This window comes from Podarcis pityusensis, assembly GCF_964106645.2.
Source record: "Podarcis pityusensis genome assembly, chromosome: 14".
In the NCBI taxonomy this organism is placed as follows: domain Eukaryota; kingdom Metazoa; phylum Chordata; class Lepidosauria; order Squamata; family Lacertidae; genus Podarcis; species Podarcis pityusensis.
In genome coordinates, this window is record NC_138039.1 from 3,745,579 (window position 1) to 3,816,944 (window position 71,366).

At 47.0% G+C, this 71,366-nt stretch overlaps 1 protein-coding gene, 1 long non-coding RNA gene and 1 pseudogene across 3 annotated transcripts; 1 reads left to right on the plus strand and 2 right to left on the minus strand.

Moving 5' to 3' along the window:
- Positions 1-3,245: 3,245 nt before the first annotated feature.
- On the minus strand, positions 3,246-3,731 carry LOC308463162 (large ribosomal subunit protein eL27 pseudogene; annotated as a pseudogene). The gene has a single exon. The product of its transcript is annotated as a large ribosomal subunit protein eL27 pseudogene (transcript).
- Positions 3,732-12,128: 8,397 nt separating this feature from the next.
- Positions 12,129-45,737, minus strand: LFNG (LFNG O-fucosylpeptide 3-beta-N-acetylglucosaminyltransferase). Its single transcript, XM_080981191.1, has 8 exons — positions 45,121-45,737; positions 23,094-23,142; positions 21,673-21,772; positions 19,981-20,134; positions 18,659-18,744; positions 17,684-17,849; positions 15,409-15,494; positions 12,129-14,488 (listed from the first exon to the last, which is right to left on the minus strand). Exons 1-8 carry the CDS (start codon positions 45,547-45,549, stop codon positions 14,422-14,424), a joined length of 1,137 nt encoding a protein of 378 aa, XP_080837317.1. The 5' UTR covers positions 45,550-45,737; the 3' UTR covers positions 12,129-14,421.
- Positions 45,738-61,328: 15,591 nt separating this feature from the next.
- On the plus strand, positions 61,329-65,416 carry LOC308463149. Its single transcript, XR_013979489.1, has 3 exons — positions 61,329-61,634; positions 62,613-62,725; positions 63,907-65,416. It is a non-coding gene; the product is annotated as an uncharacterized lncRNA (long non-coding RNA).
- Positions 65,417-71,366: the final 5,950 nt, after the last annotated feature.

Below are 71,366 nucleotides of genomic sequence, written 5' to 3' on the forward strand. Positions count from 1 at the left end.
GAGCCACATGGGAGCTTGCTGTTTGGAAGGAGTCTACGGGGCATGTGAGAGCCTTTGGAAAGCTCTAGAGCAGGCTTCCTCGAACTTGGCCCTCCAGATGTTTTTTGGCCTACAACTCCCATGATCCCTAGCTAGCAGGACCAGTGGTCAGGGATGATGGGAATTGTAGTCTCAAAACATCTGGAGGGCTGAGTTTGAGGGAGCCTGCTCTAGAGTAGCTTCTTGGATCTTAGCCATTTATGTGTGTGTGTGTGTGTGTGTGAGAGAGAGAGAGAGAGAGAGAGAAATTGCTATGCACAGCTAGTTGCAGGACAGCAGAGTTTGATTCCTGGAATGTTATCTGCTAAAACAAGAAAGAATCTCAGCTGCTAATCTTTATTTTTGAGCTTGCCCAAGAGAAAGAAGAGGAATGGGAAACTTGATGGGACCATCAAAGTGAGAGCTGGGATCCCCTAGAGCCTAGACTTTTTTCATTCTTGATTGACATGCAGTTGTCGGATGAGAGTTTGGCGGTGGGGTTGGGGAGATGGCTTGGCTTCGCTAGACTTCAGTTTTCCTCTGTAAACGAGGCGACTCTCCTCTCGCCCAACTGGGTGAAGTTTTGCTTTTGACATCCTGCACAGGAAGATTCAGCGGTGTGGGCTTTTATTTATTTATTTATAACTGAAAACTGCCCCTTCTGGGTGCACTTGGACCAAAAAAGAGGAAGAAAAGGCCAGTTTTTAAGCAGGCAGCTATGAGGAAAGCAAAGCGTTACTCCTTTCAATATTTAAAGAGGAGTTGCTCTACTCCCTCAGGATCATTCTAGGTGCTGAGTGTCTTCGACGACAACAACAACAACACCACTGTCCTCTCTATGCAATGTTGGTTTTTTCTATTTTACGTTAGGATTCTTATACTCTGAATTTCTCCACCACAAGGGCTCCATCTCCAGAGAGCGTTGGAAGTAGTTGGCAAGAATGTTGCTACCACACACACACACACACACACACACACTGCATCAGGTGTTTTGGTGCTGTTAAATTTGCTTCTGGGATTTGCCATCTAGGATGATCCAGCTATGGTAGCTGTGCTTTTCATTAGCAGACCAATGGCAGCCACAATTGGGAGATGACTGTCTTTGTCCCCGAGCTGCAAAAAGATGGTTATGCTTTCTGGGCAGTGATCTGCAAGGAAAGGCACAAGAATAGGCCAGGCTGCTTTTCCTGGTCAGTTGGCAACCCTAGCTGTAACATCGGTCCTGGATCCTTTGTTAACAAGAGTCAACGTGGGAATTGCCTGAGGACTTCTCTCTTCCGGCTTCTCTCCCTCACCTTTTGACTTACTGTCACAGAAACATACCAGTGAAGACAAAACTGACATTTTCTCTCTCTCCTAACTTGGTTTTGTTTAAAACCACAATGGCTGTACTGTATATCATGCCACTTTATACATATATAAAGATACACGTGTATGTGTGTGTATTTTTTTTAAGCCTTTGAACATGACTAGTTGCTTTCAAGTGTTCTGCACTTACCCCAAATGTTTTGAAATTTTGTGGGGGTATAAACTGAGGAGTGAGCCTGTTTTTGTATCCTTCCCTTTCCTCTCATTAGTTTTATTAAATTGTACTGTAACCATTTTTTAATTTTTTTTACTGGTTTGGGTTTTCTTTCCCCCCTTGTTCAGCAAATGCTAAACAAAAAGTTCTAAATGTAATTTCTGTGGTTTCTATTCAGCTTCAGTTTAATGTTTTAAAATAAACTCTGAAAACGCATAGCCCTGGAGTTACGTGTCTTAATTTTAAATCACTGCCATTGTTCCTTGCGGCTTTTGTTTTATATTTAAGTTTGGGCATAGTTTGTTAGCATTGGGGACTGTGTTTTATGTATTTGTACACACAGAGGGAGAAACATGCAATTGGTTGCTTAGATTCTGCAATAAAAGGTAAAGGACCCCTGGGCGGTTAAGTCCAGTCAAAGGCAACTATGGGGTTGCGGCGCTCATCTCACTTTCAGACGGAGGGAGCCGGCGTTTGCCCACAGACAGCTTTCTGGGTCATGTTGCCAGCAGGACTAAACCACTTCTGGTGCAACGGGACACACTGACAGAAGCCAGAGCTGCAGTGGTATCTACCTACTTGCACTGCTAAGTTTTCGAACTGCTAGGTAGGCAGGAGCTGGGACAGAGCAACAGGAGCTCACCCTGTTGGGATTCGAACTGCCAACCTTCCGACTGGCAAGCCCAAGAGGCTCAGTGATTTAGACCACAGCGCCACCCACTACCTTACTATTCTGCAATAAAAGAGAGGATGAAAGAGGAGGGGGCATAGCTTACCAGCACTTGTTGCAGACGTGCCCCCTTCTCCAGTCCTTGGCATCGTCCATGGCATCCTTCCCTGACCTGGTGAAATCCATAGTTTTTGGACTACAACTCCCACCCACTGCAGATGGCATATCTCTTGGCAAAGGCTGCCCTGCTGTAACTGAGTCTAAGTGGGGTTCCTGAAGCAGCCGCCTGTTGCTTCCCTGTATTTTGCTGCCTCTGCTTCCTCTTGTTTCCCCTGCATTGAACTTCAGATGGTAGAACTCCTTAGAGCAGGGAGGTGGCTCACCTTTCTTGGCCTGTGTGAGGTACATTTCCTGCTGACCAACCCTCTGCACTGCAGTGCTGGATGTTTTCTCCCGCTCTGGAGGGTAGGACTCAAACCAATGGCTTCAAGTTACAAAAAGTGAGATTCCAACTAAACATCAGAGCTGTTTGACAGGAACGAAATCCTTCAGGAGGAGGTGGACTCAGTGGGCGTTTCAAAGCAGAGGTTGAATGGCCCTCTGTTTTGGATGCTTTAGCTGAGATTCCTGCATTGCAAAGGGTTGGACTAGATGACTCTTGCTGTCGCTTCCAACTCAACTATTATATGTGGGCATGGGGAAGTGTGCCCTGATGCACAGCATGTCAAAGCTCATGATTTCGTGGGGAGGCTTCTCCCAAGTCATAGTGCCATGAAAACCTCCCCTGACGCCATGGCTGCAAATGTTGTACCATATAACTCTTGTCAAAAACCATTGTGGGCTCAGTTGCCACAAAGGTGTGTAATGATGACCCATCATTTGTAGGGAAAGCCATATTGATCGGGTTTTGTTTACCGTATTGACAGTGAAAGTTAAATCGACCGCCTTACCTGTTCAGGATGGTTAATACTTCTCTCGTCTGTATTCAAAAGATGCCTGGATCGGTCCCCCGCCCCCATTGTTCTTCCCCCCCAAAAAAATATTTATTGGTGCAAATGCATGCCACTCAGAATCTGAGCTTCTGGAAAAACCACTTGTTCTTGCCTGTCTTGTGTATTTCCTCAAATTTCACTCTGGCCTCCCACCGGGCTTTACGTTTCAGCGCAGGGTCCCTACAGGCATCCTTGTTGACAACGGTCTTGTCAAGGGGAGTATCAGCGGAGTACCTGGTAGGTATCAAATGGCTGTAATTGTAGATCTTCACAAAGGACTTGATCTTGGAATGCTTGGCAATCTTCTTGCCCATGCTTGCTGTCACTTTGCGTGGGTTACGATTGATGCCGGCCACCAGAGCGTGGCTGTAGGGGTGGTCAGAGGTGCCATCATCAATATTCTTAACAATAACAGCTTTGTGTCCGGAGTAACACCCAGCAAGGACAAGGACGACTTTCCCTGGTTTCATAAACTTGCCCTTCTTGGAGCTGCAGCAGCGATGGCACCCACACCCTATTGTGAGACCCTGACCCAGTCAAGGTGCCCAGGGTGCAGTGATGATGTTTCCGGATATGGAATATCCAGAATATCTGCATTGCTTTCCCCGTCTGCCCCTCATGGTGCAGGCAGCCTCCACCAATTGTGCTAGTTGGGGCTGGTGGAGTTGCCATCCAAAGCAGTCAGAAGACATCAGGTTAGCCAAAACTGAAATAGCCACACTGGGACTAGAAAATAATGCAGGCTTTTTTTAAAAGACACAAGGAACAAGTGGGATAGCGGGTAGATTAACTTGGTTCCGTGAAAGGAGTCCATCTCTGCTTCTTCCAGTTGCTATTTCCATTCGGCATCAATCCTGACTTGTTTCCACAGCTTTCAGCTGCAGATCTGTTTACTCACATTTCAAGTGTTCGTGTCACACTGCTTCCCCCAGGTGGCAGCAGCACCCTATGTGTTCCCTGTAAAATTGTAAGCACCTCCAGGAAAAAACAAAAGAGAGCCTTGAAGCAGTGACTAAGGAACTCATGATAGCAAAATCTGTTGTCAGCTACAATGCATTTTGTCGAATGCATGAATTGTTATACTGAGTTGGTGTAATAGAGAGAGAGAGAGACAGAGAGATTGCATGGGCGGGGAAGGGGTGAATTGTAAGCTGTGACATCGAAAGGAAATGAAATGTAGAAAAGTTCAGGTGTTATATTCACACACACTCAGCCAGTTATGTTGATGATCCAGACATCCTGCCATTTGTAAGTCAGTTAACACATGCAGCGTGATAAAAATCCACTGCCTCCATCCAATTCAACCAGTCTTTCGAGGTGATGCAAGAGTAATTCTAGCTATTTTGCAGCAGCAGCAAAAAAAACAAACCCTGGAAAATAACATTGCAAGGAAGGATCTGCGCCAGAACTTAGTTATTTCTCTTGGTAGTTGCAGGCAGGTTGATTTTCTTGATGTGAGGGAGCATTTCCCACACTACTCTGAAAGGTATAGTCTACTCATTTTGCTGTGTATGTAAATGATATCTTAATTTGTACTTGGGAAGGGAAACTAAAGGAACTGCAATGCCAAATGCCCTTACTCGAGATTAAGGTAAGGGGACAGTCCCCCGATTTACAGATCAGTCCCCATACAAAATTCTATCATTCCTACTGAAAAATGACCCCGGATTCATTGAAAAAATCTGGTAACCTTAGATTAAGGCCCATATCATTCACTGAAACTTACAGTCTGAGTAAGAATGTACACAATCAAGTTCAAGTGTTTGAGCCGGTGTAATACTTCTGCACTTTTATCAAGCATATCCCCCCCCCCCCGTGATGTCCTTTCAAGTACCTGGCCCACACACTCTGCTCCCAAATCCACACACAAATTCAATTGAGTTTTCCCTGAGAACTGGACAGGGGAGCTCCTGTGAAGGAGTTCTGGCACATTCTGTGTTTAGGAAAGACCTGGCCAAAGGGCTCTGTCATTGCAGGGGAAGTAGCGAAAGAGTCCTATATATATATATAGAATTTTTTATTGATTTTCTTTTCTGTCATGGGACGCGGGTGGCGCTGTGGGTAAAACCTCAGTGCCTAGGACTTGCTGATCGCAAGGTCGGCGGTTCGAATCCCCGCGGCGGGGTGAGCTCCCGTCGTTCGGTCCCAGCTCCTGCCCACCTAGCAGTTCGAAAGCACCCCTAAGTGCAAGTAGATAAATAGGTACCGCTTTATAGCGGGAAGGTAAATGGCGTTTCCGTGTGTGGCGCTGGTGCTGGCTCGCCAGATGCCGCTTAGTCACGCTGGCCATGTGACCCGGAAGTGTCTCCGGACAACGCTGGCTCCCGGCCTCTTGAGCGAGATGAGCGTGCAACCCTAGAGTCGGACACGACTGGCCCATACGGGCAGGGGTACCTTTACCTTTACCTTTATCAATAAAGGTGTGAATGTTTATTTAAATCCTACCATCGAGTCAATTTTTTTTTGGTCTGCAAATATAATATAAAATGTTCTCACTCTTTTTCAAAGTCACTGTTGTCTTTTTCTCACAGTCTAGCCGTCAGTTTTGCCAATTCTGCATAATTCATCAGTCAATTCTTCAAGCTTTGCTCAGCTGGAAACATTTACTCCTTGCCCACAACACACAAATTTGGTGCTGGTTAGGGTTTTTTCTTCTATGCTCCAGTGTCAGGTCGGGGCCACAGACTTGGTCACAGATCATTCTTCATCTTCAAGGGAGATGGACACAAAGCAGCTGGGTGAGTGGGATGGCTTCTTCGTGGATGGTGTTCCAACTGCTGGACGGTGAATAGTTTACTAGACATGATCCAGCCGCCAAGGAGTAGAACGTGAGAACCACAGCTCTGTGACCTTTGCTGCTTCTCCATTCAGCTGCCTCTTAGACTGCCTTTCGTCTTCCTCCCAGCAAGATGGGAGGATTTCATCCGTGTCACTCTGCTTCTCTCATTGCCATTTCCAGGCTCTGCTTTTAGAGACGGAGGAAGCCGCCTTATACTGAGTCAGTCCATTGCTGCAACCGGCTCAGCACAGTCCGCACTGCCTGACAGTGGCTCGTCAGCGTTCCTGGTTCTTCCTGGAAATGTCGGAGATCAAACCCAGGACACAAGCTTAACATGAGTCAACAGTGTGATGCAGCAGCAAAAAAAGCTAATGCGCTTCTAGGCTGCCTCGACAGAAGTTTAGTTTCCCAATCAAGGGAAGTAATAGTGCCACTGTATTCCAGGTCAGTTCACACCTGGAATACTGTGGGCAGTTCTGGGTGCTACAATTTAAGAAGGATATTGATAAGCTGGGATGGGTACAAGATAATCAATGGTCTGGAAACCAAGTCTGTCGAGGAACGGTTGAGGGAACTGGGTATGTTTAGCCTGGAAAAGAGGAGACTGGGTGGCCATCTGTTATGGGTACTTTAGTTGAGATTCCTGCACTGGACTAGATGATTCTTGGGGTTCCTTCCAACTCTTCCAATTCTACGATTCTACAGTGGTACCTCGGGTTAAGTACTTAATTCGTTCCGGAGGTCCGTTCTTAACCTGAAACTGTTCTTCACCTGAAGCACCATTTTAGCTAATGGGGCCTGCTGCTGCTGCCGTGCCGCCGGAGCACGATTTCTGTTCTCATCCTGAAGCAAAGTTCTTAACTTGAAGCACAATTTCTGGGTTAGCAGAGTCTGTAGCCTGAAGCGTATGTAACCTGAAGCGTATGTAACCCGAGGTACCACTGTAAAAGTGGTACTTTTTGTCCCTGTAAAAGAATGCAATAGAAAAAACATAGCTTCTGCCCCCTGCTTGCAGAACTTGTGTGAACTATGTTTGTTGTGACATGTCTTTTTTGACAACTAAAAGCAATACTTGAAATTGGTGCTTTGTGGAAGTCAGGGCAGCATACATGTGACGCCTAGGAGTGCTGCATGGTTGATGCCCAGCCATTTTATTCCAACTTAATTTTAAGTCTCTTCTGAATGCCATACTTCCGTTGCCATGTTGCAATTCTATAGCGTTGATTCATCATTCCATAAGCAGCCATGGCTACCATTTTCGTTTTCTTAATAGAACCTCTTCTGCGGCCATCTTCTACTTTGGTATCTATGTCGCATGCTTTTTTTTTGTTAAAGCTTCAATTTAAAAATAAAATAAAATTAAAGGCTTTCATCTTGCAGCTCTTTTTTGGGACAGGACATCCTGTTTACTTGCAGTGGCTCCATACAGACAAAGATTTTGTTTCTACTTCATAAGACCCCTTTATAATAATAATAATAATAATAATAATTTATTATTTATACCCCGCCCATCTGCCTGGGTTTCCCCAGCCACTCTGGGCGGCTTCCAAAAGAATATTAAAATACTATGATACATCAAACATTAAAAGCTTCCCTAAACAGGGCTGCCTTCAGATGTCTTCTAAAAGTCTGGTAGTTGTTGTTCTCTTTGACATCTGGTGGGAGGGCGTTCCACAGGGAGGGCGCCACTACCGAGAAGGCCCTCTGCCTGGTTCCCTGTAACTTGGCTTCTCGCAGTGAGGGAACCGCCAGAAGGCCCTCGGTGCTGGACCTCAGTGTCCGGGTAGAACGATGGAGGTGGAGACGCTCCTTCAGGTATACTGGACCGAGGCCGTTTAGGGCTTTAAAGGTCAGCACCAACACTTTGAATTGTGCTCGGAAACGTACTGGGAGCCAATGTAGGTCTTTCAAGACCGGTGTTATATGGTCTCGGCGGCCGTTCCCAGTCACCAGTCTGGCTGCTGCATTCTGGATTAGTTGTAGTTTCCGGGTCACCTTCAAAGGTAGCCCCACGTAGAGCGCATTGCAGTAGTCCAAGCGGGAGATAACCAGAGCATGCACCACTCTGGCGAGGCAGTCCGCGGGCAGATAGGGTCTCAACCTACGTACCAGATGGAGCTGGTACACAGCTGCCCTGGACACGGATTTAACCTGTGCCTCCATGGACACAGAGACAAAATGACTCCCAGGCTGCGCACCTGGTCCTTCAGGGGCACGGTTACCCCATTCAGGACCAGGGAATGGGCCTTTCCTTTGTAACAGAAATAAACACGCAACATGAAGTATTGTCCAAAACCTCTATAGAATTGTTTTGCAGAGATACCCATAGGTGGCAGGGTCTACATGTTCCACCAGTGCATGGATGGTTAAACAGGACTGGCTTCTTCTGACAGTTGGGTGTCAGGATCTTAGTAAGTAGACCAACAAAACTTTGGCTACAGCTCGGCCAAAGCTAAGCTGATTTCAATGAAATCAAAGCAAACAATATATGCTCAGTAGGGAGAAATGTGATTTTGATGGTATTTTAAGGATAAACTACCTGAGTTGCAAATCTCAAACCAAGCCGCAAACCAAAGCACAGCTATCCTTTGAAATTTGCGCTGGTCCAAATTTTGCAATGCGTGTCTCCACCCAAACGATACGTATAAAAATGCATTAGGAGAAATTGCTTGCAGAAAATAAGTGTTTTAATCAATGTGTTTATTGGGGCAAATTTGCATCAAAATGCTGACAAATTTTCTGAAGGATTTCTTTTTTAAAAATTGTAGATTGTTGTGGCAATGTGGAAAACTAGTTTCAAGATGGGGAAAAATTGGAACATGAAAGAAACCAAAATTGGTAGTCGCCCACCCTGCTTCTGACTGCACGATGGTCATGTATCGGTACAACTTCCCTGTTTTTCTTGTAGGGGACACTAAAGCAGGGCATGGGGCACCTGTGGCCTCTGGTTTCTACTCGACTGCAACTCTCCTCATCCCTGATCCCTGGCCAGGCTGGTTTGGGCTGGTGGCAGTCTCCCCAGCAACACCTGGAGGGCCATCGGCTCCCACACACCTCAAAGCTCTTTTTACGCATTTTCAGTACCTTGCACAGCAATTTCATGTGCACTGCTTTCAAGTGTAAGCTGTGTTGCTCCTCAACTTGATGCTGTGACTGGGGAGCAAACCATGAGAGAGTGGAGGCATACCTTGGCCAGTGTCATGTGTGGTTCCTGAAGGGCATAACAGCATCCTCAGGGAGTGAGATGTGAAATCTTGATACATGCATTTATTTATTCCCTTCTGTTTATTTTCTACCTTTCTTCTGGAGCAGAAATGTGCCGCCAGACTGTGTACCCTTTGGGATATAAGAGCTCTGCTGGGTCATGCCAAAGGCCCATTTAATGCAGAGGCTAACCAGATGCCCACCAGCAAGCCTTGAAGCAGGACCTAAAAGCAATACTATGCATGTCAGTCCTCTTAAAATAGCCTGCCCCTTCACCTGGAGGTTCTCTATAGCCATCATGACCAATTGCCATTGATAGAGCTGTTCTGCATAGCTGAAAGTATTAGTTTAGGGGTTAGCTCATGGATATTTGTATCATAAAGGGTTAGAGAAAATTGGAGGTTGACTGGCACTGGAAGGCCAGAGCACAAATCCCAATCCAGCTGCCTGGCAGGATGGCTTAAATCTTGCTCAAGAGGTTTGCTCTTTTGCTCTCTGTAGATTAATGCTTACTGCCTCTTGAATACATTGTGAGGTCTACTTCTAATGTGAGCCAAAGGTAGATTTTTCCAGGATATACTGCTCTTCTGATAACACTGCTGGCTAGCCATCAAATCTGGCTCGCTATGGGACAGAAGATTTATTCCAGAGGCTGCAGCCGCTGGCCAGACAGTAATGAAAAACGGCTTCCTCCGGTGGCAAGCACCCAACCCTCACTGCTGGACCGTGGAGAGCTAGCCCAGCCGTTATCATGGCTGTTCTGGGTTGCTGAACCATTACAAAGCAAACAACAGGAGCTGGCTTTTCCCAGCCAGAGTCCATATATCATCCCCAGCACCACCCCACACGCAGACCATTCCACTGACCTGCGAGAATGAAAGTGTGCTTTGCAGCATAATGCAATAGTTTCTTATGGGTGCGATTTTTTTACTTTTAAAGGCATTGCAGAGAGTCTCAGTTTTAAGGGAACACACATTGGCTACTGCCAATCCATACACCCAGAATGGGTGTCTGAAATGAGCTCACTGTGCTTGTGCCTCTGTGTGCGCATTGTTGTTGTTTTCTACCAGTCTTTAGCTGAGAAATGAGAGCAGAGGTGGAATGTGGGGTTGGGGGGACGGCACCAGAGTTTTGCCCCAACTCACAGAAGTTTGTAGGACACATAGCATGGAGAATATAGATTTTTCTGTGTGTGTCGTAATAGCAGAACTTGCAGGCATCCCATGAAGCTCAACGTTGGACGAGTCGGGATGGATAAAGCAAAACACTTATTCACACAGGGCATGTAGTTGAACTGTGGAACTCCCTCCTGCAGAAACCAGTGATGGCCACCAACTAGGATGGCTTTGAAGAGGATTATATGTATTGGTGGAGGAGAGAGCTAGCGATAGCTACTAGTTGTGATGGCCCTGCTCTGCCCCCGCAATTGGAGTCAGCAATACTTCTGAAACCAAGTTGCTGGAAACCACAGGAAGGGACCACCTCTCCTGATCTGCCCCGCAGAGGACCTTAAGATCCATGAATAATCATAGTTTAGAGGTCCCGGGCACTAAGGAAGCCAGACTATCCTCCACCAGGGCCAGGGCCTTCTCAATGATGGCTCTGACCTGGTGGAATGCTCTGTCTCATCAGACCAGGGTCCTGCAGGATTTAACTTCCAGTGTGGTGTAGTGGTTAAGAGCGGTAGTCATGTAATCTAGGGAACCGGGTTCGTGTCTCCACTCCTCCACATGCAGCTGCTGGGTGACCTTGGGCCAGTCACACTTCTTTGAAGTCTCTCAGCCCCACTCACCTCACAGAGTGTTTGTTGTGGGGGAGGAAGGGAAAGGAGAATGTTAGCCGCTTTGAGACTCCTGAAGGGGAGTGAAAGGCGGGATATCAAATCCAAACTCTTCTTCTTCTTCTTCTTCTTCTATGGGGCCTGTAAGACAGAGCTAGTCCGCCTGGTTTTCAATTTGAACTTAGCCTGATCTTTTATTCCCCTTCCTTCCCTCCCTCTCCCCTTTTTATGAAGATTACCTGCTCTGGGATCCCACAGCTAATTCTGCCCTGGTCTCCTCGCTGGCCCAAATAGGACTAATTTAGCCAGCTAGCCCTGGTGATCATCTAATGTTTATTGGATGGATTTCCCCCCTAAATTGATTTTTGAATTCTGAATGTATTGTTATTCATGTTTTATACTGTATTTTATGCTGTTTTTTGTTGCATCAATTAAGTGTTTTAAATTTGTTGTTAGCCGCCCTGAGCCTGGTTTTCTGAACCGGGAAGGGCGGGGTATAAATATTTTTTTAAAATTATGTATTTATTATTGTGCAAATATGGTATTATTCTGTAAATGTAACAGTGAAAGTAGCTGTGTGCGCACCATTTATTAGGAGGAGATGGCGGTCCATGTGGTGTAGCAATCTCTGGCTGGGCTATCAACCGAGGATGGTTGGGCTACAAATGTGGACATATCGGTGAGGCCCATTCAGAACTAGTAGGCTGTAAGGCAATTGTGTCAGATTCTCAGTGGCATCACTAGGTCAGGATCCCAGGAGGTGGTAAGTCAAAGAAAAAGGGAGCCTCACCTTGCCTGAGACCCCCCCTGAAACATAGCACCACCTCTGCTTATTGCAACTTATTTAATGTAGAGAAATAAAATGCAGGAAAGGCTCTTACCAGGTAAATGAATAGGTACAGGTGGTCCGATATTCTAAGCTTACAATAGAGTCAGATATTTCTCCTGTAAGTGAAATATCTGCTGCAGTCCTCCAGCCACTAAAGCCCCCCAAAAATGTTCCTTCTCCACTTCACCACTGGCTGGCTGGGACCCAGAAAGGCAATACTGCAACACTGTGTTGCAGCTCCTGTTTGGCCACTACTCACGTTACAACTTGAAGCAAAGGATGTGTGATCTTATTTATTCCCTGCATGCGCCACACACAAAACACCACAGTCAAATGACATTAATCAGCCGAAAAACTGCTTTATTAACAGCAAATAAAGGATGGTTACCACAGTTTCCATGGTAACAATCAGGTTTAATTCCCTGAGAACATTTGTCCTTGTTATATTCCCCCCATTTCCCTCATTTAAAAACACACACAACATACATACACACACCCCAAACAAATTCCCAGATACTGGGACATATAAATTAAGGATAAGTGATAGTCACAAAAGACGCCCTGGCCCTCCCCATTTCATTTTTTAAAAAACAGATTTTATAAAATTATTTTTTTTCTGATCCACAGGAAAAAAATATTTAATAAAAAATCCACAATTTACAAATCTACACAAAAAGGGCACAGTAAATAACACTGTTGCAATAAGATATTTACAAACACTACCCAGTGTGGGCCAATTCTTTTTCCTTCCCATTTGGAATGGAAGCTTACAGTTCTCTGAACATGCCCAAGAATCCAGGAAGCAAACACTCTCCTGGTTTTTGCACAAGAGGTTGGATACTTGCGTACGAGAATGTGACCTCTTGTTGAGTGCTTGGGCTAGAGCAGCAGTCTCCGCATCAACAGGAGAGACAACCAGGTAAGATGTTTTTTAATCGCCCCTGGAGAAGATGCTCCAGAGGAAACGTCAGGTGGGCAAAAGATGTTGCACTGAAGGAAGAGAGAAGTCACTTGTATGGAATTCACAATCCTACCTGGGGCTAAGTCCCTATCAACAACCCCAGACTGCCTTCCAAGTAAACGTATGTAAAATTATGCTGCTAAACATTACAGTGCTTCAATAAAGCTAACTCAGTGTTTCTCTAACTTGGGGTCCCCAGCAGTTGTTGGACTACAACTCCCATCATCCCTGGCCACTGGTCCAGATCACTAGGGATGGTGGGAGTTGTAGTCCAACAACAGCTGGGTACTCAAGTTTGAGAAACACTGAATCCTACGCCTGTTTACTTCCAAGGAAGTCCCCACCATATTCAGTGGAGCATAAATCCTCGTACAATTGAGCTGTAGGCAAGGAAGTAGAGTTTGCCAAGAGGCTAAGTCCAGACTTTCTCCCTTCAGTGCAACCATAAAAGCTGGGAGTCCAAGGGACCAGCTCTAGAAGCAACAGTTCAGAAAACTGAGCATTATATGTATAAAATACAGAACACACTCACGCACTCATTCACTATGGAGAGGGGGGAAATTCCAAAAAAGGAGCATTTTTTAAAAATTACAAACTTTAGTTTGTAAACCTTCATCTGAAAAGTTATCCGGAGCCTAATAAGCAGGGAGGAACAATTAAAGGGGCGTTTAGGAATCAAGGATGGAGAGGGGAAAGCAGTGAAAGGTTTGAGGCAGGTGCAGGGAACCCATGGAACCCCAGATGTTGATGAACTACAACTCCCATCATCACTGGCTATGCTTGCTGACAGAGTTGCATTTCACCAACATCTGGAAGGCTGCAGATTCCCTGCACCTGGTTTAAGGCAACGGGTGGCTAGCCTGTGGTCCTACAGATGTTGCTAGACTCAGTTCCCCATCATCTCTGCCCATTGGCCATGTTGGCTGCTGGGCTTCTTGGTTGGGAGTTCAAGCACACCTGGGACATGGCCATAGGTTCTCTGCCACCGATTTAAGGCATACCCCCAGCTCAGTGTTTGGCACTTGGGAAGCACCCAATTGATCGTTAATGGGTGAGATCTATGAAGATGCTCAGTTTTTCCCCATGAAGTCCATGGGTTTTGATTTTGTTTCTTTCCTTTAGTGCTTTAACTCTGGGCTGAATTGCACCCTGTGTTTTCGTTCATCCATTCAAACACTGCTTTTACAAATTCAGCAGCAAGGGTGGGGGTGGGGGTGGGGAACACAGCAGTAATGGTAGTCGTGGAAAAGCAAACAACTTCTTACAAGAACACTGCAAAGCAATATTCAGAAATGCCCAGGCTGCTTGTTCAGGTGGGGGTTTTCGGTCAGTTTACACCTGTACAAACAGCCAGAACCACTCACCTAAGAAATGAGGGTTGTAAGGGCAGTTCCTTCTTGCCCAGAGTAAAACCCGCTTGCCCCATCAACAGGGGCAAATAGCAGGGGGAGCCCAAAAACGTCTCAGCATCTCAGGGCCGGATGAGAGAAGAAGGGGCCGCACAGCAGCCTATAAAACACACGCACACTGTGAATTAACCACAGTAATTAAGCGCCAACAGCCTCACAGCAAAGGAAACAAACACACACGCAAATGCACAGGTCCCACGAGCTCTTCGGATACCGGGAAAACTCGGGACGAGGTTAAGAAGGGGACACCTTGTCTCTTAGTAAACTGCATTGCGAGGGCACCACGGAGTGTCCGGATACAGCATACAGTGGACGGTACGGAACCTGAGAGAGAGAGGAGAAGGAGGTATATCAGCGACATCCCAAAAATTATAATCCCCATCATCAGTGGCACAGTATTGATTAGGGCTGTAACGTTTAGCCAGGGGGTGGTTCAAGCAGGTTTAAAACCTGTTTCCTGATGAAAATCAGGGGCACCTTTCTAATTATAGAGCAATTTATCTATAGCTTTCAGATACAGTATTTCCCCTTTAAAGAGCTTGTGGTTCTTTGTCTCTTTCCCCTGCCCTATTTTATTCCCGACGATCACCCTTTGAGGTAGGTTAGTCTAAGAGATTTGGCCGCATTCACACCCTACATTTAAGGCACTATGATACCACTTCAAGCAGCCATGGCTCCCCCCCCCCAAGAATTCTGGGAGCTGTAGTTTATCAAGGGTGCTGAGAGTTGTTAGGAGGCCCCAATCTCTTCCCAGAGCTGTTTAACAATCAATTCCTCTCCCAGAGGAACTGTAGATCTGGGAGAAGAATAGGAGCCTCCGAACAACTCTCAGCACCTTTGATAAACTACAGCTCCCAGAATTCTTTGGGGGGGGAGCCACAGTTGCTCAAAGTGATATTCTAGTGCAGGCATAGGCAAACTCTGGCCCTCCAGATGTCTGGGACTACAATTCCCATCATCCCTGACCACTGGTCCTGTTAGCTAGCGATGATGGGAATTGTAGTCCCAAACGTCTGGAGGGCCAGAGTTTGCCTATGCCAGCTCTAGTGCTTTAAAAGTGTGGTGTGAATATGGCCCGTCTCTCAGCCAAGTGGAGATGGGAAGCTCTTCCCTCACTGTCCCTTTCCCCTTGCGTGTCGTGTATATTTTCAGAATGCAAACCTGTAGATAGGGACTGTTTCAACTGATTCACATCTCTAAACAAATAACTAGTATGCACGAGGGGAGGGACACCCGCTGCTCACCTGGACGGATCCTCCTCCACGGAGAAAGCTCCCTTGATATGGATGGAGTTCCTCTTGTTTTCAAACATTCCATAGCTCAAGGTCACCTGGGCAGGGGAGAGAGAGCACACAAAGATTGACTTGATGAAATGAGGAAGGGGCTCGTATGTCCACTTGGCTGAATTAAGATCTTTCTCTCAAGACTTAAGGTTCCCGACATGTTGGGAACAAAGAAATAATACATCTGGAAATCTTCGGAGCTTTAAATATATATAAAGTAATAATAATAATAATAATAATTTTATTTATATCCCGCCCTCCCCAGCCGAAGCCGGGCTCAGAGCGGCTAACAACAATAAAAGTAACACAGCATTCTAAAATCAATTCAATTTAAAATCAAATTAATGGCAACCATTGGGCTAGAGTTGTATGAGGATTACAGAAGGAGGGGGTCAGACTGTGCCTTGGCCAAAGGCCAGGCGGAACAGCTCTGTCTTGCAGGCCCTGCGGAAAGATGTCAAGTCCCGCAGGGCCATAGTCTCTTGTGACAAAGTGTTCCACCAGACCGGGGCCACGGCCGAAAAAGCCCTGGCTCTGGTTGAGGCCAGTCTGACCTCCCTGTGGCCCAGGACCTCCAATATGTTTTTATTTGAAGACCGTAAGGTCCTCTGTGGGACATACCAGGAGAGGCAGTCCCGTAGGTACAAGAAAGAAGATTCCACCTAAACATTAGGAAGAACTTCCTGACAGTAAGAGCTGTTCGACAGTGGAATTTGCTGCCAAGGAGTGTGGTGGAGTCTCCTTCTTTGGAGGTCTTTAAGCAGAGGCTTGACAACCATATGTCAGGAGTGCTCTGATGGTGTTTCCTGCTTGGCAGGGGGTTGGACTCGATGGCCCTTGTGGTCTCTTCCAACTCTATGATTCTATGATTCTAGGTACGAGGGTCCTAGGCTGTATATATGTTTAAAGCTCCTAAGATTTCCATGTGTCATTCATTCATTCATTCACTCATTCTCTCTCTCTCTCTCTCTCTCTCTCTCTCTCTCTCTCTCTCTCACACACACACACACACACACACACACACATTTCACAGAAGGAAAAACTGATAGGAAGCCCTTCCCCCAAATCGGCAAAAGCCTGTGCCAACCACAAAATGTAACACAGACAAAATAACAACCCCTCCAGCCCCTGCCAACCAAACAGGAGCCAAAAGAGCTTAATTAAAAAAATTAAAAATAGTAATGAGCAAGGGAGCTAGGAGGGCATCATGGGGTGTCTGAGGGTACCATGGTGCCCACAGTTGCCATGTTGGGGGGTCCCAGTTTTTAGACACTGGACCCCTGTGATTTAAAGCAGCACCACTGAAAACTTCTGTTTGAGGATAATTCTGACACAGTGCAGCCACAAGTAACCAAACAATTAAACACCTATGTTGCAAACAATTGTCAGTAGTATCCAAGGCAACACGATGACCAAGTCCAACACTTTATGACCACTGCTCCATAGATATTGTTGTTACAGAATTCCATTCACCATACAGATGGGTTTATGAAGCATTTCTGTATCCTTCTGCTGTGCTGAAGAAGAATTCCATGAAACAGTGGGCATATCCAGAATCACTGTTCACTACGTCTGTTTGTGGACCACTTCGGCAGCGTTGGACGTCATAAAACAGCTTTACGGCTTGTTCTCATCAGATAAGAATCTGACCCATTGCTTCTTTCAGAGATTTGCATAGTCTACAAAGACTTTCAGAGATTTATAAGATTTCTGTTTATTTGGTTTCTCATATTGTTCAATGTTCCGTATAGACTATATAAAGAGTTTATATTGATATTGCATTGTTGTACTTGGTCGTCGTGTTGCCTTGGATGTTACTGACAGTGCAGCCGCCAGCAGCACGCAAAGATGTGTGCACATGCCCTACCCACACCCAGTGCTCACAGTTCCCATGTAACATGACAACTGGAACGGGCAGGAAGGAGCGTAGATATTGTAAAGCACCGTGGCGTTGGGTGGGGGGGGGGAGAGAAAGCCTCCAGGCACACACAGATTTTTATTTTAATATGTCTCAGGCATCTTCAGGGACAGACGTATGCCTAAGCATTTCTCAGCTGGATTTTTTATTTTACTTTGCCATAGCTCCCCCCCCCCCGAAAACAATAGCATTATTGAAACTGCCCTCAAATTATCCACACCCAGGAAGGGATACGCTGGCAAGACGAAAACACTCCAAAGGGGTACACAATCACGCTTAAGTTTGGGAAACACTGGTCTATTATTTCTCGTTTTTTACCTGAACGTGAATGTCTGTCTTGGGCACTTGGTGGAGGTTCTCTAAATGGGAATGGAAGAGATTACTTCGGATCAGCTTCACCCCCAGCACAGATTCTATGATGTAGCCGATGGTGCAGTCGTCCGGGAGGCGAATCTTTTCTGCAGTGCTCATGAAGTGTCCGCCGCTGTAGAGGATTGTGGAAGAAGCAAGACTTTGGTATGGTGGGGGACTTAACAACGGGCAAGGCTCCCTAACGAAGATAGGAGGAGAATTGCTTTCCCCCACCCCAATTTACCAAAACCTTATTTTTTTAAATATGAAAAATAACATAAAAACCCTCAATATTACATACGGCTTTTTAAAAAAACATCTACAGGCACCTCCCTGCGCATGTATGACTGCCAATGGGCACACTGTTTTCTGGCACCACGAGGGGGCAAAGGACTTGCAGGGGAACCCAGAATTGAACCCTCACATAAGCGGGGAATTCCCCTGTACAGTCGTACCTTCGATCTCAAACGCCTTGGCTCCCAAACGATCGATACCCGGAAGTGAGTGTCCTGGTTTTCGAACGGTTTTCGGAAGCCGAACGTCCGGCGTGGCTTCCGATTGGCTGCAGGAGCTTCCTGCAGCCAATCAGAATGTGCGCTTTGGTTTCCAAACGTTTTGGAAGTCGAACGGACTTCTGGAACGGATTCCGAGGTACGACTGTACAACGTTTATTACACGTACAGCACTTAAGAAAATATTAGGTGCTTTATGGGTGTTAAATAGTAACATAAATAATTCTAACAACTGCAATAAAAAGGAAAGGGGTGGGCTGACCTCTTTCTTAGGTGGTCCCCCCAAAAAATATCCCCTGCCCCACCGATGTGTTTTACATTTGCAAGGTGGGAATGAGGACTCATGTTCATGACCAGCTAAGGCATAAATAGCAGTGATCTGAGAGCTCAGGGTAGCAAACACAGCACCCTCCAAATGTCAACTGCTCACCTTGCCCAAGGGCTCATCTTTAGTGCCAGCCCACGGCTGATGCAGAAACCAGCGCCCCCCGTGGCAAACCAGAAGTGGACCGGATGCTGTGTGGGGCAAGAAGAGAGACAAGAGTCAAAACCAATCCAGAAGACTGAAGAAAATACTTGTCTAGAGAAAGTGGAATGTGTTGGGTGTCATCTTGGATTTGTGGGATGTGGTAGACAAGTAGCAGTCAAGTACAACATTCCTTGTTTTCCTAGAGTGGACATGCAGGGGAATGTTTGGTCCAGTCAGTCGACAACTTCCTTTTTCCTCCTGACTAGGACATACTTCCTTTAGCATGTGACTAGAGGTGGGCATGACCTTACCTGTCCAGGTAACAAAAAGGACAAGGCACGCAGCACCCCCCTCCCTCTTTGACTTCCTCTGTCATTGGACCAGCAGCTTTTTAGCTAGAGATGCTCTGTTGGCTCAGCTTTCAGCCAACAGAGGACAAAGGGACTATCTCCATATGGGACAGACCCACATGTATATGTAACTAAGTCTGCCTTCAGGGATCCAAATGTGAACTGATGATGTGAGTAAACTTCTTTTATGTACTTTACACAAGATTGTGGTGTGTTCATTCTTATAAGAGGGATATAAGGGAACTTAGTAAAGGTAAAAGTACCCCTGACCATTAGGCCTAGTTGCGGATGACTCTGGGGTTGCACACTCATCTCGCTCTATAGGCCGAGGGAGCCGGCGTTTGTCCACAGACAGCTTCCAGGTCATGTGGCCAGCATGACTACGCCGCTTCTGGCAAACCAGAGCAGCGTATGGAAACACCATTTACCTTCCCGTCAGAGTGGTACCTATTTATCTACTTGCACTTGACGTGCTTTCGAACTGCAAGGTGGGCAGGAGCAGGGACTGAGCAACGGGAGCTCACCCCGTCGCGGGGATTCGAACCACCAACCTTCTGATTGGCAAGCCCTAGGCTCTGTGGTTTAGACCACAGCGCCGCCTGCGTCCCATAAGGGAACTTACCAGGAACCTAATAGTGAAAGGCTTAAGCCTGCAACCAGCTATCTGTTGTACGTTTAAAAAGGGGAATGCCAAACTCTGCTAAATTATAGAACTTGCTAGTGCAAGTTAGGAAGGATATTAATAAGCAATATATCCTTCTCCTGCCTCCCTGAATATTCCCACAGGATTGGATGTTTTGAATCATTTTCTATAGATACCTGAGAGTTGAAGAATCAACTGTATAAAAGTGGTATCATAGTGCTTTAAATGTATGGGGTATGCGAATGTGGTCTAAGTGAAATTATTTTTCTTCAGCTCCCCTGTTCGCTTACCATCTTGTTCTCGCTAATCCTCTCTGTGGCCTGGATGGGCCTATCCAGGCTTGGTTTTCCGATGTAGATGTCTTGCGTGTGAGGATAACTGGAGAGCAGTTTGATCAGCGCTCGAACATTGACATAATTGTCATCGTCCATGTGGCAAAACCACCTGATGCAGCAAACGACAACGAGAGGGGAACAGCTTAGGAGGGGGCCAAATAAATTCAACTTTGGTTTGTCATGAGTTGACCAGGATTCCTAGCCAAAAGGCATTTTCAAATTTTAGTGCAAAACAGGAGTGTCTTGGCTTTATTTTTATTGCTGGGATTAAATGCAGTCCAAGAATGAATCATAAAAGAAAAGAACAGAAATACAGACATTTTATTTCAGATCTGTAAGCAAATTTGGGGACACTCCTTTATCACACGCTTAAACATCAGCCTTAAGAACCAAACCGAATTATTTCCTTTTGTATGTTTACACCAGGAGTCTTAATGAATTCACGATCGATTTCAATTGCTTAATTTTCCTGGGTTGGTACCTATGAAGCTCTAACTATTTATAGGTATTTATATATACAAACAGTTTTTATCTAAACAGGAACTGGTTGTTCTGCCTATCAAGAGGCAGCTTCATGAGGCAAAAAAGTCTCTCACTGCTCAGCTGTAAAAGCATTCTGGATCCATGCTGGATTTCCCCAGGTGTAGGCCACTCAACTCCTTAAACAGGCATGGCCAAACTTGGCCCTCCATATGTTTTTGGGGACTACAACTCCCATCATCCCTAGCTAACAGGACCAGTGATCAGGGATGATGGGAACTGTAGTCCCAAAACATCTGGAGGGCCAAGTTTGGCCATGCCTGCCTTAAAAGGACCTTTTCCTCAGCTGGTTAATGATGGCAGCCCTTATTTAAGGTTGCCATTTTTTAAAATGCTTTTACTGGTGGTTTTAATTCTGAACATCACTTAGGACAACTAACTGGGAAAGGGACCTATCAAGGATGCAATAAAATTTTGCTACAACCGAGGCAGTGATCCACCTACTCTAAAAAGCTTACACATTACATTCAGTTGGGCAATTTCAGTAAGAATTAGCATCTTAGGAAACTGCCATATTCCGAGCCAGACAACTGGTCCATCTGGCTCAGGACTGTCCAGTCTTCCCAAAATCTGGTGTCCTCCAAAGGCTCTAGCCTACGACTCCCATAATCCCTGACCACTGGTTAGCCTGTTTAAGGTTGGCTTGGAACTTAAGAAAGTTGTGCTCCAGAACATCTGGAGGACAACAAGATGAGGAACAGCTCCATTAGTAGAGCATGAGGCTCTTCATTCTAAGGTCATGGGTTCAAGCCCCACACCGGGCAAAAAAAAGGTCCAAATTTGCAGAAGGTTGGACTAAGATTACCTTCATGGTCCCTTCCAACTTTAAAATTCTATGATTCAAGCCAAGACGTAGGAAGCTGCCTTATACAGAGCCAGCCCATTGGTCCCTCTTTCTCAGTACTGCCTGCACAGAGGAAAATTCTCATTCTCACCTGGAGATGTCAGAATTTGAACCCGGGACCTGCTGCTCTGCCCCTGAGCTATGGGCCCTTCCTGCCTAGTTGGAGATCCCCATCAGCCTGCAGAGCACACCCTCTACATTGCCCCTCCTTACACTGGCTTAAAGAAGTTGCCTTTCCCCCTTGGCCCACTCCCTGCGCTTACTTTCTCCCAGATTCGATGAACTTGTCATATTCCACGGCCATCTTGCAGGACAGGGCTTGGCGGCTGTGGGCAGCGGAGCAATTGGTGTTGATGACGTTCCCTGAAGGAGAGAGGAGGAAGAATGAATGGAAGGACATGGCTTGCCTGACAAGTTTGTGCCTTGCTTGGAAATATAAATACATCAACAAAATGTTTCGCAAGAACACAACCACAACCCTACTAACATATAAAGCTGTCTTCTGCTGAATCTAACCGCTGGCTCATTGCTGGCTCTGCCCTGTTACTGGATCCTTTTTAACCAGGTGTACCGGGGACTGAGGGACGCGGGTGGCACTGTGGGTTAAACCACAGAGCCTAGGACTTGTTGATCAGAAGGTAGGCAGTTCGAATCCCTGCGACGGGGTGAGCTCCCAGCTCCTGCCAACCTAGCAGTTTGAAAGCACGTCAAAGTGCAAGTAGATAAATAGGTACCGCTCCAGCGGGAAGGTAAACGGTGTTTCCGTGCACTGCTCTGGTTCGCCAGAAGCGACTTAGTCATGCTGGCCACTTGACCCGGAAGCTGTACGCCGGCTCCCTTGGCCAATAAACCGAGATGAGCGCCGCAACCCCAGAGTCGGTCACGACTGGACCTAATGGTCAGGGTCCCTTTACCTTTTTACTGGGGACTGACCCCCAGGGTCCCCTTCCAACTCTCCAATCCATGATGCAAACATGGCCCTCCGTGTGAGAAAACCTTCTCCCCTCATACTTCCCACCCCAGCAGGTCGCTAGAAGAACCTGCAACTCGGAACTTGAGTTTGTTTATCTCCTCCTCCCTCCCCTCCACTTTCTTTTTGTGCCGTGCCTTTATTTTTTTTAAAGACTAGAAGCCTGTCTTTCTCTCCCCCCCCCCCTTTCCCTTTTAGTAATTTGTACATTGCTCTGGGAGCCTTTTTTCTGGCTGAAGAGCAGGATAAAAAATTCTTTGGATAAACAAATGTCAGGGAAGAAGGGATTACGGGCTGCATCTAAAGGCTGCTAGGCTGTTTCACTCCACTGAGTGTTAACTCAGAGAGGGGGAGAAAGCCTTCCATGCAAACTGGACTCTGTTGGGCTGGGGGGCTAAGGAGAGGCTCTCATCTGCCTATTCAACCAGCATTTTCCCATCAGCTGCCACCTGTTACTCTCTGGGATGTCTTGAGGGGAATCATGAATAGAGGCATTAGCATAAGAATAGACCGATCTGATCCAGTCTCCCAAGGGCAGGGGAAGGGCGGCTTAATAAATAGCTGAGTAAGTCCCCCCTCTCCCCCCCCCAGCAACTCCAGAGAGTTAATGAGCAGGAGGTTATCTTCCTTCACCCTCCCATGAACAGCCTCCAGATGAAGCTATATTTAAGAAGCTCCCTTCCCCATCTGCCAAAATGCATTCAACCAGCTCACCTGTCCTCTTCTTCAGTTCTTCGTCCTCACCATCCGTGAAGATAAATGTCTAAAAGAGAAAGGGAGATTTTTAAAATAATAAAAGTTTTATCTAAACCACTGTCACTTTTGAATGTCCCCAAACCTTTCTAGCTAACACTGTGCAAACAACCATGTCTCACCTTGCTGGAAATTGGTGCAACCTAATCTAATCTGCAAAAACGCCAACATGCAATTTTGCAGCAAGGTTGGATTTTATTACCTAGAAATAAAAAGACTGTTCTGTCCAGTCATTGGCCCAGAGACCAAGCACTGGATTTGGATGGAATGAATGCACCCAGATTTTCTAACATCTACCTGGCTATAAAAATGCAGTTCAGGCAAGAGAAATATTTGCCTGAGCTCACTTCCCCCTTTTGTGTAGGGCGTTGGTTGCCCTGAGGTTTCAAGACAATGGCAATCAACTTTTTGGAATTTTCTTATTCTTGCCGGTGGCTTGGGGTGGAGAAAGAGAAACCATGCACTGTAAGGGGGGTAAATGATTTTATATGTAACAGAGGAAAATGCAAACACCGCACCCACCACCAGCCTCCAACAATTTTCATGAAGTGCCCTTGAGTAGATGTTTCACAGTCTTGTGTCTCTCACACACAACCTATTCAGCTTTGCTCCTCCAAGCACCACCTCCTGCGCCCTTCAGCCTGAGCACATTAGGACATAGGAACCACCTCTGAATCAGGCCAATGACCCATCAAGACCAGTATCCTGTTCTCACAGTGGCCGACCAGATGCCTGTGCTAGCACAAGGGCATTCTTGCCTCCTGCAGCTCTGAGCAACTGGTATCCGCAGAATCACAGAATTGTAGAGTTGGAAGGGACCACGAGGGTCAATCTAGTCCACCCCCCACAACCTTGAGATGAAGAATCTCATGTCTACTAACTGAGCTGTCCCAGAAACATTCAAAATTAATACATCTGCATACTAAGAGCATATGTTGCAATAGCAGAGTCCAAGCCATGGGTAGGCAACCTAAGGCCCGGGGGCTGGATGCGGCCCAATCGCCTTCTCAATCTGGCCGACGGACGGTCCGGGAATCAGTGCGTTTTTACATGAGTAGAATGTGTGCTTTTATTTAAAACGCATCTCTGGGTTATTTGTGAGGAATAGGAATTCGTTCATATTTTTTTTCCAAAATATAGTCTGGGCCCCCACAAGGTCTGAGGGACAGTGGCCCGGCCCATAGCTGAAAAAGGTTGCTGACCCCTGGTCCAAGCCTTCCGCAAGCCTACAGAACTTTGCTGTGGTGCTTTCCTGCTCTTTTCGCACTCCAAAACTCCCACAATATCCTTCTGGCTTTGCAGAAGCGGCTTTCACGCTGTGCGAAATCTCAAGCACGGTGCGCAAATTTACAGCCGGGGCGACAGAATAAACTGCTCTGTAAATGCAACCTGGATAGGAATGTGCATTCCTTCACCCCTCAAAATGTGCTGCATTTATGAGGCTGGCAGGCTGCTCATTCTACCAAGAGGGGTCGCAGGTCCCTGCCCCCAAAGTCCTGCCCAGATGCCCCTCTCCATACCGCAAGGCTTTGCCGCACCTGCCCCCTGAGCATGATGGAGAACAAGAACCACAAAACAGCCCCCCTTCGCCTACAACTGATTCAGCTCCAACTGCCAGGTGAACCTGAGCCAAGGGAGCAGTCTCTGCCCCGCCTTCTGAGCCCTGCCACCTGCCTGGCTGCACTTCCTTATTGACACAGGTAATTCCTGGCATCTGTTGCCTGTCTGTGTGTGCTGCCTGTTGGGAGGGGCGGGGGAATCTCAAATAATTCAGAGCAACACAAAACAAAGGACAGAAAAGGGAGGGAGGGAAGGAAGAAACAGCAGCCAGATGCACCCCCCACAAAAAAATAGTTAAAAGCAAAAAGGGGGAGGCACACAAAAGGAGATGGGGAGGGGGAGTACAATCTGAGCTGTCAGCCTGCGCCCAAACATCATTCACTCCAGCTTGCTTTGTGGTCTCCCCCCCCCCCCCATTGAAGAATGTAGCTGGCAGGGGGTAGGGAAGCAAGGGGCTGGTTAACAATAGATTCTTGCAGCCAACTTAATGCAAGCTGGAGGCTGAAGTGGTGTTTGCTCTCCATTAGCATACAGCTGGGCTGGTTAACAGGGCTGGGCTGAGGGAGGGGAGGGAGGAGAGGCAGCATTCAAACAACTTGGTTTCATCAGGAGGGGGGGAGAGGAGGAAGAGAGCAGACACTCCCCACCCCCACCCCAGACAGGGAGACAAAGGAGGGGGGGGGGTAAATGGGCCAGAGCCAGACAGAATTCAGCAGCCTGACCATTGCAACTCTCAGTTCTACAGTATTTTCTTTTAAAAGCAACATTCTAGTCCTTATGAGTACACACTCAAACAGATTTGGGGTATGGCAGGACTTGTTGGTGAAGGTAAAGGTGACTTTCAAGGAACAGATCCACATATTAGGAAGATAGGAGGACGCTTTTTTCATCCTAATAACTTATCTACAGGAGTGGAATGTATCAATTCTTGTGTGTCCCCCAGGAGTGGAATTTGGTAGTTGTGGGTACAGAATTTGCCCTCCTGTCTCAATTCTAATTATTCTTCCTTTCCTCTTTCCTTTTTTAAAAAAACGAAGGTTCTGGTCCTTATTGGCTACAGGACGTAGTAATATCTCAGGAGCAGATTTTGCTGGGGTGTGTGCAATGCAGACTCTGCTTTCCCCATCAGTACCAGGTGGAGGGTGGAGAAGACCCTTTGAAGCCTGGCTTGGCTCTTCTCTCCCCCCCCCCCAAAAAAAAACCCCACAGAAGCATGTGGGATGTGGGACCTGATGTCTACTGAATGTGTGGGTTAGTGGCAAAGCAGGGCTAGGCGGCAGAGGCACCATCACCCCCCCCCCGTCCTGCACATTCTTTCAACATGGGGGGGTGTTTAAAAATACACACCCCAAATGTGGAACATGGATGGGGAAAGCGGAAACAGCAGCAGGGAAGAAGAGATCAGAGATCGGCATCAGCTTGCGAGCCTGGACTGGGAACTTCATTGAAAAAACAGGGAAATGTTTACATGGTTAGATCAGGCATGTGCCGTCTCCAGCGACTGTGTCTTTGTTAGCCTGCTCCCAAAATAGCCCCTTAGCTAATCCTCGTGCTGCTATAAAAAGACCAGGAGGAGATTATTATTTTGCCATTATTATTTTTTTTACTGGACTGCTTCAGAACAGTTCACCCTGAACATGCCACCAGCAGCACCCAACTTGCACCCTGGGAGAGTCCAGGAGGGCAAGAGGACCCTCTGTCGAGTTCTTGCAACAGGAAGAGACCCTGCAAGGCTTTGGAAGCCAACGCTGGAGAGTTGCAGCAGCCTCCCTGCTTGGCTCCCCCGCTGCCTGGACAGGAAGGGTACAGCCTGTCCACAACCCTCAGTGTCACCTCTGAGAACAATCTTGTCTCTGCAGGCTCCCTGCCTCCCACCCTCTCCGATCCAGCCCCTTCCTGCCGCTCAGTAGGAACCCAGCCAGGAAATTCAATTAAAATCTGAACAATTGCTCTTTCTCTCTGTCTCTCTCAATGTCACCCACTCTTTTACACGTCATTTACTTGTGTTTCTTACAGCTCAGCCATTACACACAGGCAGGTAGAATGCAGACAATCCTGAAGGCCGCAGGTAAAACTTAACCTGGCCTCCTTTGTTGTCCCGAAGATGGGGAGATGACAACATTGTGCAACTGGACTGAAATGCAAGAGGCAGCCGGCCCTGGCATGCTTACGAGAGACAGCTAGACTTTATGAAGCAACAAATCCAGCCCAGCACTTGAACAAATATACCTGGATGATGCACATGCATTTTTAAGCATGCACTTAAAAGGACACAGGATACTGCCTGGGTTCTTGGTCCATCCATCTCAGTATTGCCAGCAGTCTTAAAGTCTTAGATATATAATAAATGTACCAACCAAGCACGTACATAGATCAGCACAGGAAGACTGACCTGAAACCATTTTTGACTCCCAAACTGACTAAATGTTTTCTCTGCAAGGTCAAAGGAAAATGGAAAAGCCTCCCCATTGTCTTTTCCTTCACAAATCCTGTCTTAAGGGTATGTCTGTCTGTGTTTGAATAGGGTGAGCCTGTGACCTGGCTCAGGAACTAAGTATTTATCATTACGAAAGACTGGCCAGGCTCCCCAGGGTATCCAATCAAGTGAGCATTAACAGGTAATCTGTCAGACGAGATAAACAATGCACTCAGATTTCTGCTGTAGACGGCCTTTTCTGTGATATAGGTATGGTGTATCTGGGGGGTGGTGGTCTTGGGTTACTCCCCTTCTGTGATGTATGCATGATGTATGGAGGGGTGGTCTGGAGCTCCAGGGCAGGGAATTTAAAATGTCTATATAAGGGCAGGCACACCTTTATTGTGGGTTCCTCCTCCTTTCCTGCGTGTGAGGGGAGCACCCTGTTGCAAAAGATCAAGCTTACTAGCTGCTTTGCTTCTCAATATTCTCTGGCTGGCCTCTGTTATTTTCTCCTACCAATAGGGAACCCACGTAAGGACTCTATATGGGCTCTTGGATACCCCATAAGGGGAAAAGGGCAGATTTTTGTTTACAACAGGTGTCAGGCAGGGGACAGTCCCCAGGAATTGAACCGGGGACCTCCTGCTTGCAGAGCAAATGCTCTACCACTGAGCCTCCCCCACCAAATAAAAAGTTAAATTTAAGTTTCTTTAAAGCATATTTCTACCCAGCTCCCATCAATGAATCCAAGCGAAGGCCACTGAAATTAATGGGGGAATGTTAGTTATGACTTAAGTCCCATTGAAGTCAAATGCAACTGTCCCTGCTCTGGATCTGACCCAGCTTTTTCAGCTTCCCAACTGGGAGGCACCCTTTAAACTGGAGGCCAGGGCCCTCCCAGCAAGGATCCTGGTGCAGATCTCCACTGCTGCTGCTGCTGCTGCTGCTGCTCTCCCCTCCCCATCCCAAGCGAGAGCTTTTAAAGCTTAAGAAAAAGGGTTTCTCTTTCCTCTCTGGTGCTTACTCAGTGGGCGGCATTGTCTGAGGACCCTGGCCTGGGGACACGCAGGAAACTTCATTGTTTCTGAAGGCTGCAATTTAAAGAAACACAGGATGCAAAAAAAGAAAAGCGCCCCGAGGAACAATAGCAGACACCCACCAGAAGAAAGCCCAGGACAATGTTCCTTCAGAGCCAGCCGGACTCCACTGGGGCAGCAGACCTTCAGGGAGATGCCAGGCTCCACAGACCCTGCACTCTCTTAAAGCAGCAGAAACCTCCCAGCTTTTTGTTCCTTTGCTCCAAACTCTGCTTGGAGCATTTTCCACCACCAAGCATTGTATAAAATATGTAACATAAAACACGGTGGTCAATCCCTGGCCGGGTAAAGCAATGGGCCTCTCTTGGATGATTTGAGCACCCAGGCCAAAGAACTCCACCTCCGCTGCTGTCCATGCAAAAAGTTCCTCTCTGCCTGGATCTTCTCTGCAACAAGAGGGAGCAGCCCAGGAAGGGGGAAGGGCTGTGTTTGCTTGTGGGGCAACTCTTTGGAGGGGCTGTGTGCCAGCTGTGGGCAAGATCTGAAGCAGAGCAATGGCTGCATCTCTTAACTTTCATGCAGCAGCCGTGCAAAAATCACAAAGATTTCTACACTCTTTCTCACTCTCACTCTCTCTCCGTCCAGGCAAACCAGGGGCCTTAGTTCAAGGACACATTCCAACCAGGCAAAAGAATTGGGAGAGCGCGCAGAGCAGGGCCAGAAGGACGCAAAGACAACACTTCGCCCCATCTCCTATATGGTGTGCTATATCATACACCACAGTTGTATGAAGGCTGGCCTGCTGAAACGGCAGGCTATAGTCTTCATAGTGCACTGATGTGCCTGCAATGGGTACATGGATCTGCATGAACAGGACCAGAAGCATCCACACTCCTTGCCAGTTTATTCTGGACCTGGGGGCTGCACATGCATGCACATTTTCTTGCAAATGTCACCGGCATCAAAGTGCCTTTATTTCCCCATTTAATCCAGTTTTGTCATTTCTGCAGAAAAACCAGTAAGTTAACACCCCCACCCCAAGACACCCCCCCCACCAAATAGTAGATCCATACTGAAAGTGGGCAGGGAGAAGAGGATGGTATATTTCGGTGGGGGGGCGACAACTCATAGACGCTGCACCCAGCTGCCCTCAATCAACTGCCGTTCAGCAGTGTCCTTTGTTAACCCCAGGACAAGGTTGGTTGGTTGATCAACCAGTCCTTTACTTATAAATAATAATTTATTATTTATACCCCACCCATCTGGCTGGGTTTCCCCAGCCACTCTGGGCAGCTCCCAACAAAGTATTAAAAACACGATAAAACATCAAACATTGAAAACTTCCCTAAACAGGGCTGCCTTCAGATGTCTTCTAAAAGTCAGATAGTTGTTTATTTCCTTTGACAGGCGGGCATTCCACAGGGCGGGAGCCACAACCGAGAAGGCCCTCTGCCTAGTTCCCTGTAACCTCAATTCTTGCAGGGAGGGAACCGCCAGATGGCCCTCGGAGCTGGACCTCAGTGTCCGGGCTGGATGATGGAGATGGAGAGGCTCCTCCAGGGATACTTGGGGCTGCCTCAGCTGTGTCTGGCAGACAGCAGCTGCAGGACCACAGCTCCACCAGCTCTGCCACTAGGTAAGCAGGAGAATGACTTAGGCCCAGCTAAGCAATGAGAGCCTGTTTCTCTCCCTCTCCTCCTGCCCTTGTACTGGTCCCATTTCTCTTTTGGTTTGTGAATCATTTCCCCTTCCTGGCAGAGGCAAAGGCCAAGAACTGCAAGTAGAGAAAAAGTCCCGCAAGAGGACTGGCAAAGGGCACCCCTCCCCCCAGCAGGGAGCAGCGAGGCCCCAGGGAGGCAGCAGCGGATGGGTACAAGGGGGGTGGGATTTTTCCTCTTCTTGCCATTTGCGGTCACATTTCACAGCAGCCATCGAAAGTATCTACAGGAAGGTGGAACACGCACGCAAGATTTATCAAGCCATGTGACCAGCTTGCGATTGCAGAAATCTTCCCCCTCGTCGGCCACTTCTGCAGAGACAGCAATCTCAGTTTAAGGAACTGAAGCAATTTAGTGTGATGAAATTAACCCCATGACCTGCCTTTCTGCAGAACTGCATGACGCACAGTCTCTCTCGCGCACCCCATTTTGATTTCTGGAGGAGGAGAGCGTGCTCCCAGCTAGATCTGTCAGTGCCCTGAGGGCTAAAAATTGCCTGCTGTCTTTACAGTGGTACCTCGTGTTGCGTAACCTCCAGGTTGCAGAATCTTCGGGTCACGGCCGCGGCAAACCCAGAAGTGTATACGCATGTGCAGAAGCGCTCTATCGCGCCGCGTGCGTGCACAGAAGCAGCACCTCTAGTTACGGATTTTTCAGGGGGCGCATAGCACCCCAAAATGAATTAAATCCATAACCGGAGGTACCACTGTACTTTGTAGATCTGTGGTGTCTGTGCTCGAGGTCCGAGCAGAACCGGATGTGATGCTTGAAACAAACTGGAACAGGGTCTGGCAAAGGACTTGGCTCTCGGAGAATCTGCTTTGGTTTTGAAAGGACAAAACTTTCTAGACCTCATGGTTGGGAAAATACCAGCCCTAGACCCTGCTGCAGAAATTGTACTGGGTCTTTGACCTCCCGCGACCTCAGATCAAGGCACCCCCACACTAACTCCCTCAGTTGTGAACCCCACAATCACCCACACATGCCTGAAAGCAGCTTTTCCACCAGTGAAATTAGTTCCTAATAACAAAAAAGATGAAGGGGGATATGTATTCTGATTTGTGCAGTCTTGCATAGAAGAAAAGTCTGGACTTCTCCCAGAATTATTCTTTCCGAAGATTATCCCCACCTCTGCTAACACCTTTAGCACTAATCATGAGTGGTGGGGAGGCTGCAGATTTAAGCCCCAAATGGCTTCAAGCAGGTATTTCAACAAGAATGCCTGCACTTTTGAAATTCCCACTGGATGGGCAGACCAGTCGGGCTGGATAGTTCTAGTCTCTTTTGCAGTCTCTCTCCTGGACAGCTGGAAAGGTCCCTGGTGCCAAGAAAAGGGGGGGGGGGAGGAAGACATCAGCAGCTGGAGGAACAAAGTATTCTGCCTGGGGCATTGTTTACTGAAAAGACAGAACTCGAACCCAGCCCTTGTGTACAAAACAGGCTGACGCAGACATCCGTTTTGGAGCAGCCCATTTTCTCTTTGCAAAAGGCAAAACCCTTTTGCAACCCCTCTCAGGCCCTTGGAGGGGGGACGGGACTCAGGATTTGATCTTGAGCCATGGGGCTGCAAGGCATTGCTAAAGAGACACAGGTGCCCCTGATCCTTGCCTCCCTCCCTCTCTTCCTGCTCCTCTGCTCTTGAGAAGCTGGAAGACCCTCTAATTTTAAGTGCTATTATGTTTAATAACCCCCCACCCCCAGTGCAGGACAATGAAGGGCCTTGTGCAATTAGATGCCCACACATCTCTCTCTCTCTCTCTCTCTCTCTCTCTCTCTCTCTCTCTCTCTCTCTCTCACACACACACACACACACACACACACACACACACCGCACTCCACAGATTCCTCTCCAGGACTTTGCTTTCAAGAGCTATTATGGAGCCCTGAATGGAAATGCCACATCGCCTAGGGCAGCTGATTAGCAGCGCTGACACTATGCACAGATCAAACCCTCCCCCCCCCCCCAGATAGTGTGCTGGCAAAGCATGAAGGCAATGGGAGAACTGGGCCAGGAAGCCAGCCTGGAAGGGGAGGCTGTGGCAAGCCAACCGTGCTGAACAAACTGCATCTCAGCAGTCCAGCACCTGCTCTGCACAGGCAAGACATCCTGGGTTCAATATCAAGGCAGGGACTTCCTGAAACCCTGGAGTGCTGCTGCCAGCCAGTGTAGGCAACCTTGAGCTGCAGATGGACCAGTGGGAATGTGACGAGTAGTCATAGGTAGCCTTTTCTTTCCCATGGATGTGTCTAAACGAAATATTTTATTGAAGTAAATCCGACCAATTAATACAATAGAAATACTACAGCTACAAAAAAGCGGTGCAGTATACCTGTGAAAGTCTTAATATTCAGTCGGCAAAGGACTTGAGACCATTGGGAAAGCCAACATTTTACATTGTGCAGTGAGGAGGGAGTCCTATGTGTCTATTTGCTGCATGTAAACTTAAATCCCAGAATTATTTTTTTCCAGGTCCTCCAAGCTTTGGGTAACATGTCATTTATGAATTGTTGTTTTTTCAGCTAATGCTAAACTCCACATATTTTCACAACAAAGCAAAAGTCGCAAATCCAGGAAGGTTTTCCATTTGAGGGCAACTGAGGTTCTGGCAGCTGCCAGCATCCATGTCAACAGTTCCTGAGGGCTCAAAGCTTTCAGCTGATCATCCCTCATAGACTTACTAAACAAATCCATTTGCCATGGGTGCTCTAGTTGAGATTTCTGCATCGCAGGGGGTGCCTCCCAACGCTACAGTTCTATGAAGCTGGACTGGGATGCTTGATCATTTTGCTCATTTGGTGACAAACTATAGTCCAGAATTTGAATACTGGTGGGCAGTTCCACCACAGGTGGGAAAAGGATTCCATAGGGTTAACTCTGCACTGTGCAAAGGAGCCCTTCCCTTGGCCTGCCCAGATCTCCTATCTCCCCCCCCCCCCTTTTAAGCAGGCTTGGTGCTGTGCTAAAGGGAGGTGCAATCTATGCAAAGTCTCCATTATCCTGGAATGAGGGTGGGGGCGCAGCTCTGGGAATCTCCCACTCCTAAATTTAGCTGGAATCGCTGGCACTCAGCAGCCCCCACCCCCCACCCCCCGACCTAGGACCGTAGGGAGACAGGAGCTAGGCTCCCACTGAAAAGTCCTTCCCACTCTGCCCCAGCAAAGTGGCCAGAACTGGTTGGGAGCACCGGGTCACACCTGTGTTTGGAGTGTAAACAGTAAACACAGCCCTGTTTCTTCTGTACACAGAAACGCACCGGGCTTTGTGGGGCATGTGCGGAGCGCATGGCACGCACCCTAGCTAGCTATTAACCCCCAGGGCAGGGACTCCAGCCAAGGCGCTATGAAAATTTGGGAGCCGCAGCTGCTTAGGAATGCGCTGTCCCGAAGGCAAATGCATGGCTTGCGGAGAGAGGAAAGTCAGGGGAGGGCAAGGCAATTATTTAACCGTTCTGCAAAAGAGAACATGGAGCAGGTCAGTCATGATGGGCGGATGTGCGCGCGCACACACGTGTGTGTATATACACTTGCATTCCATCACGTGTCTGTATGAGCATAGGATGTGGGACTGAATAACTTCAATGCACACAAAAGCAAAATCTCAAGCTCTCATGGCTTCCAAAGGCTGCTCTTGCACCACTCTCTGTTGTGACCACACTGACTGGCAGCCAGGGTTTCGGGCAGGGGATATTCCCAACCCTATAGGAGATGCCAGGGATTTCCTGCATGCAAATCAGATGATCTACCCCTAAGCTATGGGCCCTTCTTTATAGGCTGCCTTATGCTGGATCAGACAGCTGGCGCATCTATAGTGCAGCATTGCCCACACTGACTGGCAGCAGCTCCCCAGGATTTCAGGTGGGGAGTCTTCCGCAGCCCTAGATGCTAGAGATTGAACCATGCAAAGCAGCTGGTTTTTTCTGCTGAGCTACAGTTAAAGTGATCATTTTAGGACTAAGGAGCGCAAATGTGCTTTGGGGGTGGCAGCAGGGATCCCCTGCAGGCCTGACTCTTGGCAGCTCATTTTAAAGAAGATGAAGCAGCAAAGCATGGCAGCCAGGGAGAAGCTAGTCCAAAAAAATTGCTGCTTAAAGATCGAACAATACCCCATTCCAGCGACCAAGTCTTATGCCAGGAGGGCTGGTCATCCCAGGGCTGCGCCAGCTTTGTTTCCACACCACTGGACCAGGGGCAGCCCTAGATCCGCAGCTGGCGCTGCCTGCAAGTGGCAGAAAACCCAGACCACCCGCTTTCCTCGGCGCTGAGGTCTCTCTTCTTCGGCTCTGCACACTAAGACGATTTCTTGTGTGATCCTGTTAAGGCAAATCCCTCGACTCAGCAGGAATTTGCTAAGTTTGGATTAGCTTGCATCTGTATTCATCTCCTTCCCTCCCCCCAACTGCTCCCTGGCATTGCAGTCCTCTCCCCTCTCCTCTGGCTTCCAGAGTATTTCCACACTGAATAGGCCACAATTCTTAAGAAACCACTTCCAAAAAAACAACAGCAGCCCAAAACCACGGACTGGACTCTCCCCTCGGGGCTAGATCATCGGAAGAGCTTCTGCCAGAGTTGGATTACAGTGAGATGCAAAAGAGAAGCTAGGAAGGGGAGAAAATGTGAGTCCTCATTGCCAGCTTTTCGCCATCCTGGCACCCTCCAGATGTTCTGGACTATGATTGCCATCAGCCCCAGCCGGCATCGATGGACACACTGCTGACCAGTGTTCCCCAAACTTGGTTTTCCAGCTGCTTTTGGACTACAATTCCCATCATCCCTGGCCACTGGTCTTGCTAGGTAGTGATGATGGGAGTTGTAGTCCAAAAACAGCTGGGGACCCAAGTGGGAACGTTGGTGTAGGCCAAAACATCACAAGGCTCACAATGGTAAAGTTGGAAATGATGGCTGGTGTGTGTTGCAGAAATGGGAGTTAAGTAGTCCAGCTGTTGGAAGTTTGGGTGCAACTCACCTTAGAGCATATGATTTTTCTCATGGGTTTAAACCAGGGGTCAGCAAACTTTTTCAGCAGGGGGCTGGTCCACTGTCCCCCACACCTTGTGGGGGACCAGACTATATTTTTTGGGGGGAAATGAATTCCTATGACCCACAAGTAACCCAGAGATGCATTTTAAATAAAAGGACACATTCTACTCATGTAAAAACACACTGATTCCTGGACCATTTGCGGGCCAGATTTAGAAGGCAATTGGGCCGGATCCAGCCTTCGTTTGCCTACCCATGGTTTAAACTGGTGGTGAGGGACAGATATCTTTAACCTCTTGAAACGAACCCTCTCACTCCCTCTCTCATATGAGACCGATATTCTCGGGTTGCATCCTGCTCACAACTTCCTCCTCCTCACATTTCTCAGTCTTCAGAGAGCAAAGGAGCAAGCATGGCTGTCTTGTTCTTCTCTAGACCAGGTGGTGAGACTAGAACCGCAAACTCTTTTCTCCAAGTTATAAATTTCCTACAATGGACAACTTTATTGCTTCCTTACCTGCGAGCATCTCTGAGTGTGTGTTTGCCATAAGCAGAGTCTGCTCTTTAACAAAGCTTCACTCATTTAAGGGCTGCTCACTCTTGAAAAGGTTGCAATAGGTAACCGATTCTGCTATCCCATTACTAGAAGTGCAAGACCTTCGTTTAGAGGCAGAGCAGGAAACTGATAGGTGCGGGGTCAGAAAGTTGCTTTGTGCACAAAACAAGGGGCAGGATCCAACTGCACAGTTTGTTAACCGCTAGTCCCTGTACATGCATTGTGTCAAATGCAACTGCCTCCACGCCATACAGTGGTACCTTGGGTTACATACGCTTCAGGTTACATACGCTTCAGGTTACAGACTCCGCTAACCCAGAAATAGTGCTTCAGGTTAAGAACTTTGCTTCAGGATGAGAACAGAAATCGTGCCCCGGGGGCGTGGCAGCAGCAGGAGGCCCCATTAGCTAAAGTGGTGCTTCAGGTTAATAACAGTTTCAGGTTAAGAACGGCCCTCCGGAACGAATTAAGTACTTAATCTGAGGTACCACTGTACATAAAATAATTCTTTGTGTGTTCTCATCTGAAACAAAGTTATTCTAACTGTGGCCGTCAACCACTGGCGGTGCCTGCTGAGAGTTGCTAGAAACATCACCAAGCCCTCAAGTTATTAGCAGCTTTGGTGTCTGGGAGGGTATTTCCGTAAGCAGTTTACGTGGCAGCAAACCCCGGCAGGGTGGTGGTAAAAGGGGAACCATACACAGTCAGAGCTGATTTACTGGAACTAAACAGTTGCCCTCTAGCTATATATATGGACGGCTGTTGCAAGACACTGTGGGGAAGTACAGTATGCCCTCAACTGATGTGGGGGTTACGTTCTGGGGGTCGCGCCTAAAGCCCAAATTGTATATATTCAAAACAGATTGGGTGCAATGGTGGGTGGGTTTGCCAAAGCCTTTTCCCCGGCTGCCCCCCCCCCCCTTTTATTTATTGTCTAGTGCATAAAGCTAAACATAAGTTACAAGCTTACTGCAAAGCCCTCCACCATCTCCTGGTCATAAGAACATAAAAAGAGACTGCACAACAGTCTTTTCTACTGTTAACTGAAATTACCTTTAAGTGTTTTAAATTGGTTTTAACTGTTTTTATCTAAAATTTTCATATTTCTTGTAAACCATCGTGGTTTTATAACAAGCAAGCAGTATATAAATTTCATCCAATACAGTGGTACCTCGAGTTAAGTACTTAATTCGTTCTGGAGGTTCGTTCTTAACCTGGAACTGTTCTTAACCTGAAGCACCGTTTTAGCTAATGGGGCCTCCTGCTGCCGCCACACAATTTCTGTTCTCATCCTGAAGCAAAGTTCTTAACCCGCGGTACTATTTCTGGGTTAGCGGAGTCTGTAACTTGAAGCGTATGTAACCCGAGATACCACTGTAAATACAAATGCACTGAGCATCTGCAGGAAATAGCTACTGGTATTTGGCCAAAGTAGGACCCTCTTGTGAAGCTCTCACTGCCTAGTCACCCAGAGGAGATTCTTACTCACCATGCAGGCGATCAGGCTAGTCACCACTTACAAGCCTGAAACAAAGTTCATTGTGTTACTCTTTTCCCCCCTCACAACAGGACCAAGGTCACAAAGCTCACTTGTCCAGGCCTGCTCAGGGATGGTGACAACCAACAGGGGACCAAGAGGTCATTCTCCTGACCTACCTATGTGTGTGCAATTAAAAAAAGACCATGTGAACCAGCATCCCCAAAAGGCTGGTTTAGGAAGCCCTTCTCATGATTTGAGGAATTAACTGGTTCTTAGGAATGCCAGGTCAAATGGAGAGAGGACTCATTTGCCAAATTACACATTTTGCTCATTCTGCATGAATAGGGTAAGTCAGCAGCACTCGGCTCGTTTGTGGGTTCTGAAGCATAGCTAAGACCTGAACATACTGCCTACTCTTTGCATTCAAACTACAGGAAGGAAGGATGTTCGGTTTTAGATCTTAACATCTCACAACCACTTTTGCAAACAGCCTGAATGCAGCTAAAAGAGGAAGGATAAGCTTTAGGGAGATGTTTAATAAATGGCAGGTTGATGGGGGAGGGGCAGCAAGACCTCGTGCTTTAGATAAACTCCTTAAGGCAGACTCCCCCACCTTCTGCTTCCAGTGTGCAGACTTGGAAAACAAACATTCAGCTTTTCCCTCAAACATTTGCAAACGGCTTTTTTCCACATGTTGAGCTCTCCTTTCTTTTCGGTCTCGACTCCAAAATAGCTCCCTATGATCTACGCACCAGTCATTTCCCTTTACACACAAACACAAGGAAAGGGCAGGTAGGCACATCAGAACTGGAACACACGGCAATAATTTGAAAACAAGACAGTGTAGGAACTTCAGTGAAGTTGACACGATTCCCCCCCCCCCCCGGCCGGCTGGTTGGCTTCGCTAAAGAGGCGGCAATGCGGAAAGGGCCATGCCAGGATGCCACCCAACGCACCATGGTAGGGCAGTGTGCCAGTGTAGCTGAAGAACAGTATAAGTTCTTCAGGGGGAAAGCTGTTTCATCGACACAATCTTCATGGAGACATTTCCCTGTGAAGAAAGGTTACAGCGCTTGGAACTCTTTCGTTCAAAGAAACGGCAAGCAAGAAGCGACATGGGTGGGAGTTTATAGATGTACGCAGGGCATGGAGGAAGTGGGCAGAGAAAAGCTTCTCGAACTCCAAATCATGGGCCTCCACTGAAGCTGAAAGTTTGAAGATCCAGGATGAGAGAGATTCTTTCTTCATGCCTAGTTAAACTGTGGAACTCACTCCCACAGGAAGCAACGACGGGTCACCAAACTGGATGACTTTAGAAGAGGATTGAGCAAACTCAAGAGGGAGAAGACTATCAATGGCTACGAGACTAGGATCTGCCCTTTCCCAATGGTAAATAATAATAATAATAATAATAATTTATACCCCGCCCATCTGGCTGGGTATCCCCAGCCACTCGGGGAGGCTTCCAACAGAACACTAAAATAAAATAACCTATTAAACATTAAAAGCTAAACAGGGCTGCCTTCAGATGTCTTCTAAAAGTCTGGTAGTTGTTGTTCTCTTTGGTATCTGGTGGGAGGGCATTCCACAGGGTGGGTGCCACTACTGAGAAGGCCCTCTGCCTGGTTCCCTGTAATCTCACTTCTCGCAGGGAGGGAACCGCCAGAAGGCCCTTGGCACTGGACCTCAGTGTCCGAGACCCTTGTCTCATGCAGAAAGGGAGCTTCCCTTTCTTCCTTCACCCTGAGAGATCCTTCCTTCCCTGCCTCTCACAGGGGGCCTTTTGCCAGCCATACCTTCCATGTTCTGAAGTAGATCTTCACTCACCCCATCATCCCTGGAGGGAAAGGGGCTGCCATTCTGTGGTTCGCCTCAGATACCCAAATATCTTGGGCTGCCGTGCTTTGCCTCCATGGTGAGAAGCAGTGATGCTTCTGCATCCCAGTTGCTGGAAGTCACAGGAGAAGAGAGTTGCTCTTGTGCTCAGGTCTGGCTTGCTGGTGTCCCACCGGCATCTGGTTGGCCACTGTGAGAACCGGATGCTGGGCTTGATGGACCTTCTTCTTATGCTCTTATGATGGCAGAGTTGACTTTTGAAGCAGAATGTGTGTACAATGGCAACGTACATGAACTGAAGCGTGTCTTGAGTCCAGGGGAGACATCCCTCATCATTACAGAACGCGAAAAGGGATTCCACCCACATGTCAATGGCAAGATGCAATTGTGGCAATTCCAAAGGAATTCCCCGCTCTGCTTGCAGCCTGTAAAAGTCTCCATGCCAGAGAGAAGCTGTGCGAATGTGGACCAGAGAAGACAAGGAGGAGGAAATGGTGTCTAGAGAAGAGAGGTCCCACGGCTACAGTCAACTCAATTCCCACCCTGAGAAAGAGGGTACATCATGATTAGCAAGAGATCAACTGTTAAAAGGTTGTAGGAAGAGCTTGGCTGCTGGATCCAGCCGAAGGCCCACATAGCCCTGCTTCCTGTTCTCCCAGGGGGCCAAGCAGGTGCCTCTTGGAAGCCCACAAGTGAGACCTGAGCACAATGTCTCCCCACCTGAGATTTCCCACAACTGGCATTCAGCCTGAGACAGCCGAGGCAGGATGCAATCATAGCCAATGGCCACTGATTATCCTTCATGAATTGCTCTAATCCTCTTTTTCAAAGCCATCCATGTGGGCGACCATCCCTACATGTGGTGTTGGCAGATTCCATAGCCACCTCATGAGAAGAGAAGACTCCCTGGAAAAGACCCTGATGTTGGGAAAGATGGAGGGCCCAAGGAGAAGGGGACGATAGAGGACGAGATGGATGGACAGTGTTCTCGAAGCTACAAACACGGTTCTGACCAAACTGCGGGAGGCAGTGGAAGACAGGAGTGCCTGGCGTGCTCTGGTCCATGGGGTCACGAAGAGGCGGACACGACTAAACAACAACAACAACAAAATAGCATTCTGTGAAGAAGAACTTCCTTTGGTCTGTGCTGAATCTCCCAGCGTTCAGGTTGTCCTCCAATGCAGAGAAAAGCTTCTCCCGATCCACTTCCACCACAACACGCCTCATTCTACGTACCTCTGCCACCATCCTCCCTTATTCACCTCATTTCTCCCCAGCAACCAGGAAGCCCAACATGTTGTAACCCTTCCCCCCAGCGGAGTTTGCTCCCCAACCTGATTCATTTGGCTTTCCCTTTTCTGAACCTCTTCCAGGAAAGAGGAGGAAGGAGAGCCTGTGAGCCTGGTTGCTTGTCTGATCCAGTTCACAATGTGACATGCTCAAGTTTTAGATATATCCACAAAGGACCATCACCTGCTACTGTTGCAGCACATCAGCACTGATACGGAAGTGTGGGAGCCCCGATCCACTTAAAAACAGAACACATATTGGGGGCGCGGAGAGAAAAGACTGTTGCAAACTCAGGTTACCTCCGAGCAAAGAGTCAGCTCCTATCAAAGCCATAAATCAGTGGAGCTTACAGGCTAGTTTTAACTAAGAGTTTATCCCAGAAAATGCCAGGCATTTTGGCAAGGCAGCCAGCTGATCGTTCCATTAGAGGTCCCTAGCTCTGGTCCCCCCCCCCACACACACTGCACAAAACTATGGTGCCAATCACCCCTAAACTAGTCTAAGTCTGCGCTGTAGCAAGGCCAAGATTTGCTGACCCTTCACAGCCCAGCGCCATCCATCAAAGGAGTTCCTTTGAACAAAGCTTTGGCTTACAGCACTTTCCTCATCCTGGTGCCCTTCAGATATTTTGGATATTTTGGTCATGCTGCCTGGGGCTAATGGGAGCTGTAGCCTCAAAAATAATCTGGAGGGTGGGCAAGGCGAGTTTACAGTCTTCCCCAGAGGCCACTGTATTATGCAAAACTTTCAGGATTCCGAAGGTCAGTCTTTGAACCTGAGAATGCAAATCTGCACGGAGAGGTTGGGAGATCTCACCAATTCTCCTCCCTCTCTGCTGTGATGCAAGACAGGCTTTGGGAAATTCAGTTTGCCTACACCTCAAGCACTGGAGGAGAGAGGTGTCACTCAGACACCCAGGACAAGAAGAGGCAATCTGGATTTTTGCCCCACTTCCCCCTGACACCCCCCACCCCACAACATCTCTAGGCAACCTGACCTGGCCACTGTGAGCTCCTCCGCTCCGTTCCCACGGAAAAGCACCACACAAGCGGCTGCAGAGTCTTTCTGCCGAGTCTTTTCTCAGCCCCCGGGAGAAAAGGGGCTTTGTTAGCTTGCCTGGGGAGACAGCGTGAGAGCAGAGCCGCTAGGCTCTGGGAAGGCCGAGAGGACAAACAAGGCGGAACAAAAAACCCAGAAGAAAGACGGAATCCGTGAAGGGGGGAAAGGGGCCAGCCTTTCCCAGGATTGTCGGTAGGTGTTGGGGGCATCGCCCACCTCTGGGCTCCCACACGTGTAGCGGCTAGAGATCCACGCTGGACCGTCTCTGCTGTGTGGCCAAGACGCAAAGTGACCATGAGAAATGGCCCATGAGAGAGATGGAAGGATGCTCTAAAGACCCGGGTACCCAGCTGGGTCACCAATGGCTCAGCAGTAGCAAGGCACTGCTGCCACAGGCTAAGGGAGTTATCACTAGGGATGCTTGAACCACTAGGGATGTTTTACTCGTTCCTCAGTTTGAAGCAAACAGACCCAATTCCTACTCCCTGCGCAAGGGCATAAGGAGAGCCCTGCCAGATCAAATGCCCATCAAGGCCAGCATCCTGCTCTCTCAGTAGCTAATCAGGTGCCTGTGGGAAATCAGAAAGAAGGAGCAACAGCTCTCTGCTTCCGCTCACCTGGGATTCCCAGCCTCCAACAGCAGAGGGAGATCATAGATACTGTGGATTGTGGTCAATGATAGCTGCCTTCTCCACGGTAATACGGGGAGCAGAAAGCAGTTGTCCTTTGGCTTTTGCACTCCTCTGAGTTCGGGGGAAACTGTAAAACTGGGGATTTACAAAGGGACTGCCTCCATGTCTCTTTTGCACCAGGTTTCTTAAAAAAAAAATAGGGTAGCAGTAAGATTTTTCTGGAGTTGTGGCAGACATGAGCAAGCTACCAAGTAGTTTACATGCACACTTCAGGCTCCCAGGCTATCATTTGTATAGATGCAACATCAGGCACTAATTTGATCCACAGGACAAAAGTGGATCAAACCAGAGCTAAAATTCACCATCAGCAATGGGCTTAGTCATTCTCTCTGTCCTGCCTTAGTTTCTCCACCTGTAAAAAGAAAACCCATCCTGTGTTGGTGTACAGGGGCAGAATGAAAAAAGAACCCGCATTTGGAGAATTAAGATGGTTGTATAAATAATAATTTTTGAGAATCGCTAGCACTTTAATGCTAATTTTTTAAGCCACGAAACTTCCCAATTCTTCATCTCCAATTGTTTTGGGGGCATCCTGGAATTCCAGTCACAGTTTAGGAAAGGGGGGCAACTTGGTGACTGAAGACATCCCCCTCTTGGCTCTAAAACAAGCCTGAGAATTCTTTTTTTCCCCTCCCTCCCCTTTTTCTTTATGCAAATGAGCCTGGTCTTAAGTCTCTGCTTTACATCTGACAAAGCCCAGTCCAGCGACACAAATTGCATTTCATGCTCCTCAGTCTCCAATCTTCCTGAGAGAGAGAACACAGAGAAGAGAACGAGGGAGGGGAAGATTTGGGGAGGAGGGAATAAACAGGCACCGGAGCCTGAGAAGAGGGAATCATTAAAGCCATCAGTTTGTTAGGGAGCAGATTTAAATAATGAAGCAGCTCTCCTGGCAGTCACACCAAGGGGGAACCTTTGCAAAGACCCCTTGCAGAGATGCTATATAGGACAGGCTTTGCCAACCTGGCCTTTTCCAGATGTTTTGGCTGAGTGATGCTGATGGGAGCTGTGGTCCAAAACATCTGGATGCCGCCACCACGTTGCAAAGCCTGCACTAAGGGGAATGAGGCCAGCTCCACATAACCTAACAGTCACAGGAATGCTCAGCTACACAAGCCAATGTGTTTAATAATAATAATAATAATAATAATAATAATCCCTCTACTCTCCACCTTGTAAGCTGGTCTGACACCAGATTCAAACAGTTAACCATCCCCCTTAGAATTGCCATTTCAGGCTGAGAAGCCTTGTTTTCAGAGTGCCTTAAGCCTTTTGACAGACAGTCACCTAGAATTCTGCCAATCAAGCCTGAAAGTGGTTTTTAAAATGTAGCAGAAACCAGGGCTGATCCACCCATGAGACAATTTAGGTGACTACCTCAGGTGGCAGGATCCACAGGGACAGCAGATCCTGATGTAGATCTTCCCTCACCCCTTCTCTGGTGGGGAGGGGGGAGAAACCAGTCTGGGGGTCCACCTCAGGTGCCAAAATGTCTTGGACTGGCCCTGGCAGAGACACACACTGTCTCTGAAGTGCTATTATCACATCTGGTCTGTACTGGGACAGGGGCCACTTCGATCTGCTGCAGAACTTAATTCCTAGCAAAGCAGTTTAAGGGCAGCATTCACAGCCACAGTGGCAAGAACCGCATAAGACTCAGGTGGGGCAACTCCATGCACATTTGCTTGCAGTGGTGCGGTGCAATGCTTTCTTGCCATGCTTTCTTGCCGGGAGAACAGACAGGCATGCAAGGTTTTGAATAGAAACCTCTTCTAGTCAAAACCTTGAATGCCTGTCTGCCCTAACAGGTATCCAATATGGGTGTTTGGGCGCGCACACTTCCCCTTGACCAACTCTGTAGAAATTGCCTAGAGCAAACTAGACTCCAGAGGGAGAACAAGGCATCTCTCACCCCATCCAACACCCTTTTCAATTTATCACAGAATCTCAACTGATAACATTATGTTGCCCCGTTGCCTCCATTTGCAGGGGGGAAATGCATTTAGAGTAACTGACAGGGCATCCACACTCTGAAAAGGGTTAGGTTGGGGAGGAAGGGACCGCTTGAGCATGTGCAGAGTGCCTTTCTCTCACCATTGAGTCAACCACAGAGCAGTTCTGCCCATTTCAGAGTAGGGATTGCATTTCAAGCTTCAGATACACACCTCTCTTTTTAAGCAAGCACTATTGCCCTGCTGCAACGCGTGGAAACAATGAAAGCCACAAAAGGAAAACCTGTATGTGTGCGCACTCAAGCAAGCGAAATAAGCCTCCCTTGACGGAAACCATTTATAGGAGGGGAGCAAAAGAGGGAGGGAGGGAGGGAGGCTGGCTGGCTGTGTGGGCTTGTGGCAGAGGAGCGTGCCTCACTTTCCCTCCCTGGGGGGCAAGGGCGGAGACGGCACAGATCAAGGCGCTGGGCTTGCAGTTACTCGCCAGCCCGCATCCTTCCTGCTCATTAGCACGCCGTTGGCACGGGCTGGCACCGTGCAGCAGCCGCCCACTCGCTGCAGGCAACCCGCGCTTTCTGGATGGGTGCTATAGCGATATGAGGGGCCTCTGCGCGCGCGGAAGCGGGTTCCCCGGGGCTTCCTTGCCGCCGCCACAAACTCGTTTCCAGGTCAAGGCTCAGCCTGGAAGATACGCTGCCCGGGAACACAGCACCCCCAAAAGAGGGAGTTTCCACAGCACAACCCCTCAACCTATTTCCCGACCCAAAGCTCAGCTTTGGCACCGCCAGCAATGCTCGAAGCCGAGTGTACCCTTGAGCATGCACAGAGTGCATTCATCCAACACCACCACAAGTCTTCCAGCAACAGTGGATCGGGTTTTTGTTTTGTTGGCAGTGTCATAAGAGAATCAGGGTCAGAGAGGGGAATAAAGGTAAAATGATCCTAATGATATCATCCTACCCCAAAGTCCCACAATAATAATAAACTGTGCCTTAAAGAACGCATTGTTGGGAAGATGCCATCTTACTGTGTCCTTGCTATTGATCTGAATGAAAATCAAAAGGTATAAGAATCAAGGCAGTCCCTTTGTTCAGGGTCTCTGACTCCGTGTCATTGCGTGAGCGGGGACCCTGTTGCAACAGTTTTTTGTGTTATTTTTTTCTGTTCTTTCAATAAAGATCAGGCTTTGCTTTTTCCAAATCCTGGTGTGGTCTCTGTCTCTTCCCGACCGGTACAGAGCCTTCACTTGCGCTCCTTCCGGGGCCCTGGTCCTTCTCCTGAGGAGGGGGGGCCCTTGGGGAGGCAATTAAATATTTATTTCATTAGTCATCTTATTTAAAAATAAATGCACAGCATCCATCCCATAACTGGGAGGTGGGAAGAGACCCGCACCAGCGGCCCCATCTCCTTACCATGTCCTTGTTGCGCGAGATCCACGTATCCAGCAGCAGCTCCAGCCTCGACTTGTGGAACTTCTTGGTGGTCTTGACGGCGATGAAGACATCCTGGGGCGAAATGTCCTCCAGCTGCGGCCTGGCCGCCCTCCCTTCCTCCGGGCCGCCCCCCACCGCCGGGGCCGCCTCCGCCTTCCCCCGGGCCAGCTTGGAGAAGTACGCGCTGAAGCTCCGCACATCGTGGTGGCTCTGCCCCGAGGGCAATGCAGCTCGCAAGCCCGCCGCGTCGCCGCGGGAGCCCTCGAAGGGCTGCAGGAGGAGGCCGGCGCCGCCGCCCCCCAGGCTCAGCACCTGCCCCTTCTGCTGGTCCACCACCAGCACCAGGAAGCAGGTCAGCATGGAGCCCACCAGGGACAGCAGAAGCTTCTTCCCGCAGCTTTTCAGCATCGCGGATTTCGGAGGTTTTGCAGTTTTAAGTGCAATTTTTTGGGGGGGGGAACAACCGCTGCCCAGGTGCGCGCGAGGCACCACAGCCCCGCAAAGGCTTCCCCTGCCTCGCTCCAGCAGTAACAGCAGCACCAGCCACCCCGCCCCGAGTCTCCCCTTCCTCCCAGCGCGCCAAGCTCAGCGCCGATCGCTTCGCTGCAGCGACTCAGCCGCGATTTAAAAACTCCTCTCTCCGCGGCCCCGCCCCTTTGCTCTGAGTGGCTGGCTTAGGCCGCGCCCACCGAGGGAGGGGGCGGGCTCAGAACGTTGCAACATTGCGGGACGCGGGGCCCCCGGGCTGTAAAGTAGCGGCGGGTCTCCCACGTGGCTTAGCTTGGAAAAGCGGGGCGGGGAGGACGGAGGCTATTAAAGTGAGGGAGGGTCTCCCTGGTCGTAAAGCTCGCTTGCAACAAGGCAAAACGACGCGGTGGGGTTTTATGCGGAAGGGGACCAGCCCACGCTTGGAGATAAATCGTGCTTTAAAAAAAAAGTGTTGGAAAGGCATTCTTCCTCGCTCCTGCCATTCGCAAAACAGCCACTAGAATAATTTTTTTTTGTTTTGTCTCCTTTGAAACAGGGACAACAGACACACACGCACACCCTGCAAGCTAAAAGCCCGTTCTCTGTGCTGGACTCAGTGGAGAGCGGTTCTCTGAGCATGTGTAAAATGTGCTCCCTTTGGCAGCACATACACTAAAATTGGAAGGACACAGAGAAGATTAGCTTGGTCTGAAGGCAGCCCTGTATCAGGAAGTTGTTAATGTTTGACGTTTTACTTTGCTTTTATATGTACTGTAAGCCCATAGCTGTCAACCTTCCCTTTTTTTGCAGGAAATTCCCTTGTTCCAGCACCTCTTCCCACTGCTATCCTGGATTGTTAGATATCCCATAGACTGTCCCCGGGACAGGTGAGGCTGCTGATCCCTTATTTTCAAATCTGAAAGTTGACAGCTATGTGTAAGCCACCCGGAGTGGCTGGGGAAACCCAGCCAGATGTGCAGTGTATTATTATTATTATTGTGCCCTTTTGGATAGCTGTTGCAAATGGTGTGACTGCGTGTTAAGGGTCAGGCGCTTTGGAGGGAAAGGATGCCTCAATTTCCTTGCCCAAAAAGTCCTTCTGGGGAGGTGAGGAAGAGGCAGTCCAGAAGTTCTGAAGCTCAGCAGGTTGGAAAACATCCCTCTGGAAAGAGTAGTAGGCCATACTCTGGGGCTAGAGGGTCAGATTGTGGCTGGATGATGGTCACCATGGATGGCTGCATGGTTTTCCTCCGCCTTCATTTTATTCCCGCTCCATGACCCTGCGAGGTAAATTCGTCTGGGAGATGTGACTGGTGTAAGTCACCCAGTGAGTTTCACAGCGGAGTGAGGGTTCAGCATAAGAGGCAAACAAGGTGTGATTAGGTCACCCAAGGAGGTCTTTCCAAGGCTGCCAACAGGATTTCCTGGGCGTCAGACGCTGTATGTGGATTAGGGCCCCTGCACTCCCCATCCCACTCCATTGAGAATAACTGCTGCTTCTGTACATGCATCTTAAAAAGCAGAGACATCACCTTCCCGACAAAGGTCCCTATAGTTAAAGCTATGGTTTTCCCAGTTGTGATGTATGGAAGTGAAAGCTGGACCACAAAGAAGGCTGATCGCCGAAGAATTGATGCTTTTGAATTCTGGTGCTGGAGGAGACTCTTGAGAGTCCCATGGACTGCAAGAAGATCAAACCTATCCATTCTAAAGGAAATCAGCCCTGAGTGCTCACTGGAAGGACAGATCCTGAAGCTGAGACTCCAATACTTTGGCCACCTCATGAGAAGGGAAGACTCCCTGGAAAAGACCTTGATGTTGGGAAAGATGGAGGACGCAAGGAGAAGGGGACGACAGAGGACGAGATGGTGGGACAGTGTTCACGAAGCTACCAGCATGAGTTTGACCAAACTGCGGGAGGCAGTGGAAGACAGGAGTGCCTGGCGTGCTCTGGTCCAGGCGGTCATGAAGAGTCGGACACGACTAAACAACAACAAATGTACATGCATCAACTGTAGTGAAGCCTGCCTTGCAGGACTGCTGCAAATATAAAAGCGGGGAGAGAAGAGGATAATGTTCACAACCTTGAACAGCTAGGTGGAAAAGCAAGATACAAATGTATGATGTCACATAGTGCAGAGTTAAACTATGGAACTGGCTCCCACAAAAGGCCGTCACGCCCTTCCCTTGATCATTTTCATTGCCCTTTTCCAACTCTACAATATCCATTTTCAAGTGAGGCGACCAGAACTGCATGTGGTCAGACCCATTGGTTCACCTAACTAAGTGTTGCAAAGGTTGGATTAACCATTAAGCAAAATAAGCACATGCTTAGGGCATCAAGGGAAGGGCGGGGGCATCAAAGAAATTTCCCATTGCCAGATTTTTAACATTAATGGTCACAGTTGCTCAGCTGAGCGTTCATTTTCTCAGTTGAAGTCTATTAAAAATCCCAGCAGAACAACTACGCAACAAGGCAGGCTGGGTGCCTTATCTCTACCAAGCATAGAAGCAGATGTGTTACATAAGCTTTGAGAATCTAATCAGAGGCTTTGCAATTAGAGAAAGTAGGAGAAAAATTATCAAATATAAATAAAGTGGAAGTATATAAAACCAAACATTTTCCATCTTACTGTAGGTTTCATTTCATTTCAAAAAATAAAATTTTATTTTATGGTTTCTTATTGTTTACAATTTGAAATAGATATATATATGGGTGCACCAAAATATTTTAGGTGCTTGGGGCCTCTAAAGGTCTTAATCCATCCCTGAGTGTTGTTTACACTGATTCTCCAGAGTTTCATTTGGGACATTTGCAGCCATGCCTGGAGATGTCAGTGGTTGAACCTCAGCCCCTTTTGCATAAGGGAACATGTGGCTGCCCAGATGTTTTTGGACCACAGTTTTTATCAGGCTTGACCCTAGTGACTGGGGCTGCTTGCAGTTGGCATAAGGCACCAACCTTATATTGATCATATCTCCAAAGGCAGACCCTGGTAGTCCTCCTCGAACTGACCAGGACTCTGTTACTTAAACGACTTGCTGGGCACTTTGCAAGGGACTTGTGCCATTTTAAGTTAAAAAGAAGAAATCTGCAGGCACAGTGTAAACCAAACATTTGCGTTTACCAGCCTGGCAAACAGATGTCTCTTCCTTAATGCATCCCAGTGTTATACGAAGATCATTTCTCAATGGAAATGGAGATGAATATAATGAGCACAGTCACTTTGTGATGAATGATAAAAAATATATATTAAGCTGCAGCAATGTGGTAGACATATGGCATGTTGATGAACTGGCTGTTTTTAGACCCGTAATTACTCCCATTCCACCTGCCACATGCCCAGTACCTGAAGAAGTGTGCGTGCACATGAAAGCTCATACCAATAACAAACTTAGTTGGTCTCTAAGGTGCTACTGGAAGGAATTTTTTTATTTTGTTTCGACTACGGCAGACCAACACGGCTACCTACCTGTAACTAGTTTTCCAAATGTTTACTATCTTTTTTGCCACCTGCCATTGGCTAAAATACTGTTGTGCAGACCTCAATCTCCAAGTTCCAAGAGGCTCCGGGGGCACAGAGCATTATCCCCTCAGTATATCTTGCTTCTCCCTCAAGTTTCCAGAGGAGACCACTGCCCAGCACAGAGCAAGGCCTGCCTCTGGGTCTCTAGCTTCCAGCATCAGTCAAGCTCACACACAACAACAACTCCACCCCCCCCCATTGTTCTCCATCCTAGGATGACTGTGGCATCTAGCCAGGTGAGGTGGGGAAATGCCCACAGATCTGTCTCTATGGCAACAGAACTCGCTCTTTTAAGATGCAGCTGTCAGTACTTAGACAAAGGAACTGGTCTGAAAGGTTTCCTCTTATAGACCCTGCCCTCACAGATTCAGGATAGCAAGTTTGGAAGGGACCCCATGGCATCGTCCAAACTGACCCTGCCAAACTCATTACAATACTATGATGTAAGAACAGCATTGATTCGGACTAAAGACGGCCAGAGGTGTGCCTAGGATGGCCCTGTATCCTACTTTACAGAGGACAGCCTTCTATTTGATGTATCCTTCTTTTCTTAATAGGTTTGTTGTTCCAAGCTATAAAATTATGTACTCTTTAAGCAGTTTAGATATCCAAATATGCAAATAAAATGTGAGGGTATCGTGTTATTTCATTGGCTGTGCTGGCTGGGGCTGATGGGAGCTGGAGTCCAGCAGCATCTTGGGCCACAGCTTCCTCACTCATGCTCTGTTTAGTTAAAGCTATGGTTTTCCCAGTAGTGATGTATGGATTTGAGAGCTGGACCATAAAGAAGGCTGATCGCCGAAGAATTGATGCTTTTGAATTATGGTGCTAGAGGAGACTCTTGAGAGTCCCATGGACTGCAAGAAGATCAAACATGTCCATTCTGAAGGAAATCAGCCCTGAGTACTCACTGGAAGGACAGATCGTGAAGCTGAGGCTCCAATACTTTGGCTACCTCATGAGAAGAGAAGACTCCCTGGAAAAGACCCTGATCTACTTCAGCGTCTGAGTCAGAGGCTTCTTTATCTTCCTGATCATTTCCATCCATGTAGGTGCAGCTCAAAGATTCTATGATTCTATGGCACACAGTTCCCCACTATGGCAAGATGTCATGCATTTCTATTTAAAAGGCAGTGATTATTTTGTGTGCATGTGTGCACACAATCATGCACTAATGTCCTGCAAATCTGCGTCCTCTCCTCTCTTCTTAAGTGATGCCTAAGCAACTGCCCTTATAGGAAGCCCCCAAAGGATGTTGGATTGCCAAACGTCCCCCTGTAAGAAGCTTGTTGTATCTCCTGTTTGGAGAAATGTGTTTAAGATTATCTCTCAAGCTATGCATAAAAAGCTTTGTCTTTTGTTATTTAGCGGAAAGAAACTGCCGTGTTCTGAAGACCTTTAGCCAAACGCTACCTCTGTCAAAATGTTGTAATAAATGAGGTAGGCTCCATTAGACCCAGTGGGATGCACATCTGGATGCCATAGTACTGCATTGCCATAGTACTGCATTGTTAACTGGGTTAATTCCTTGATAAATCCTTTCAAGGCAGGGCTGTTTGCTAGCTAGAAGCACACTGTCGGTTGATAGCCCTGGGAGTTGAACATTTCATGACGAGCCAAGTCACAAGTGTGGACTCTATTCCTGGAATGAGCTGGATGCACATTTCAAGTGGGGAGGCTCGGAGATAATTCACGCAGGAGAATGAGCTGTGCTGCCAAACACATTTTGGTTAGGCCTCAAGCTCAGAAATAGCACAGAACCAGTTGTGTTCTTCTAAGGCAGCCCTTCCCTGAGCTGGTGCCATCTCTGTGCTTTAGATCACAACTCCCATCATCCCTGACAGTTGGCTGTGGTAGATGCAGCTGATGGGAGTTGGAGTCCAGCAACATTGGGATAAGAGACAGCTCCTGAGGGAAAGCACAAACATGGCACCATGTGGGTGAGTGTGATTGTATAACCTACTGTTGTGTTCATCCCCAATCTCCAGGCAGCAAGAGACTCCAGCGGTGCCTACGATTACTGCGGTTTTGGTTTCCTTGGAATGAAGGTCAATGGAGACTGTGGAGTCTTTGGGATACATGGTTTTCTTTATACATGTATACAGCCTGAGTGTAGGATAGAAGGGCTCACAGCATTAACACCCAAAAAGATCCTGCTTCCCCATAAGGGTTCCAAGGGAACCCCAAGCTAGAAGCTTGGGTTCAGCACGGAGCAGACATGTCTCGATGTCCCCACTTCCAGCCTTGCTCAAAACTCACACACAACTCTCCTATACACAGGTCTCTTGGCCTCTTGTTCTCCATCCTAGGATGGTGTGGCATCCAGTTAGGTGAGGTGGGAAAAGCCCCGCCCCTTTGTCTCTATGGCAACAGAGCAAGTTCTTTGGATATGTCAAATCACAATACTTAACTTGCCAGCCAAAGCCATTATCGTAACAAAGGAACTTGTTCAGCAGCCTCTTCTACTAGATTCCAAGGAGGTCTGGAAGGGACCCAGACAGGGTATCATCCAGACACTACAGTATCTACTGCTGATTCTGCACACTGAATGATGATTGTTATAAATGAGTGCATGTCCTGAGGATGCATGCCAGTAAGCTGAAGAGTGTAGTCAAGCAGACAAGCTGTTTTGGAAACAGCATCAGTTTCTCAAAAGCAAAAAGCATGCTTTTGAGGTCTCTATTCCCAAGCAGCCTTCTTGCCAACCAGTTAGGGAAATAAAGCCCAGACTTATTTATTTCTCTGGGAAAAAATCCACAAAATATCCCAAGTGCCTTAACAACATGTAGCATGCTTCTAACAATATTTAATGTTTCCTTGGGTGGCTGCCTTCCAAACTCCTTTCTAGCCCTCATCAAAGCAAATGAGATTTGCTATCAGCTGTCCAAGGCCATCGCTGCTCATTTAGGCAAGCAGCTTCAATCTTAACGGTGTATCAAACAAATCAATGTGCTAAACAAAAGCCTAGATTCTCTCTCTTTTTTTTATATATATAATATTTATTGGAGTTTACAATAAGAATACATGTAACAGACAATATAGCAAATGTCTTAACATAGTTTCACATTTTTTTGGACTTCCTCACATCTCCCGCTCCCACTTTCATCATTATAACTTTTTAGCAGCAATTTGTTATCTTATTTGCATTCTTATATCCCTTCTATATTTCATAGTCTTCTAATTCTCAAAAAAAAAAAAAAAAGAGTTATATTTTCTTAATCTCTCTTATTTTCTTAAATCATCTAAGTTAGTGGTGCTCAATTTATTTATGATCTAGCATCCTGCTTAGCATTCACTCAAGTTACAATGTTTTTGTAAATAGTTCTTAAATTTCTTCCAATCCTCCTCCATCCTCTCTTCTCCCAGGTCACGGATTCTGCCAGTCATCTCAGCTAGTTCCATATAGTCTATCAGTTGCATCTGCCATTCTTCCAGTGTGGGTAGATCTTGAGTTTTCCAGTACTTTGCGAGAAGTATCCTTGCCGCTGTTGTTGCATACATAAAAAATGTCCAATCCTTCTTTACCACCCCTTGGCCGACAATACCCAAAAGAAAGGCCTCTGGTTTCTTAGTGAAGGTATACTTAAATACCTTTTTCAGTTCATTATAAATCATTTCCCAGAACGCCTTCACTTTAGGGCAAGTCCACCAGAGGTGGAAGAATGTTCCTTCGGTCTCTTTACATTTCCAACACTTATTATCAGACAGGTGGTAAATTTTTGCAAGTTTGACTGGGGTCATGTACCATCTATATATCATTTTCATTACATTTTCTTTCAAAGCATTACATGCAGTAAATTTCAATCCAGTACTCCACAACCTTTCCCAGTCCTCAAACATAATATTATACCCAATGTCCTGTGCCCACCTTATCATAGCCGATTTGACCATTTCATCTTGTGTATTCCATTTTAACAGCAAGTTATACATCCTTGAAAGTACCTTAGTCTTTGGTTCTAACAATTCTGTTTCTAGTTTCGATTTCTCCACCTGGAACCCTAGTTTCTTGTCGTTTTTAAAAACTTCTTTAATCTGAGCGTAGTGTAACCAGTCTCGCACTTTATCCTTCATTTTCTCCAAACTCTGCAATTTCCAGTTGTCTCCATCTTTTTCTAATATTTCCCAATATTTAGGCCATTTAGCCTCCATATTGGGTCTTTTTCGGGCCTTAGCTTCCAAAGGTGAAAGCCACCTTGGAGTTTTATTTTCCAGCAAGTCTTTATATTTTGTCCAGACATTAAACAGTGATTTTCTGACAATATGGTTCTTAAAGGCCTTATTTGCTTTAACCTTGTCATACCATAAGTATGCATGCCATCCAAAAGCATTGTTAAACCCTTCCAAATCCAACACGTCAGTGTCTTCAAGAAGTAGCCAGTCTTTTAGCCAGCAGAACGCTGCGGCCTCATAATACAACTTTAGATCTGGCAGGGCAAAGCCCCCTCTTTCTTTCGCATCGGTTAATATCTTAAACTTAATTCTGGGCTTTTTGCCCTGCCAGACAAACTTAGAAATATCTCTTTGCCACTTCTGAAAGCACTCCGTCTTGTTCAAAACCTGAAGTGTTTGAAACAAAAACAACATCTTTGGCAATACATTCATCTTAATAGCAGCAATTCGGCCTAACAAAGAAAGTTTCAATTTTGACCAACTATCTAAGTCTCTCTTAATTTCTGCCCAGCATTTTTCATAGTTATCCTTAAATAGACTTAGATTTTTTGATGTTATGTTTACCCCTAGGTATTTTACTTTTTTAACCACATTAAGTTCTGTCTCTTTCTGAAACCGTTCTGACTCTGTATCTGTTAAGTTTTTCCCCAAAACTTTAGTTTTCTGTTTATTCAATTTAAATCCAGCCACCCGACCAAAATCATTAATCAGTTGTAATACTCTTTTCGTACTAGACTCTGGCTCCTGCAAGGTCAAAACCAAGTCATCTGCAAAAGCTTTTAATTTGTATTGTTTCTGTCCGACCTGGATTCCTTCCACCAACCGGTCCCCTCTGATCATATTCAATAGCACTTCCAGAACCGAGATAAATAACAAAGGGGAAATAGGGCAACCTTGTCGTGTTCCTTTTTCAATTTTAAACTCCTCTGTAACCACATTGTTAACTATCAGTTTAGCTTTCTGCTCTGAATATATCGCCTCAATCCCATTCTCAAAACCCCGTCCCACTCCCATTTCTTTTAAGTTTCCCATCATAAATTTCCAGGAGATGTTGTCAAAGGCCTTCTCCGCATCTATAAAAATTAAAACTGCTTTTGTGTTTATATCTGTTTGCAAAAGTTCCAAAATGTCAATAATGTTCCTTGTATTAGCAAACAAATGTCTACCTGGGAGAAAGCCTGCCTGGTCCTTATGGATTACTTCATTTAAAACTTTTTTAAGTCTACTTGCCAAAATGTCTGCAAATATTTTGTAATCCACGTTTAAAAGAGAGATGGGACGATAGTTCTTAAGTTGTGTCTTTTCAGCTTCCGTCTTTGGTATTAATGTGATAAACGCTTCCTTCCACGACTCCGGTGCCCTCTTCCCCTCCAAAATTTCATTGCTGACCTCCATCAAAGGTTGTATCAAATAGTCTTTTAATGTCTTATAGTACTTGGAGGTCAGCCCATCTGGCCCTGGAGATCAAAAGCCTAGATTCTCTCATACAATGCCTGCAACAATATATTGGACGAAAAGTTCATGTCCACATGAAGGTTTGGGCTGATTAGATCTGGAAACCAATGTTGTCCAGTTAATAAGGGTGTGGGAATTTTCACATATGAAACAGAAGTGCTTTTTTTTTTGGTAAGAGATTTTAACACAAGGTGGTTCCATGTGGAATTTTAAAAGCCATTAACTTTTCACTTAATCTAAACTCATTGTGGCAAAATGCTGGTTCTTTTAGCAAGCTGGGGTCAAGGAGGGGAGAGAAAGAGAGAGAGAGAGAGACGGGTGCAATCTTAATTTTTAAGAATTCTCTATTCAGAATGCTTAAAATCCCTGGAGGAAACACACTGCATGCAGCCTTATCTGCAGAGATGCTGAAATAGGAACGCAGATACAAATCAAAGACCCTTTTCAAAAGGACATCAGACCAGAAGGACGTCCTCTCTCCCAGTGCCTTGGCAACAGCCCTCTGGAAATCTCCCAAATGACTGGAGAAACATCAGACAGATGTTTGGGTCCCTGTCAGGCCAGCTGCTGCTTTCGCCGCATTGCCAACCTGCTCCTTGCCGTTGCTACACAGTGTCGGCCACAATGCCCTGTCTGTCCAGCTCTGCATGTCCATGGCCTGTGGGCTGTCAGCTCCACAAAGCCTTCCAGTCTTCAAGGCCCCACATAAATGAATTACCAAAAGTTTCCCCCTTTGGCTGCAGGCAAAAGACAGTGATTGCGGTTGGTGTGCAGACCGTATTTTCACTGCGCTGGCTCTGGAGAGCACGCATGCCAGCAGCAGCAGGCCCTTCTGGAGGGCAGGAGACACCCCCTTTCATCTCTGACTAATTGTTTCACCAGAGGGCAGCTCCCTAGAGAATACGGTGGACTCCAGGCGCACGTCCCCTCCCCAGACTTCCCCTCCAGGCGTCGGCTCTGGTTTTTGGCTTGGGCTGAAAATGTGACTGTCTGCTGAACCCAGAGCAGATGAATGCATGCAGCAAAGGCCGTTGCCTCTTCTCCCTGCAGAACATCTTCTTCAGCACGAAATTCAGGACCCAAACCGGCCACAGAGATAACACTTTGCATTCAGGTACTGTGAGATAAGGGACGCGGGTGGCACTATGGGTTAAACCACAGAGCCTAGGACTTGCCGATCAAAAGGTCGGCGGTTCGAATCCCCGCGACGGGGTGAGCTCCCGTTGCTCGGTCCCTGCTCCTGCCAACCTAGCAGTTCGAAAGCATGTCAAAGTGCAAGTAGATAAATAGGTACCGCTCCGGCGGGAAGGTAAACGGCGTTTCCGTGCGCTGCTCTGGTTCGCCAGAAGCGGCTTAGTCATGCTGGCCACATGACCTGGAAGCTGTACGCCGGCTCCCTTGGTCAATAAAGCGAGATGAGTGCCGCAACCCCAGAGTCAGTCATGACTGGACCTAATGGTCAGGGGTCCCTTTACCTTTACTGTGAGATAACTGTGCACTGTACCTTGAACAATGACCCAGGTTCCAGATTCCTCTGCTGCCTCTTTTCCTTCAGTTGGGGAACTTGTTGCCTTCCAGGTGCTGTTGGACTTCAAATCCCACCAGCCCCAGCCAACATGGGAGTGATGGGCATTGGAAGGCCAACAGCACCTTAGAGGGCCATGGATTCACCATCCCTGGCCTAACAGAAAACCCGACGCAGGACTGTATTAGGAGCCCTGCCAGGGATCTGTATATAACCTTGTAAATCTAGTAAGAGGCACCTGTGTGAAACCTGATTTCAGTACCCAAGGTTTGACTTGATGTGACAGCACAATTGCAAGTATGGTTTGAGGCTACTTTCCAGGTATACTGCCTCTAAAAATGTGGGGGTGTGTGTGTCCATATAGCCACCACAGGTAATAACTGTTAGTAGGCTGAACCTCCTTCAGGGGAATTTCCTTCATATGTGGTGGATGTGTACCAAGGTGAAAGCCTACTGGGACATAATATATAATGAATTAAAAAAGGTTTTTAAATACAATTTCAATAAAAAACCGGAGGTGTTTTTGTTAGGTTTAATTGGAGATGAAATTCCAAAAAAAAATGTGAATTTGTTTATGTATGCAACAATGGCTGCAAGGATACTCCTGGCTCAGAAATGGAAACTTCAGGAACTTCCAACATTGGAAGAATGGCGGAGTAAGATGGTGGAATATGTAGAGTTAGCAAAGCTGATGGGGAAGATCCGGAATCAGCGCGATGAACTGTTTCAAAAGGACTGGAGCAAATTTATATTATATATGAAAGAACATTGTAAACATCTGAATATGTTTGTAGGTTTGAGTTGAAATGTTTTGTAATGAGAATATAAGGAACTGATTTACATTTAATGAGGGGAAATACAGAAATAAGAGAGAAGGTAAAAAAGTGGTTATAAAAGGCTGAGAATAAAGTAATTATCTATGGAAGTCAGAAAGAGGGATGGGAGGAGGTCAATGCTCTGTTAGAGCGATGTTTGAGTTTATTGAATTGTGTATTGAAACTGGGATTATGATAAAATTGAAAATGCAATAAAAATTATTATTAAAAAAAACCTCCTTCACCAACCTTGTGATGTTTTAAACTACAACTCCCATCAGCCTCAGCCACAACAGCCAATGGTCAGAGTGATGGAAGTTGTAGTGCCAAACATCTGGAGGCCACCAGGCTGGTGAAGTCTGGCTTAATCCCATTTTAAAGCATTTCGTAAATGATGCAGGTCACCGCTTGAAATACATAAGCAGCAGGGAACTATGCATGGCTCCATCGGTAGAGCATGAGACTCTGAATCTCAGGGTCATGGGTTTGGGCAAAACGTTCCTGCATTGCAGCGGGTTGGACTAGATGACCCTCATGGTCCCTTCCAACTCTATTGTTCTATTGTTATTGGAGGAAAAGCCAACATGGTGCCTTTCAGAGGCATCAGGGATCAAACCTGGGATGTTCTGCATGCAAAGGAGATACTCTGTTTACTGGGCGACAGCCCTTCCCTGTAGCGAAAACATTTATTTCGCAGCCCACGCAGGGATAAGGCTTCTCCTCCCTGCACACCAGCTGCCTGGATTGTAAGTGGGGTCTCATCCTGTACCTCACACACGAAAGCTTCTTGTCCAGCCCCGTAGGCAAAAACGTCGCAAATGAAGCCACTTGCTTCTCCACTCCGTATCCGAACACCCAAATATGCTGCTCACTTTATTGTTATTTTAGTTGGGCTTGTTTGCTAGCTTTCTGTGGGGAGCCACACGCAGCACACGAGACAAATAATAATAATAATAATAATAATAATAATAATAATAATAATTTATTATTTGTACCCCGCCCATCTGGCTGGGTTTCCCCAGCCACTCTGGGCGGCTTCCATAGAAACCAAAAATACACTAAAATATCACAGATTATCACAAAGGAACGCAAATGGCCCCCACCTGCCCCACCCTGCCTGCTGCCTCCTTGCCACCTGTCCTGCTTCAAAAGGGGTTTGTGGCTCAGTGCAGGATTAGAAAAGAACAGGTGGATGTGGCTGGTCTGGTTGGGAAAGGGAAGGAGAGTAAAAGAGAACAATGGATTTCGAATGCCTGTGCAATGTTTGCGTGTGTTTTATTTGGAAGGACATTTTTATTTATTTATTTCTGCCTTCCTAGAGTTTTGCCTTCTTGTTTGGGGTGGAGCACGATGCACAGATTGTGGCTGCATATCTTAGAGGCCACATTTATACCATACAGTCATACCTGGGTCCCAAACACCTTGCGACACTAACATTTTGGCTCCCGAATGCCACAAATCCAGAAGGGAGTGTTCCGGTTTGCAAACGCTCTTTGGAATCCAAACGTCCAATGCAGCTTCCGATTGAGCGCAGGAAGCTCCTGCAGCCAACCAGAAGCCACGCCTTGGTTGTCAAATGTTTTCGGAAGTTGAACGGACTTCCGGAACAGATTCTGTTTGACAACCAACCAAGGTATGACTGTATATTGAAAACTCTCCAATTCCACTTTAAGCAGTCATGGTCCGTCCCCCCCCGCCGCCAAAGCATATTGGGAGTTGTAGTCTGTTAAGGGTGCTGAGTGTTGCTAGGAGACCTCCCTATTGCCCTCCCAGAGCTACAATTCCCAGAATTCCCTGTGAAGAGGGATGGATTGTTAAGCAACTAAGACATAGGGGGGAGAGACTTTGGGAGGGCTGGGCTGAAATTCCCCCTCAGCCATGAAGCTCACTGGGTGTCCTTAGGCCGGTCTCTGTCTCTCAGTCTGACCCATAGCAGCTAACTCCTAGGGGCCAGGGCCCCTTCATTCCCCCAATAAAATAGTTCAAGGAGCTGGGCTCCCCAAAACTGATGGGCATTCCATTCAAATGGTTTATGTGTGACTGATAAAAATGTGACTGATGATTTGGGACGGGGCTTACCTGGGCCCCCCAATATTTTATTCAAGTTGGCCCCCCTGGTCTGACCTGTCTCACAGAGTCGCTTTTCTTGTATGTGTGAGGCAAGGAGAGAACCCCATCCACCAGCTTGCATGGAATTAAAATACAGTGGTACCTCGGGTTACAGACGCTTCAGGCTACAGACATTTCAGGTTACAGACTCCACTAACCCAGAAATAGTACCTTGGGTGAAGAACTTTGCTTCAGGATGAGAACAGAAATTGTGTGGCGGCAGCAGGAGGCCCCATTAGCTAAAGCGGTGCTTCAGGTTAAGAACAGTTCCAGGTTAAGAACGGACCTCCAGAACGAATTAAGTACTTAACCCGAGTTACTACTGTATAGCCAGAGGTACCACTGTATAACAACATAACAACCTGAGGTACCATTGTATAACAACCTGAGGTACCACTGTATAACAACAAATAATTCAATTTGGTGGTGGTTGTTTCTAAACTGCTGAGCCGGTAATAAAGACAAAACAGCTAGTGAACCAGAGATGAGGTCAGATGTGAACTTGGAAGCACAACTGGATTCCAAACAATCTATATATATGGTTTTACAATAAAATGTCATCGATCAAGACCTGTAGAGCGTGACATGCTTATTGCCAATCACATATACAAGAAAGAAACCTGATCAGGGGCACCGCCAAAGAACTGAACCGTTGAATGCACCACCAAGGCTTCTGCTATTGATGGCCTAATTAAGTGTGAGAGTCTGGAGGTCCGACACTGACATCACTTCTGTTTACATAGCAAGATACATGGGAACCAGACCTTATCAAAATGATCGTGCTTAGCTTGGCCTCTTAAAAACCCTTCTGTGTTGCATTAGATGCTCGGGAAGAGCCAGAACTCAAACATTCCCTTGCAATCCCATCAGTAATGGGCCTTTGGGGTCTTTCCAGGAGGAAAGAAGAGCCTGCTGGCTGGATCAGGCCAAGAGCCCATCTAGTCCAGCATCCTGTTCTCACAGTGGCCAGTCAGATGCCTGTGGGAAACTCACAAGCGGGACTTGAGCACAGAAGCCCTCTCCCCTCCTGGGGTCTCCAGCACCTGGCATTCAGAATCAATATTTCCTCCAACCATGGAGGCCAAGCACAGCCATGATGGCTAGGAGCCATCAACAGACCTCCATGAATTTGTCCAGTCCTCTTCGAGAGCCATCTAGGTTGGTGGTCCTCAGTGCCTCCTATTCCACAGATTCCACAGGTCAACTTTGCCCTGCATGAAGAAGTCATTTATTTTACCTGTTCTGAGTCTTCCAACATTCATCAGTTTTTCTTGCTGTATTTAGGTAAGAACTGCATGCAGATGAAGGGGATGTACAGAAGAAGAGGAGTTTGGATTTGATATCCCGCTTTATCACTACCCTAAGGAGTCTCAAAGTGGCCAACAATCTCCTTTTCCTTCCTCCCCCACAACAGATACTCTGTGAGGTGAGTGGGGCTGAGAGACTTCAGAGAAGTGTGACTAGCCCAAGGTCACCCAGCAGCTGCATGAGGAGGAGCGGGGAATCGAACCCAGTTCACCAGATTACGAGTCCACTGCTCTTAACCACTACACCACACTGGCTCTCAGTCTGAAGGAGGCTGTGTGAGACACAGGGAAGGGGAGATCTCTCAGGGTGAGAGGCTGGGAGAAGAGAGGGATGTTCCCAGGTAACAGCTAGGAGGACACACCTTTTCTGTATGGGACAAAAGTTAAGAAACATTTGCGAGATAGGATCCTTCCTGTATTCTCCTATTTCTTTTCTTTTCTTTGTTATTTGCCATGTAGATTAGCTTGCCTTTTTTCGTGTTGTGAAAAGTGTTGATATAACTTTACAGTCGTACCTTGGATCCCGAACACCCAGAAACTTGGACGTTTTGGCTCCTGAATGCCGCAAACCCGGAAGTGATTGTTCTGGTTTGCGAATGTTCTTTTGGAACCCGACGTTCGACAAGGCTTCTGATTGGTTGCAGGAGCTTCCTGCAGCCAATCAGAAGCCACGATTTGGTTTTCGAACATTTTGGAAGTCGAACAGACTTCCGGAACGGATTCCGTTTGACTTCCAAGGTTTGACTGTATTTTAAAAGAAAGAGAGAAAGAAAGAAAGAAAGAAAGAAAGAAAGAAAGAGAAGCCATTTCTTTTATCTTTCCTGAGTCTTCCAACATTCAGCATCATTGGAGGCCCAGGAGTTCTAGTGTTGGAAGAGAGGGAGGAAAACCTTTCTCCACCTGCTTTCTCCATGCCAGGCGTCATTTTATAAACTTACAAATGTCGATCCTGCCGCTAAACTTCCTTCATGTCGATGGGAGGCGATGTCCCAACGGGCAGCACTGAATGGAACAATCCGTCCTTGTATGAAGGGAAAGTTCCTGGAGGGGGGAAATTCTCTACGGAAACGCAGAGCGGTGGCATTGAATAGGCCCCTCAAAGAGGAGCCTGAGAAAGGTTGGTGAGGAGACCCAGAGAAAGGGAGGCAGGAGGGAGAGGGAACAACGGGGGGCCAATCTATTGAAAAAGAAGAAGAAGAAGAAGAAAAAGCTGGAGAGGATCCCCATTGTGTCCTCAGCACAAAAAAAGGGTCACCAACAAGTTAAACTGGTTAATGTATTGGGGCGGCTTCCTTAGCATCGTTGCATGAAAGCCAAGCAGAGCGAGACAAAAGCCAGAGAGAAGCATTCTTGGGCTCTCTTTAAAAGGATTTCGCTTTTCTGTCCCTTGAATGGTATTCAGTGGTGACTCCTTCAAGGCTAAGATTTCTCTCTCTTTGGTGGCAGGAGTGGGTCAGCCCCCTGGCCCAGCACATTCTTCTCTCCCCGGCAACGGCAAACAAGCCCCTCGCAGAGCTGCCATTGCAGCCGCCATTGTTGCCGTGGGGTGGGGGAGAGGTGGGTCGGAGGGGCGCAAACGGGCCCACGAAAGCTTTTGAGCCCGCCTGAAAGCGGGTGGCGTAAGGTGGGGGTCCCCCGCCCTGCCTGGTTTCTCATGCATGTCATTCAGGGTGACTTTTCACATCAGAAGTGGAAAAATAAATAGGCAAGCGGGGGGAAGAGGAGGGAGATGGTGGCTGTCAGATGCTCTGGCCTGCTTTCTCAAAGCCTTCGCTTGTTCTGCCTTAACACTTTCGTAGCTGGATGCTATCAAGAGACAACTGCCACCAGCCAGTGCTGGCTCCAGATTTTTTCCCTGCTGTTTCTGACACTCTTGGGTGCTTTCTGCAATATGGGCATAGTGGTGGGGACCTCCAGTGACATCACTGTGCCATCACCTGCCCTGTGTCAGAAGCAGTGCCCTTACTGGAACGTCCCATGCAATTTGGCTCCTAGTCAAACAGGCTCAGCTTATACTTCATCCCTTTAAGGGTTTTGTCCAATAAGACAGTTTTATTTCATAATGCATTTGCACTCCCAACTCAACCTTCCAAAGGGAGCATGAAGTGTTGCGGAAAGAAGAGATAGCAGAGGAATGTCACAGTGAAACCAACAGAATGCAGTTTTAGCTATAAGCTAAAAATTGTGTGTTGAGCACACCATTTTGATGTATCCTTTCCCAGATGGATTTCTGACCCCTGTTTATAATCCAGCAACATCTGGAGGGGCCAGAGGTTCCCCTGTTCCTGTTCTATGCTGGCTGACAGCTCTAGTCACCGTTATAATTTTTCTCATAACATCAGTTTTAGAAGACTTCCCCAACCCTACCTGAAGAAGCCAATGGTCAAACTTCGTGTCCTTTCTGCAGTCAAAGCAAGTGATCTGCCACGGAGCTACAGCCATTCATTTTTTGCTCGTGGGAACATAAGGCTTGGCACTCTCAGATAACCGGTTTGGAACCAACAATTTATTTAACCAGCATGCTGTGGGAATATCGGCTTTGTCTCAGAGGCCACCTGAGCTTCCACTAGGGAGTAGAGCTGGCTGGGTGTCCATCAATATACGGATGATACCCAGCTCTACCTCTCTTTTAAATCGGAACCAGTGAAGGCAGTGAAGGTCCTGGAGGCGGTTGGAGAATGGATGGCAGCTAATGGATTAAGGCTGAATCCTGACAAGACAGAAGTACTGTTTTGGGGGGACAGGGGGCGGGCAGGTGTGGAGGACTCCCTAGTCCTGAATGGGGTAACTGTGCCCCCGAAGGACCAGGTGCGCAGCCTGGGAGTCATTTTGGGCTCACAGCTGTCCATGGAGGCGCAGGTCAATTCTGTGTCCAGGGCAGCTGTTTACCAGCTCCATCTGGTACGCAGGATGAGACCCTATCTGCCCACAGACTGTCTTGCCAGAGTGGTGCATGCTCTAAGCAAAAACATGGGCCAGTGAGGGGTGGTGTGGGCTGGGGAGAGATCTGAGGGCCACCTTGAGAGACTCCCAGGGGCCGTATTTGGTAGAAGGCAAATTCCTCTTCTCGTCTGGGGTTGGGTGGAGGGGCAATGCCATGGCAGTCAGCGCTGCTGTAGCAGAGTTTCTTAAGAACCCTGTGCCCGTGTTTATTGGGGGTTAATCCAGCTGCGCCCTTTGCCAACAGTTTCCTTTTGGAAATGAGTGTTTTCACCCAGCAGCTTTTCGGATGACAGCAAAGAACTCAGCCAACAGCGACCGCCTTCTTGAAATGATCCCAAGACATGCTCCCAGCCCTGCTGGGACATGCAGCGAAATCCGAAGGCAGCACGTTGCTTAGAAGGAAACGCTCTCTGTCCTTCATTCTTTGCCTTAATTAACTTGTTCAGCTTTGTGTTGTTGCCAAGTGGGAGATACCGGTGGCCTTGTCCACACATGCAGCTTGCATCTCTGGCACGATGGCCCCCCCAACATATGAGCAGAAGAAAACGGCAGTGCTTCCAGAGAGCATCCATGAGGACTAGAAAGTTGTGCTTTTCAAAGGAAGCTCAGATTTCTGGGGAAACCGCCTGCTTATGAACAACAAAGTTGCATTATACTGGCAAATCACCAGTCCATTGAGCTGCAGTATCAGTGCTGTACAGGAGGAGGGAATGCAGATTCAGGGCTTAAAAAAAAAATTAGGGCAATAGCGGTGATGCCATTTGCCAGAGTATTCAATGGACCGCCCCTTGTTCCAGCAAATGAATGAGGCGAATTTTTCCCCCATTAGGAAATATAGGTCTTTTTCAACAAAAGCTATTTCCTGACTCTCCCTTGTATAATGTTTCCACTGGAACAGCCTGTCCTAAAGGCTTTTTTTGAACACACTCAAATTCTGTATTTACTCTGCAGAATAAACCTTTTGCTCTAGGCTGATGTATGCCAGCATTTGCTAATGTGCCACCCGCAGGGTCCCCTCCCCCCAGCCCATTAATTAATTCTGTTGCAAATGGGCCCAAGGGCTCCCAAAGGGGGCTGAATCCTGTATCACACTCACAGGGATGAACAGAACATCTGGGAAGACATGCCTCATCCTTAGGCCTGCTTCTCCTTAAGAAAAGATATTTCCTTTTTCTGTCTTGCAAGCAGATAAAGGCTCTTTCATAGTTTTATTTTTGCATCCAGAGCCTCCCCGCTACACTTGATAGGCAGCCCAAATACCACTCTGTTTCCAAGAGACAGAATAGTCGGCCTTCTCCTGACGATTTCCTATCTCCATTTTGCCACAGTGTGAAAAGGAGATGTATAATCTTTTTATAGGGTGGGAGGCGAACTTAGAAGCTGTAGTCAAGCCAGATGTGTCTTACCTCTCCAGGATCAAGTTTGGAATAACAACAAAGCACAGTTCTGCAAGTCTGAAGCATCCACCAGCTGTGCCCAGTGCCGATTGGCTGTCTGCTATGATGTCAGCAGGAAATCTCCCCAAGCCAATTTTACAATAAAAAAGAAAAGAAAAAAGCTTTCTTCAAAATATTTCAGGTGGCAAATTAACCTTTAAACATATGCCTATTCACATTTGGAAAATTTAGTTTAACAACTAATCCCTCTTCCCAGGGAACTCTGGGAATTGTAGTTATGGGAAGGGAATAGGGGTCTCCTGAACACCCTTCAGCGCTCCTAACAACTACACTTCCCAAGATTCTTTGGGGGAAGTCATGAGTTTTTAAAGTGGAATGATATTGCTTTAAAAGAATAGTGTGGATGAGGACCGGACAGCCTTCCTTTTGTTGTTGTGTCTTGGAAGGAGTCGAGTGTGAGTTCTGCTGAGAGTTTCATGAATGTATGTTTCTCTATGAATTTGTTGATTTGTTTATTGGTTGGAGGTTTGAACTAGGACCTGGCAGAACAGGGTTCAAATCCACATGTCAGCCATGAAGCTCCCTTGGTGACCTTCGGGGCCAGTCTCAGCCTAACCTACCTCACAAGGTTGTCGTGAGGATAAACGGGGCAGGAGGAGAACTATGTGGGGTCAGGAATGATTAGAGATCCTGTTTTTATATAAAATAACCAGCTATATTTGCTACGGTATAAAATTGTGCTTGCTGTCTCTGTTTCCCTGCTGGAGAACCTATCAAGTGTTATGCTAAAGAAAGCTAGTTTGCAGTCCATCAGCCTGGTCTGTTGAATCTCTTCCTTTGTCTGTTTGTTAGGTAAAGGTAAAGGGACCCCTGACCATTAGGTCCAGTCGCGGACGACTCTGGGGTTGCGGCGCTCATCTCACTTTATTGGCCAAGGGAGCCGGCGTACAGCTTCTGGGTCATGTGGCCAGCATGACTAAGCCGCTTCTGGTGAACCAGAGCAGTGCATGGAAACGCCGTTTACCTTCCCGCTGGAGTGGTACCTATTTATCTCCTTGCACTTTGATGTGCTTTCGAACTGCTAGGTTGGCAGGAGCAGGGACCGAACAATGGGAGCTCACTCTGTCGTGGGGATTCGAACCACCAACCTTCTGATCGGCAAGCCGACGCCACCCACGTCCCCATTGTCTATTTGTTAGGGACTCGTTAATTACCTCTTATCAGCTCTTGCTTGCAATGTGTTAAGGAGGCATTTTATTGTAGAGTCAAAGATTTACAATCCAAGATAACAAAAAGAAATAGCAGATGCTACTTTGGGGACTCTGCACATGTTCTGGAGCCTATTAGGATCTCATGAATATTAGAAGACACACCCAGGGCAAGTGCTAAGGCTAATCTAAATGCACATAGTTACAGGTAGGTAGCCGTGTTGGTCTGCCGTAGTCGAAACAAAATAAAATAATTAAAATAAAATAAAAAATCCTTCCAGTAGCACCTTAGAGACCAACTAAGTTAGTTATTGGTATGAGCTTTCGTGTGCATGCACACTTACTTGGTTTCTAAGGTGCTACTGGAAGGAATTTATTTATTTTATTTATTTTATTTTGTTTCAACTAAATGCACATGCGATGTGTGTGCTCCCCTCCTTCACATGCCAATGGGCATTCTGGGAAATCTATAAGCTGTAAGTCTTAACCAATTGGAAAGCATACGGAAGAAAGGAGGCGGGAGAAAGGGGGAGAGAGAGGAAAATGAATGTTTTCCTTCCCTTTCTTTGGAGATGTTTGTGCGCTTTATTCAATTGAATAAACAAAAGTATATTGGATCTCCTGTCTGTTGTAGTTGTTGTTTAGTCGTTTAGTTGTGTCTGACTCTTCATGACCTCATGGACCAGAGCACACCAGGCACTCCTGTCTTCCACTGCCTCCCGCAGTTTGGTCAGACTCATGCTGGTAGCTTCGAGAACACTGTCCAACCATCTCGTCCTCTATCGTCCCCTTCTCCTTGTGCCCTCCATCTTTCCCAACATCAGGGTCTTTTCCAGGAAGTCTTCTCTTCTCATGAGGTGGCCAAAGTCTTGGAGCCTCAGCTTCAGGATCTGTCCTTCAGGGCTGATTTCCTTAAGAATGGATGTGTTTGATCTTCTTGCAGTCCATGGGACTCTCAAGAGTCTCCTCCAGCACCATAATTCAAAAGCACCAATTCTTCGGCGATCAGCCTTCTTTATGGTCCAGCTCTCACTTCAATACATCACTACTGGGAAAACCATAGCTTTTACTATACCGGCCTTAGTCGGCAAGGTGATGTCTCTACTTTTTAAGATGCTGTCTAGGATCTCCTGTCTACAGGCTCTTATTGGCATCAGCAGCGCCTGGGACAATAAAAAGCTCTGATTAGCAGACCCAACTACTTTGTGTACCACTCCATGCTCCTCAGAGGAAAGGTGATGTGTAAATGCGATAAATAAACAAAACAAATATTTACACCCCGGACTTTCAGCAACAAAGGGGTTCCCTGTACATTTATGGTCTTCAATGGTTCTTGGAATGTTTGCATTGTACAACACACATGTTGCAAGCTTCTTTGAAATCCTCCTCCGCTCCAATTAACTTTTCACATTTCCTTTGATTTACAACTTGTTATTAATATAATACAATGATATATAGTTCAGTGAACATATTTAATATGAAAAGGTGTGCGATTTGTACTTCACAGCTAAAATAATTCCAATACATAAATTAGCACGTTTCATATAAACACTTTCCATCTTATTTTATTTTGGGGGCTGGAGGCTATTATCAGGGATCGAAATGTTAGAAATGAAATAAATAAATCTTTGTAGGCTGTAAACAGTAAGAAGGTTGATATACACTACAGCATGATTAAAATCTTCCCCAGAGGTAATAATGTTTTAATCTGAAGAGTCTTTGGATAACTTTCCCTTTTCCAGGTGTTGATGAGATGAAAAAGCTGGAGGGGGAGGGGGATGCTTCAAAGCACAAAAGTTGGATGAATGGGTGAGCCTTGAATTACAGTACAGATCACACAAAACACAAAATGTTAGCATTTAAATGCAAGGGTAGAAGTTAACTTCAGTTAAATGCTCTGCGCACACCTTTAGTTGAAAAGTATTCAGACTCAGGCTTATTATAAAACAAAAAAGCATATGTTTATTAGTAGCCATTGATAGCTCAGTCAATAGAGCACAAGGCTCTTAATCTCAGGAACATGGATTTGAGCCCCACGTTGGGCAAAAGATTCCTTCATTGCAGAGGGTTGGACTAGATGCCCCTCAGGGTCCCTTCCAACTCTACAATTGTATGATTCTATCTTAAAAAGCAGAGACATCACCTTGTCGACAAAGGTTCGTATATTTCAAGCTGTGGTTTTCCCAGTAGTGATGTATGGAAGTGAGAGCTGGACCATAAAGAAGGCTGATCACCAAAGAATGGATGCTTTTGAATTATGGTGCTGGAGGAGACTCTTGAGAGTCTCATTGACTGCAAGAAGATCAAACCTCTCCATTCTGAAGGAAATCAGCCCTGAGTGCTCACTGGAAGGACAGATCCTGAAGCTGAGGCTCCAAGACTTTGGCCACCTCATGAGAAGAGAAGACTCCCTGGAAAAGACCCTGATGTTGGGAAAGATGGAGGGCACAAGGAGAAGGGGACGGCAGAGGACGAGATGGTTGGACAGTGTTCTCGAAGCTACAAACATGAGTCTGACCAAACTGCGGGAGGCAGTGGAAGACAGGAGTGCCTGGCGTGCTCTGGTCCATGGGGTCACGAAGAGTCAGACATGACTAAACAACTAAACAACAACATAACTGAAGGAAGTTCATTCTTGATAGGAAAGAGTTCCATGCTTGCCCCTTTGTTCTCAGAAGGCAGATCCACAATGACCTCTCTCCTCTTCTCCAGATATTTACTGTACTTTTCCGTGTATAAGACGCCCCCAATTTTGGGGGACTCAAATTTAAGAGAATGGAGGGAGGTGGCACAGAGTTGTTGATCTTTTTTTGTGGAGGATTGCCCTGAGTTGTTGAGCTCACCCGCACGTGTTGCAAAATCTACCTCTCATCTGTCCCCTCGCCAACACAAGCCGCCACCCACCCACCCACCCAATTAGTGCAGCTTCAGCCAATCAACACCAGCCATTCACGCAGCAACCAATCACACGCACAATAGCCAGTAACAGCTGTGGCAGCAACCAATCAAACATCCGTCCTATGCACTACCCGTGTATAAGACGACCCCCATTTTTAGCATTATTTTAAAATAAAAAAACCTAGTCTTATACACGGGAAAGTACGGTATATATGAAATTCTCCTCCAATTTTTCAGAAACAAGACATTTCAGTCTAAACACCAAAGAGATAAAGAGAAGTCAGCATAGCAATAAAGGTACAGGGATAATCTGGAAAACTGAAGGCCCCATGCTCTATCTGCAAACCCATCTCAACAATCTGAGTTGCACCCAAACTTCCAACACATGCAGGAAATTTGATAGGTGCTGCCTTTAGTTGTCTGCACCATCATTGACTAAGAATGTGTTCCACCACAGGTATGACGTTCACGGCATGTAATGCCTTAAGAGAGAATATTATGAAAATGATATACAGGTGGTACATGACACCAGTCAAACTTGCAAAAATCTATCATTTGCCCGACAATAAATGTTGGAAATGTAAAGAAACTGAAGGTACATTCTTTCACCTTTGGTGGACGTGCCCAAGGATTAAGGCTTTCTGGGAGATGATTTATAATGAAATGAAAAGGGTATTTAAATATACCTTTCTGAAGAAACCAGAGGCCTTTCTCCTGGGCATGGTCGGCCAAATGGTGCCAAAGAAGGACAGAACTTTCTTTATGTATGCTACAACAGCAGCAAGAATACTTATTGCAAAGTATTGGAAGACACAAGATCTACCCACTCTGGAAGAATGGCAGATGAAGGTGATGGACTACATGGAATTGGCGGAAATGACTGGCAGAATCCGAGACCAGGGTGAAGAGTCGGTGGAAGAAGATTGGAAGAAATTTAAAGACTATTTACAGAAATATTGTAAAATTAATGGATGTTAGAATGATGTCAGAATGAAATTAAGTGGTTCTAGCAGCAATGTCATAAAGGTGTATGAAAAAATGGCTGGTTAATAGGTGAGAATCTAAAGCTATAATATATTAAGTTAAAGGACTAAGACAAAAACAAAGAGGGAAAGGAATTGCTGAATTAACCAATTGAACAGGAATACAAAAAAGGGAGGTGAGAGGAGGTCAGGGAAGCAAGGAAATGAAATGTAAGATACGGAAGGATTAATTTGTTTTTGAGTGTTTTTTCTAAAAAAAAATTCTATACTCTGTATTTTGTATGTTTTTTCTCTTTTTTTCTTCTATATTTTCCCTTGTCTCTTTTATTTTTAACTATGTAATTTTTTGTTTCTGAAATTTTAATAAATATCATTAAAAAAAAAAAAAGACTAAGAATGTGTTCCATGCTGGATGGACCACCAGGTCCTTTTCAGATCTACTGGCTTCTTCCTTGCCCAAGCCTGGATCTGTTGCTCTGATTGCATTTCTCCAGTTCCATAAGGAAGCCCTTGTTTGGGACCCAGCCCAGCCCACGGAGCACATTTCGCCTGTGCAGTTAAGTAAAGGGAGCAATTAACACTGGAATGTGGGCAACGGGCCACTTTAACTGTTGCCTTCAAGAGGGGCTTAGTCAGTTCCTGGCAGATACTTGGGCCCTGATTACACTGGAGGGCTGACATTTGTGTTCTCCCTTAATCATGCTAACCTTCAACGTTTTTTAAGGGCTTTCGAGAAGCACAAATCCTCAGTGGATGCTTCTCCTTCAAGTCACCTCCCTGCTCATGTTGGAAAGGACACAAACTGCTCTTCCTACCCAAATGGGAGCCAGTGAAACTCGCGAACATCTCAGCACCTCTGAAGGTTTCGAGCCAAATTAACGCTCGCTTTTGCAAAGGAGCCGCAGAGAAAGGAGGACTTCTCTCGACCAAGTAAATCACTTACGGAACTCCCCACCACAAGAGGTGCTGGACGATGAGCTTCTGATGGCTTTGACATATTGTCAGGCCCAACACCAACGTCCGAGCAGCAGGGGGCTTTAGGGGTGCCTGCCAGGCGTGCCGGGTTCTGTGCAACACTGTGGGACCCAGCACATGTGTGACATCACACATGCAGTGCGCATGATGTCACATGGCAGGAGGAGGCCCCACAGGACCCAGTGTGCCCTCTTAAAGGCCTGATGGGAGGGCCCTCATTTAACATTTGGGGGGGGGCTCAACACTCCAGCCCCCCACATATAGCATGCCTGCTGCCTGCGCTTTCCCAGGGATCAGTTTCCTTACAATGCAGATCAATGCAGACTGTGGTGTCTGTAGGATATATAGTTTTATTGACATACGGGGTGTCAGGGGAGGAGTAGAGCCTCTGGACCCGCTCTCTGCAATGGCTCTGTTTGCATGTGAATGTAATCACTTGATGGCT

Bases quoted from the DNA above. Each gene is read 5' to 3' on its own strand.
- LFNG (XM_080981191.1), bottom strand. From the start codon at position 45,549: ATGCTGAAAAGCTGCGGGAAGAAGCTTCTGCTGTCCCTGGTGGGCTCC. The intron at 21,773-23,093 runs GTGAGCTGGTTG...TCTCTCCTTCAG, and splicing joins AGAACTGAAGAAGAGGACAG to GGAACGTCATCAACACCAAT. The intron at 15,495-17,683 runs GTAAAAAACGAG...TCCCCTGCCCAG, and splicing joins AGACAGACATTCACGTTCAG to GTGACCTTGAGCTATGGAAT.